General features: G+C 51.5%; 3 protein-coding genes across 12 annotated transcripts; 1 reads left to right on the top strand and 2 right to left on the bottom strand.

Moving 5' to 3' along the window:
- The first annotated feature begins 6,604 nt into the window (after window positions 1-6,604).
- Window positions 6,605-42,590, top strand: ITGAL (integrin subunit alpha L). 5 transcript variants are annotated; one of them, XM_019628642.1, is made up of 31 exons: window positions 6,606-6,821; window positions 7,863-7,965; window positions 8,487-8,581; window positions 8,691-8,758; window positions 10,011-10,128; window positions 10,253-10,383; window positions 11,060-11,205; window positions 14,225-14,357; window positions 14,525-14,675; window positions 17,913-17,986; window positions 18,070-18,202; window positions 22,419-22,567; window positions 22,860-22,997; window positions 23,970-24,167; window positions 24,309-24,439; window positions 25,514-25,674; window positions 25,780-25,931; window positions 27,472-27,561; window positions 30,163-30,216; window positions 30,303-30,376; window positions 30,629-30,770; window positions 32,411-32,521; window positions 32,904-32,983; window positions 33,098-33,184; window positions 34,612-34,687; window positions 38,035-38,151; window positions 38,406-38,462; window positions 38,558-38,659; window positions 39,034-39,129; window positions 39,784-39,894; window positions 41,792-42,590. In XM_019628642.1, the coding sequence occupies exons 1-31, from the start codon at window positions 6,767-6,769 to the stop codon at window positions 41,963-41,965; spliced, it is 3,507 nt and encodes a 1,168-aa protein (XP_019484187.1). In that variant the 5' UTR covers window positions 6,606-6,766; the 3' UTR covers window positions 41,966-42,590. The 5 variants fall into 5 exon arrangements, with proteins under 5 accessions (XP_019484188.1, XP_019484187.1, XP_019484186.1 ...); XM_019628641.1 differs by having other exon boundaries at window positions 38,555-38,659; XM_019628639.1 differs by having other exon boundaries at window positions 30,160-30,216.
- Window positions 42,591-47,198: 4,608 nt separating this feature from the next.
- ZNF768 (zinc finger protein 768) lies at window positions 47,199-50,667 on the bottom strand. Of its 5 annotated transcripts, none has more exons than XM_019628503.1 (4): window positions 50,652-50,667; window positions 49,842-50,232; window positions 49,465-49,657; window positions 47,199-49,240 (listed from the first exon to the last, which is right to left on the bottom strand). In XM_019628503.1, the coding sequence occupies exons 3-4, from the start codon at window positions 49,607-49,609 to the stop codon at window positions 47,727-47,729; spliced, it is 1,659 nt and encodes a 552-aa protein (XP_019484048.1). In that variant the 5' UTR covers window positions 49,610-49,657; window positions 49,842-50,232; window positions 50,652-50,667; the 3' UTR covers window positions 47,199-47,726. The 5 variants fall into 5 exon arrangements, with proteins under 5 accessions (XP_019484048.1, XP_019484047.1, XP_019484046.1 ...); XM_019628502.1 differs by lacking the exon at window positions 50,652-50,667 and adding an exon at window positions 50,586-50,623; XM_019628501.1 differs by lacking the exon at window positions 50,652-50,667 and having other exon boundaries at window positions 49,842-50,470.
- Window positions 50,668-59,156: 8,489 nt separating this feature from the next.
- LOC109374202 (zinc finger protein 764-like) lies at window positions 59,157-64,648 on the bottom strand. 2 transcript variants are annotated; one of them, XM_019628599.1, is made up of 3 exons: window positions 63,643-64,648; window positions 63,377-63,490; window positions 59,157-62,691 (listed from the first exon to the last, which is right to left on the bottom strand). In XM_019628599.1, exons 1-3 carry the CDS (start codon window positions 63,836-63,838, stop codon window positions 61,646-61,648), a joined length of 1,356 nt encoding a protein of 451 aa, XP_019484144.1. In that variant the 5' UTR covers window positions 63,839-64,648; the 3' UTR covers window positions 59,157-61,645. The 2 variants fall into 2 exon arrangements, with proteins under 2 accessions (XP_019484144.1, XP_019484146.1); XM_019628601.1 differs by having other exon boundaries at window positions 59,157-62,559; window positions 63,643-64,647.
- Window positions 64,649-65,257: the final 609 nt, after the last annotated feature.

Raw genomic sequence — 65,257 nt, 5'->3', positions numbered from 1 at the left:
CGCAATGATGGTGCCAACTTGGGCCAGTGAAGCAACGTCCTCCACAGCTAGACTGAAGAACAAAAGGACAGCAACTTGTCTGTTCCCCTTCCCCAATCCCCCAGCCCTGTTCCCATCCCCCCAATTCCCCAATAAAAAATCTTGAAAAAAAAAAAAGAAAAGTATAGTGAATAGATGGAATCTACTGTATGATAAAAATGCTACAAACACCATTTAGCTGCCATCAATAAGAAATGTACTTGTTTTTTTTATAAAAAATCCAAATGCTGGCATTGTCCAGAAAATTTTAACAGGTTTATTTAAATTGTTATAAAGTTGAATGGCTAAACTTGTTCACTGAAACATGTTGACTTGCATTAACGCATTATATCCCTGCATTTACTTTAAAAATTCACACACCAATGAAAATGGAAAAATGGCTAAGACCTGATTTTTGTGCCCTAGTTTACCACTTGCAATCATACACTTAGGTACTCCATGGAAAAAAAAAATCTAACGTTCAAAACTACCAATAATAGAAAGAAGAGAAATGTATATTTTTTAAGAATGAAATGTTTCCCATCCTAGTGGATTCTTAAGCACGTTCTCTATGGATGCAGTATACTAGCTTGGATGTCTTTCAGCCTAATTGTTACACATTTGGCATGGATAGCACACAGGTTGGTGTCTTCAAAAAGGCGTCACTTGCCTCCTGCAAAGCACCAATAGCTGCACAGATCCGTTTTGATCTCTTGAGCAATTTCTTGTACCAGATGCTGGAAGGGAAGTTTGCGAATCAGAAATTCAGTGGACCTCTGCCAACGTCTAATTTCCTGGAGTGCTCTAGTCCCAGGCCTGTAATGAGAGGTTTCTTCACCCACTCCAGTAGAGGGCGCACTCTTGAGAGTGGCTTTTGTAGCCTGGGCTTCCTCCATGCTTTACCACTGGTGGATTTGTGGACAAGAAACCACCTCTTTTCTTACCCTTTTCCTTCTCCTGGAACTCTGTGAGCTAGAGGTGGCGCTGGCGTTAGACAGCAATGGCAGCGGCGGCGGCTGCCCATGTCTAAGTTTTTGTATAAAGGTCTGTTTTCAATTCCTTTGGGTCTGTCCCTAGGAATTGCTAGGTCATATGGTAACTTTGTGTTTAACTTCTTTGAGAAACTGTCAAACTGTTTTCCACAGAAGCTGCACCATTTTACATCCCCACTGGCAAAGTACAAGGGTTCCGATGTCTCCATGTTCTTACCCACCCTTGTTATTTTTCTTTCTTTCTTTCTTTTCTTTCTTTCTTTCTTTCTTTCTTTCTTTCTTTCTTTCTTTCTTTCTTTCTTTCTTTCTTTCTTTCTTTCTTTCTTTCTTTCTTCCTTCCTTCCTTCCTTCCTCATGAATGTGAAGTGGTATCTTATTTTGGTTTTGATTTCCATTTCTCTAATGACTAATGAAGTTGAGCATCTTCCCATGTGTTTAGGGGCCATTTATATATCATCTTTGGAGAAATGTCTGTTCAAATTCTTTGCCCACTTAAAAAAATTGGGTTGTCTTTTTTTTAAAATAAATTTTTTTAAGCTGAGCCATCCTGCCACCTGTTGGCAGCTCAGTGGCTGCTCAGCTCAGCCGGGAATTGAACCGCTGTTGCTCAGAGCTCAAACTCTTGAGCGAGCTCTTAACCAAGTGAGCCAGCCTAATAAAGTTTTATTTTTCAAAATGTACATTGGGTGGGACCTGTGTTAATGCATCTTCATCAGCAGCTGGGGCATCCCCACCCTTGTGTTTCTGGTGTAAATTACTTGAGCTCTGTGCTTTGAAACTAATTTAATAAGCTCTTTACTAAGGAGCACCTGAAGGGCTGCCCTGGCCAAGGAACCATGGAGCTTGTCTCTCAGAGACAACAGCTGGGGTTATAAGCTTATAGGTGGGAACCTCCTTACAGGGTTTGTCGTATGTTGCTTTGTCAGACAAGACTGGGTGTTGGGAAAGGGCCAGGAGAGCAGTTTCCAGGCTCTCAGCCTCACGTGGAAAGGTGCTGGCTCAGTTACGTAACCCACACATGCGAGCACTCATGTAACTAGTCGGCCATCAGCTGTGACCAGTTGGCCCTTAGCCATTATATATATGCAATTGCCGGGGCTACGTTAATAAGCACGCGTGTTGTGGATGGTGTGGATTTTCCTTTCTGTGTCTCATCCGGCTGTTAGCGAGACTGTGGTGCAGGAAGGCCACTGGATGGGGTATTGGCGGATGTTTGCTTCTTGTGTCCCCACTGGCCATCATGGAGAATGTAGTGAGTGGTATGAGCCCCTATCCATGGCTCCATTGTTCTTCTTCGGCCTCATCGTATCCAGCATTCATCTGCCGGGAGCTGAGCCCCAGCATTACATTTGGCATTGTTGGCGGCAGGATTCAATGCCAGCCAAAGAAATGGATCCCTCTGCCCCCTGGAGGGTGGGATCCTGGGGTGGCCTCCTACTATTGGGTTGTCGAAAACTCATGATGTATTTTTTCTGTTTTTCATTGCAAAAATTCGTCATGACTTTTCCAACCCAATAGTATGTTGTTTGCTGTAGCCATGCTGTTGGAAGCCTGGGCCCCCCCACCACCACCACACACCCAGGTGTGGGAGGTGATGGATGGGTCCCCTACGGCTCTGGAGGAGGCCTTAGTGAAGTTGGGGGAGTCTTGAAAAGCCGAGTGCCCGTGCGGCTGCGGGTACCATGGGCTGGTTGTTTCTCACAGCTCTCTGAAAGGTGGTGGAGCAGTTTTGTTGTCAGAGAGTGGGCCCTTCTCGGCGCAAAGTCCAGGTCCTTGTCAGCTTGAGCAAAGAATTGAACGAAACTGAAGAAAAAGTTTATTCAAAGAGATAGTACATTTCAAAGAAGTAGAAGTAGGTGCAAACAGTAGAGAATGGCTCAAGGGCCCATTATTAGAAGAGAAATTACATTCCAAAGAGTTTGGAGTGGACCACGTGCAAAGGCGAGGCTCAAAAAGCTCAAAAAAGGGAGGAAGGGTTCAAAAAGGGAAGAAGCAGTAAAAAAGGTGGACTTCCCAACACTTGGAGTTTTTATCCCCTTTTCTCTAGAAGGGGCTGTTCTCCTAAGGGTGTGGGACCACTTGATTGGCACCCGTAATTGACAACAGGACCCATTTGTTTTACAAGTAGATAGTTACAATGAAAAGAAGTTTTGGGTGGAGAGGGGAGGTCACCCAGGCGATCACACCCTGTGGGATGTGCAAGAATGAGGCCCAATGCCTGCCTCTTAACTGCCTGCCTAGTTTTCCCCTTGAGAGACGTGATCCCCACTAAATCTCTATGGGAAGCTAAGTGACAGGAGGTCTCTTCTTCTGTATCGGCTTCCTGCTGGGCAGGGGCGTAGAGCTGTCCCTGCCTACTGGGGGATTCATGGAACTCTCACCCTAGCTGATGTCAGATGAGCTCCACCTGGAAGACTGCGCTGGCTTTTTGGGTTGTGACTGGCAATCTCGTTGAGGTGTCATCTGTATCCCTAAGGCCTTTGAATGAGGAAAAATAGATTTTAATTAATAAATGTGTTAGCTCTACAATCTACTGTTTAGGATTCAGAAACTGATTTACAAAGCAATTAAGAAGCAGCGGGCGGGGGAGGTGGTCTTTAGTCTAGGATTCACAAACTGGTTAGAAAAGTAATCAAAGCCAAGAGCTAAGGAACTAAGAAACTAGGAAGGAGAGTTAACATTTCTATTTTTAACATTCTTATAGGAAAGAAAACTTAAAAGTTGCTCAGTAGTTGCGGGGGGAGCTACTCAATTGGCTGGTAACAGTTTCTGCACATGGAAGCCCATGAGGAGCTGCGCTGGAAGCAGGAAAAGCCAGCTGCCTGGGAGAAATATGACCCCTTGGTGAGTTGATGGTCCTCTCTAGCCTCCAGATGGTGCACCACCCTGTTGGCCATAGCAGGCGTCGCCTACTTTTTGGTGGTCTGCTGCTGCCATGGGGAGGTCTCTCCCACAGTTGTAGACACCTCTGAGGAAGACAGTAAGGACAAGGAGGGGTTGGTACTCACTCGTGCCCTGTTTTCAGGCCAGGCCCGTAGTGACGCGGAAGGTGAAAACACAGCAACGCAGTGGGGCCCCGGGCCAGTCACCTCCCCGACCCCAGGTGGTCGAGCACCAGTTGTTCTGACCCAGGTGGAGCTGCTAGACTTGGAGCAGAAGCCCTCCACATTGCTGGCCACTTGGTTATTGCGGTTATAGGACGTAGGGGTGGAGGGTATCCTCCTGTCAGGACTAGAGATGGGAGCATTGGCTTCCATCACCACCCAGCCTGTCTCATGGCAATGGTTACAAAGTGTTCCCCAAATCCGGGGTAACCCTCCTGGAAGGGTAATGGCTGTGGCCTGAACCATTTGGCTGAACGCCCGTTGCCTCCCAGCCACAGTGGGCCATTGGCAAATGTTCACAGAGCTCCAGCAAGTATTTCGAGAGCTGGGGTGAAGAACACTATTTACAATGTGGGGACACACGGGCTGGATAAGGAGGTTTTCACCTCTGGTATGTGAGACACAATCTTGCAAGTAAATGGCCCCCTTTGCCTTCTTCAGCCCCTTAGTGGCCATTTTGACCCCCTCCATAGGACAGCCAATGAATATTGTCACCTGCACTGTGGCCAACCCAGGAGAGGGGGAGGCCATGCGCACAGAAGTGGGTACATAGTACCACCCAAAGGGGACAAGGGGGACCCACTTGGGTCACCCACACTCAAGTGTAGGCTGACCTGCTAAAAGCGGGGGCCGACAGGGAGAAATTGGGTAGAAAGCCTCATGGGAGTCTGTTGGATTTGTGGCAGCAATTGAAGCCAGAGCACCAGTTCAGACCCCTGAGAAGGAAAAACCTGCCACCAAGGCCTCTACCTGTGCCCAGGCGGTTTGCCTACAGACAACATTGGCCCAAAACCCTACACCTTAGGGGGCAACAGAGGCCGATGGTTGAACCCTTCATTTTGACTAGAGAGGAGGCCGAGGGACCTGCTTGGCAGGGAAAAGCAGGGCCTGGAAGCCTCATGTTGAATTGACTATTTGTTTCCCCACCATGCGTAGCCAGTTCTTGCCTTTGTGGACACAGGTGTGGAGTACTCCCTCCTGCACGGGAGCCCAGAGCGCTTTCCAGGGCTGCCAGCTGCTGCTGATGGCTACGGTGGGTGGTCCATCCAGGTAAAGGCAGTCTGTCTGGTCCTGGTAGATTGGGCCCACACGTTTACCGGTGTGGCAAATCAGTCATCTTGTTGGACCTGCGCAGAACTGCCCACCAGTTCAGCCTCAAGGTTGCCGTGGAAAATTCGCCACTCCGGGTGGCAATGGCTGTATAAGTGGACATCGAGGGACACCCCCTGGGACATTGCTTGGACTGGACTGGAACTTTTTCTCGCAGACCGGGGGAATCAAACCTGCCCCTGCTTGGGGCCCTCAGTGTGGGATGGTGGTGGTCTGCTGTGGCAACCTTTACTATTGGTATCACTAGTGGATGCAAAACTCCAGGTTCCTTGCACAGGGCCCCACGTGGAAGACGCCTGGCACGTAGGGGGTGAGGTGAGAGCCTGAAGGGGTGGAGTGCTGGGAAAGGGCCAGGAGAGCAGTTACCAGGCTTTTGGCCTCACGTGGAAAGATGCTAGCTTGGTTATGTAACCCATACATGCGAGCAGTCATGTAACTAGTTGGCCATCAGTGTAACCGGTTGGCCATTAGCCACTATATATGTCCACACATGCCGTGGCTGTGTTAACAAGCACAGGTGTCATGGATGGTGCTGATCCTTCCTGTGTCTCCCCGGCCACCAGTGAGACTAGTGTAGGAAGGCCGCTTGTTGGGGTATTGGCAGATGTTTGCTTTTTGGATCTCGACCAGCCACCATTGAGAATATAGTGGTATGAACTCCCATCCATGGCTCCATTGTGGTTCCTTTTTGGCCTCACTGTATCCTGCATTCACCTGCCTGGAGCTGAGCCCCAGCATTACACCAGGTTACTGAGCTTGTCCCGAATTTTGCCTTCAGACCGCTTTTCCTCTTTGGCCTGGCCTCCAGGTTTGTTCACTGGGTCTTTGTCCTTCTTGGCCGACTTTCCGACATCTTTATTTTTCTTGTCATCCTTGGGCCGCACAACAAAGCTCAGAGAGCAGCTGCTACCACTGCAGACTCGCTAAGGTGTCAGATCAAAAAAATTAAAAAGCTGGGTTGTCTTTCTATTGTTGAATTACAAGAGTTCATTATATATTCTGGATACCAGTTCCATATCAGACTCATTCTGTGGGTATCGTTTTGTATTTTTAAGAATCAAAATGAGTTTCTAAATACTGTATACTGTTCTGAAATGTGCTTTTTGTCTTTAACAGTGTATCATGGGCATCTTCCAATGTCAAGAGAAAGCCATCTCATTGTGGTTGTACCACAGTTTGACTAGTCTTGTACTTGAGCTTTAAAGAGTCATATGTCAGTGAAAGCCTGAGACGTAGGAGCTCTTGTGCAGGAGGGGAAGTCATCTGGTGTCTCTTCTGTCTGCTTCTGGATGATGTGAAAATGCAAGCAAGCACAGGAAGCCTCTAACCTGCTTACACTTCCTTCTCTGAACCCTGTGGTTTCACAACCCCTACGGGGTACAACCCTCCTTCACTCCCAGTGTCATCAGATTGCTGTCTGAGAAAGTCCCACTGCAAGAGGCTCTGGGGCCTTATTTCCTTCTTTCACCCTGTGTAGGTTGCCAGCAAGCCCCAAGGGCCCTCTGAGACAGCCTGGGTGAGGTCCCACCAGGTGCTTCAGAGATGAACTCCTGTATCATCGTCCTGAGGCTGCTGCTGTCTGGGCCTTTTCTCTTTGGTAAGCAAGGGAGGAGGGGGAGGGGAAGGGCATGTGCCTGTGACCAGGAAATGGCCAGGCTTTATGCGATGAGAGTAGAGGAGGAGCTGCTTGAAGGGTGGGATTGGCTATAGGTAATGTGGAATCCTAGAGGGAGAAGGGAGCAAAGAAAGAAAGTCATAATCCAAAGTATAGGTAAGGTATGGAGGCAAGACGGATGGGATGGGTGACAAAGAAGGCACCAGTGAGCTAGGGGGGAGCAGGCCCCTAAAAAAGGCAGATGGGAAATGGGTACATAGAACTTGGCTGGGGTCTTGTTCTACCCACAGCACTCCCTCTGTGTGCCGTCTTAGCCAAGTTCTTTCCCCTTTCTGGGCCTCAGTCTCTTCATCTGAACAAATGGTGGGGCCTCGTCTCCCACACCCTAGGATGCTGTGAAATGAGCCTGACGCCTGGCAGGGCCAGAAAGGACCATTAGGGGCTGGCAGGGGATGCCTTGGCTGCCTGAGATCTGATGGTTAAAGAAGCAACTAGTCTGTGGTGGAGTGGGGAAGTGTGGGAGTATTAGATGAGGGAGGAGGCAGCTTCGCAGGGACCAGGGGATCTTGAAACTCTGAGCCTGTGGGAGGATGCCTGAGGCTAATTACTTGGGTTCTCAGGGCACCTGGGCCCCAAGCCTGGGGGAGAAGTGGGTGTGTAGAGGAGATGCACCCCATCTTGGGGCATCCCCATCTCCTTATGAGGTACCTTCCATCTACTCTTCTCTCACAGGCTTCCGCCTTCTCATCTTTCCTCTTTGCTGAGGGGCCAAAAGGGAAATTAAATCCTTCCCAGGCCCTGGGGTTGCTTCCATAGTTCCAGTCAAGACCCTCCGGGAGAAGTCCAGGGAGGCAGTTTCCAGCTCGGCCTCAGGCGTGGGTGGCTGGGTCAGGAGGGAGCTGGGGTCCTTTGGGGTCAGCCCGCCCCCTTGGGGCACATGGGCAGCAGCCAATCAGCGCCCCACAGCTCTGGGGGTGGCAGGGTCCCTGGCTGGATGTGGCTGACCCCCCTCGTCTCTCTCAGCTCTGGCCTCGAGCTACAACCTGGATGTGCGGCATGTGCAAAACTTGAACTTCCCAGACGCCGGGAGGCACTTTGGGTACCAGGTCCTGCAACTTGGATACGGGTGAGCTGCTGCCCAGGTCCTTCCTGCCCTGCAGAGCCAGGGATGAGGCGTCCCTGCGTCAGGCCTGGGGCTGGCCAGTAGGTGCCACCGACAGGTCACCAGGAGTCTGTGGTGAAATTTCTCAGAAACAGGAGGAAGGCCATCAGATAGCAGTAGGATGAGGATCAACCCCCCGTTAAAATGCCACATATGTGCCTGATAGATGGAGAAATGCATCCCAGCCCCTGAAACACTTGGCAACACTAAGTGTCGCCCGGACAAGACACTAAGCTCCTTGAAGGAAGGAATTGTGTCTCCCCTCCACCGCCCCCAGCATGAACGTATAACATTCTGGTGTATTCTCTAGGCTTCAGCTTCTAGAATTCTGGTTTATTTGAGCTTCAGTGGAAAAGAAAAAGGTGGGGGCCTAAAGGACAATGTGGCATTGCTTTCAGATAACTGGTGGGAGTTGGCACCCCCTTTCATAGGGAAGAGTGGTGGGTAGAGACCATCTCCACCTCACAAGTGAGATTTCTCATTAGGGTTGTCGTGGGAGCTCCAGGCGAGGGCAACAGCACAGGAAACCTCTATCAGTGCCAGCCGGACACTGGTCACTGCCAGGCAGTGAATCTAAAGGGTGAGTACCTGGTGAGGGAGCTGGGAGGAAGGGTGACTCAGGGACCTCGAGGATGGCCCCACCACACCTGGATTGCCTGAAGTCCTCCAGACCAATCTTGTGCCTGCAGGTTCAAACTATACCTCTAAGTACCTGGGAATGACTTTGGCAGCAGACCCCGCCGACGGAAGCCTTTTGGTAAGAATTCTGTGTAGTGTGTTATCAGAGCCTGCGGAGCTCAATGCTAGGAAACAGAGATTGAAGAAAGAAGGAAAAAAATGGATGAAAGGTCATCTAGACTCAAGATGATTAAAGGCATCGGAGAGCTTCAGATTCAGTCAGAGCTTACTGAGAAGAAGCTGTGAGCCAGCTATTTTCAAAACCGTACTTACTTCAGCTTTGTTCCAAATGTGAACTATAACAATTGATATTCAAGGTGATTTTTGGTGGTACACAAACTTAGTATTTTAATAGTTATTGATCTATTTAATGGGTTATTAGAAAAAACAATAGCCCATCAACTTCATAATTTCTTGAATCGTATGGCTTAGGATGAGGCTAAAATTTTTTAAAATGTAAATTTCAAGTAAATAAAATATTGAATAAATAATAGTATGGATGATACACCTGTATGGCAGAAATTGTGAGGTTGTACACAAATGCCTAACGTTTGGGAAACATTGCTTTATCTCTCCGAACCCTCAAGACACTCAGGTGAGTTAAGGATCAGGATACACGTTTTACACATGAGAACAAGACCAGAGGGATGAAGAGACTTGGCCAAGGTCACATGGTTTTAAAGAGCCAGGATTTGAATAAAACTCCCATTTGATTCCAAGTTCATTGCTCTTTGCAGTTCATCCCAACAGCATCCTGCTGACACAGCTACGTGAGCAATAGAAGACTGAGTAAAATACTGATCCAGTATTTAATTGGAGCTCCTTTAGTTACTATTACATGCCAGGCATTATGCTTAGTTCTTATGAGGGAAGAGAGGGCATTACAAAGATGACCATGACATAAACCCCAACTTTCAAGAAACTGCAGCCTGGCAGGAAAGATAGTCATCAATGGAAAAAACACCATTGTATAGTCTGGGGATAGTGAGTAATTTGATTTGGCTTAAACACAGAATGTTTGATTGGGAATGGAATGTGGTGGACCTGGAAAAGTAGGATAAAATTCACTGTAAACCATATGACTACCAAAATAAAAGAGTTTCAATGTTATCCTCTAGGCAGTGAGCACCCCTTGGCATAGTGTGTTGGTAGTAGGGATGGAGAGATTGGCATAAGAAACCTGGAAACAGGATGACCTTGGCTTGGTAATTAGTGGGATGCAGAGAGTGAGGTCGGGAGATGATGAATCTGAAGGTTTTTGTTCTTGGCTGATGATGCCCAAAAGATGGAGCAAGAAGACATTGCACTGTTTTTACCTTTACTTCCTTCAGGCCTGTGACCCTGGGCTGTCTCGGACATGTGACCAGAATATCTATCTAAGTGGTCTGTGTTACCTCTTCCAGCACAATCTGAGTGGTCCTATGCTGCAGGGACGCCCTGGTTATCAGGGTAAGGAACTGGGGATGCATGGCATAAAAATACCTCCCAGTGGCTTCCCATACCTGGGACCCAGCATGGGCAGGCCAACCATCAGAGACATTTTACCGAGTCCCTTGGTGTCTGGCCTCTGCAGAATGTCTAAAGGGCAATGTAGACCTGGTGTTCCTGTTTGATGGCTCATTGAGCTTGCAGCCAGATGAATTTCAGAAAATCGTGGCGTTCATGAAGGATGTAATGAAGAAACTTAGCAACTCTTCCTACCAGGTAAATATATTTGTTAGGATTCCTGGTTGTGGCCCATAGAACTAGCTTGAGGCATAAAAGGACAATTTAGTATGAGGTGTTTCTGGAACCTAAGGGCATGGCTATCGCTGGAACTCTGGAAGGGACAAGAACCAGGGAGTAGAAAGCTTTTAGGATTTTCTCTGGTTCCCATCTTTGTTTCTTTCTGGCTTTTGCTTCCGTCTTATCTTTCTCTCTATAGAATGGTCCCTCAGCTCCTTTGGATCACATGGGCCTGTGGAAAGCTCCTAAGTTGCAGGAGGGTTTTTGTTTGTTCTCTTCCTCTCAGACAACCCCTCCCACTGCAAATCCCAAATTTCCAGTGAAGACATTCTGACTGGCATAGCCTCAGTCAAGTAGCTATTTCTGGCCCAGCCAACAGTATCCTATTGAGCAGGGTCACTCAGCAGAAATATGGCTATTGGGCACCATCTCTATTGGTGAGGTAGGTGGACCCAGAGAACAGGAGCTCAGCAGATAGCACTACATAAGGGATCAGAGGTTTATTTCACTTGATTTCTGTGTTAGATTATTTTCAAAAGAATGACTTGAGGCAGGGATATGGAGTTGGGTTGCCCAGGTCCTGGATAAGAAGTAGAGACTGGAGCAGACACGTGAGAATGGAGATATATAGCATTTCATCGCTTCCTTTTTCTAGTTTGCGGCTGTTCAGTTTTCAACAGAATGCAAAACAGAATTTAATTTCTTGGATTATGTGAAGTTGAAGAACCCAGATGCTCTGCTGGCCAACGTGGAACACATGGGAGGCTTGACCAACACCTTTCGTGCCATCAACTATGTCGTGTGAGTCCCCTTGTGCAGGATAAAGCCTGTCTAGGGGCTGTTCTGTGTGCATTAGCTTTTTCAGCTTGGTGTGCAGAACTCAACAGGTGGGCCTGGCACGGGGCAGGTTATTGTAAGAACTTAAAGGGAGCACTTTTAGTCCAGGTTCTGGGTTATAAGGAACAGAAGTTGACTTGATCCTAACTGAATCTCAAAAGGGGGTTCTTGGGAGGCTGCAGGTACAGCTCTCGGCCTCCGGGTCAGGGAGTATTGCCTGGCCTCATAAGGAACTAGAACCAGGACTTGGAAAGTGATCGTGAACCAGAGGAGAGCCACTTCTTAGATGGGGATCAGCTTGGAAGTCAGGGTATGAACAGAAATCTCAAATTGTCAGAATTCTCCTTGATCAGTTTCTTGAATTGTTCATAATATTCAATATATTCAAGGCCCATACCAGAAACTAGCATATCTCGATTTCCTGAATTTACTACAGAAATTTTTCCCCCTAGAGTTGGATCAGATTGCTGTCTTTCAATTGAGACCTTGATGAACATAGCTGGATGTGTCAAAGGACCCTATTGTATATTTTTTACAAATACATAGCTTTAAACATTAGACTAGCCATGGAAACAGAGACCAACTTGAGGATATAAGAGAATAATCTCCTATCTCATGCTTGCCCCAGGTACACACTCAAGTTGAGTAAAGTAGCAGGAAGCATCTCTAGTACACTTGTTTTTCTCATTTTCATTTCTTTGGCAAACACGCGTTGTTGGACTTGCATGAATGAAACACGCATGTGTTGCATCTCCTCAAGCCTCTGCATGAGTGTTTGCAGCTCTTTTGGGGCTCCCTTGACATGCCATGTTCCTGTTGTACTTCTCTCTGTAGACAGCTTTGGTGGGTCAAGCCAAGACCACTGAAAAAAATGCAGCCTCAGTTCCTCAACCCTAATTCCAGCCTCCAGGAGAGAAAATGATGGGCCAAGTTTGGGTTAGGTGCCCACGGGTCCACCCAGCTATGGCCTGGGGCCATTTTATGGTGTAGAGTCACATGGCACAAGCTTGGATTCTGGGGTCCCACCTCCATGGGATGGGGGCAGTTCTTAGAGAAAGGGGTCACCCCAGGATGGGAACACACCCCCAAAAGTGTCAACAGTGGAGCAAAAAGGACAGTGTGGGAATGTATTTCATAAACACTTCTTGACTATCTGGCCATATGCCAGGCAGTGTCGCAGGTCAGGAGTTGGCAATCTTTGCTGTAAAGAGCCAGACAATAAATATTTTAGGCTTTGCTGGCCTCATGTGGTACATGTTGCATATTCTTGTTTGTTCTTATATCCCTTTAAAAACAAATATAAAAACCGTTTTTAGCTCACGGACCATACAGACAAGGCTTTTGCCTGTGGGGGTCATTCGCCACGTTCTAGGTGCTGCGGCTCCAGTGGTGAATGGACCGAAGAAAAAGATCCACCCTCTTGGAGTTTAACATTCTAGTAGAGAAGGGACCTAAACAGGATAAATAAGTACATTAGGCAATGCAGTAGAAGATGTAAGTTTGATAGAGAAAAATAAAGCGATATTCTATAGGTTACACATGAGCACACACTTGTGGGAGGTGGAAACCTGGGAAGACGATTCCCAACCAAGGGAGTAGCAAGGCCCTGAAAATACTCTTGGGATATTCAAGAAGAGCCAGGACAGTGATGGGGCTGGCAAGAAGTGGGTGACGGGAAAGGAGTGGAAGATGAGGTCAGAGACACCACAGGAGCCTGGGTAAGTTGGCGCCCATGGTGAGGAGATTTTGGCTTTTCTTCTGAGTAAGCTGAGAAGTCATTGGAGGTCTTGAGCAGAGAAGTGATCACCTGATTTATGTTTTGAAAAGGATCTCTCTGGCTACAGGGTTGATATTAGACTGTTGAAGGGCAGGGGCGGAAGCAGGGAGGCCAGTGAGGCAGCTATTGAAAAATCTAGATGAGAAATGACTGGTTTAAACCTGGGTGGAAATCCATGGACAGAACCTGTGATAGGCCATGTCCATGTGGACGGAGGTTGGGGAGACGTTTTGTATCCAAGATAGAACTTGGGGTCTTAACAGCAGTTGTTTTGGTCCTGCCCATCAGAGCTCCTCCCGTCTTTGGCAGCTTCCAAGCAGTTTTCCCACCCTCCTGCACCTCCCACTGTGGCCTCTTCATGTGCCTCTCAGCTTCTGCTCTCAAGGCAGGCCATGTCATAGTCAGGCGTTATGGATGGCGGCTCTAAGATTAACTGTCCATCTCTGACTAGCTGTGGGGGTGGGGAGGTGGGAGGGAAGGATCAGATGGTTCAAATAGAGCTGTTGTCCCAGAAAAAGCTGGGGACAGTTTATGTAGCTTCAGAAGGAGACTATGGACAGGGCAGGGATTTGGAGCCCAGGAGTCACCCCTTCCCTCCTCCTCCTCCTATTTCACATGCACTGAGCACTGACTCAGGAGCCAGAGAAACAGCCGCAAATCAAACACAGTCCTTTCTTTGAGGAACTCATGGTTTGTGGGGAAATGGGCATAAATAGTGACTTCAGTTCCCTAGGAGACGCTGTAGCAGAGGTGTGCAGGCAGCCTGGGGATGGGAGGGGAAGCAGGTGCTCTAAGAGCTTGCTCTGGACGAAGGACTCACCAGTTTTCTTCAGCTGTGGAACCCACATTTTCCATGGAAATCTCACCTAGATCACCAGCATATCTGATTAAAGGGCAGTTGCCGCGTGATTGTAATGGAAGGTAGGAAGCTCAGAGCATCCCCACACGAAACCTCCCCGTCACCGCCCATGGAGTGTGGGATAATTGCCTATTGACTGCTCAGAGTTCAGCCGAAGGCCACTGGTCTAGAAGGAGAGGTGTGGTGACCAGGGCAAGGTAGGTTCAGAAGGGAACTTGGAATGTCGGCAGCAGCTGCTTGAATGTGAGAAGGGCTTTTGCATACTCAAGCAGGGCAGTGTTAACGAGAGGCAGTGGGGAGACCTCACATTGTGGGGAGTCACTCATATTTTCCCTTCGTGTATCCAGGAAGGAGGTGTTCCAGCAAGACCTGGGGGCCCGGCCAGATGCCACCAAAGTGCTTATCATCATCACTGATGGGGAAGCCAGTGACGGTGGGAACATCTATGCGACCGAAGATATTGTTCGCTACATCATTGGGGTACCGGCCCCGGGGCCCAAGCTTCTGGCTTCTCCCTCCATCTCATCTTCCCTCCTATTCCTGAACCCCACTCCTCTTTCTTCTTGGGGCCATAGTCTTGTGCAAATAGTAGCAAGTGAGTCGGCGGTTCTGGGGATGTCACCCCTTCACTCTTTTCTCCCTCACAGATTGGAAAGTATTTTAAAACCCAGAAAAGTCAAGAGACGCTCCACAAATTTGCCTCAAAACCCACAAAAGAATTTGTAAAGATTCTGGACACATTCGAGAAGCTTAAAGATCTATTCACGGAGCTGCAAAAGAAGATCTATGTCATTGAGGGTGAGTGGCATGACGCTGGAGAGTTTGGGAGGCCGTACGCGGAAATCAGCGGAGACATTAGATTAGAGACACACCGAGTCATAGTCGCGAGCACTTATTCAGTATCAGACACTGTGCTAAGAGCTGTCCTGGAAAAGAACTCAGGCAGGAACTTCAGAGAGGGCGATTCGGGAGGACCTCTCTTTCCTCTGAAATTCCCTCTTCCTCTTGAGCTTAGCTTGTTGCAGGGTGGGGCCCAGAACTGACCTCTCTCTTGCCGGTGTCAGCTGAGCCCTGTAGAACGACTAGAATGCCTTCCCCCTTCACTCCACTTCCTCATTTTCACTTATCCTAGGCTTCACATTACTTAAGATGGGCAGAGGCCAATTGCAAGGAGCCCACAAGCCCTCTTCCTTGGTCCAGAATAAGAAGGTTTTGATTGGCGTCCCCAGAGGGAGGTCTGGCTGTGGGAGGGTATTTGCCGGGTGGCCTAGTCTGCTGGAAGGTACACAGTTCCCTCAGGGAAGGCCCCTTAGCTTGGACACAGTCTTGGGGTTCAGCTCAGCACTTTGGTGACCTCTGGCAGGGCCCCCGGTCTTGCTGGAATGCCTTGGTCCTGTGTCCAGGCAGGGGAATGTGAGAGTTCAAGAGCAGGTGGTGTATGTATATTGTGGAACCAGGCAGACCTGCTCAAGTTGCGCCTCTGCCTGTGCTGGGTGCCCTCAGCCCGGTTGTTTTAATCTCTGAGGCTCCTTGTTCTCTGTCAAATGGGGATGATAATTCCAATCTCACAGGGTTGGGAGGTTTCACTGTGTTCGTTTCCTAGGGCTGATATAACAAAGTACTGAAAACCGGGTGGCTTAAAGCAACAGAAATGTATTGTCTCACAGTTCCGGAGGCCAGAACTGAGACATCAAGGGGTCAGCAGGGCCATACTCTTTCTGACGGTTCTAAAAGAGATTCCCCCCTGGCCTTTTCCAGGGAGGAATTGTTTCCTTGCAATCGCTCACTAGCGATTGGACAGCTGCTCATGGCGGCTCTTTGCAGCTCACAAAAGCTCATGCCTGCTGCCAGCCAGCCCCACTGCAGCCTATGCCGTCTCCGGCGACTCTCGGCAGCCCAGCTCCAGGTTGAGCTGTTGTTCACTATCTTAGCTGTAGAGGGCGCAGCATCACTGGCCCCCATGTGGGATCTGAACCAGGGCCCTGCTGCTCAGAGCTGGCGTCCCAAGCCAACTCCTAACCAGTGTGCCACTCAGCCCAACTTAATTACCTCTTAAAGACCCTATTTTCAAATAAGGTCATGTTCTAAGGGGCTAGGCGTTAAGACTCCAACCTACCATTTTTAGGAAATACAATTCAGTCCCTAACAATGGCTTCCCAAAATCTTGTAGGCTCTCTCTAAATTGTAGGTCTTATTATCCTCAGACCCCATCTTCTCCCTGAACTGCCCTTACTCATCCTTCAGATCTTAGTTTAGGTATCACTCTCTCCACTAAGTTCTCACTGATCTACAAGTCTGGGCTAGGTCAGGGGTCGGCAAACTTTTGAGACAGAAGAGTTGCCAGAGGTCAGCAAACTGCGGCTTGCGAGCCACATGGGGCTCTTTGGGTACGTACATGTGGCTTTGAAGTAAAATTGAAAATGAAAATAAAACTATCATAGTTTCATTTATAAAATTTTTAAAGGATATTATTCACATAATGGTGATTATGTAAAAATATATTTATGGCTCTTGGATAATTTTTAAATGTTGTGAGGGACAGGATTGGCTCTTCCAGGGGTCAGCAAACTTTTGAGATGGAACGTACCCAAAGAGCCGCACGTGGCTTGCAAGCTGCAGTTTGCCGACCCCTGGGCTAGGTGTTTCTTCCCACGTACTGCTGTCACTGCTGTGTGTTCTCTGTCATAGCCCCTCTGACGTACATTGTATGCTAATTGTCTCTTCAGTGTCTGTTTCCCACACTAAACTGTAAGGTCTATCACAGCAGGCATTGTCTGCTTTGTCACCATTTTATCCCTGGCACAATGGTGAAAAAGCAGTGAATGAAAAAATATTCATGATAATTACTGTTTCTCGAAAGCTTACATTTAACAGCACCTTATGTTCTTTCATTCACTCCTCTCAGCATCCTCGCAAGGCTGGTGGTATTGTTTTCGTTTTCATTCACTCGTGCAGCAACCATGTCCCAGGCTCTGAGAATTAGACACTCAGGGATGTTGCCAAAGTAGAGCTCATATCCAAGTAGGATCAAGACGGTAAACAAGTGAACAAACCACATAAGTAAAGATGGTGATAGCTGTTGTAAAGAAAATGAATAAATTGATGAAACAGAGTGAATTGGAGGAAGCTACTCTAGATAGGCTTTTCATGGAAGATGCCATTTTTTAGTTGAGATAAAATTCACTCTGAGATAACTTTGGAGCTGAAACATGAAAGATGAGAATGAAATAGCCATGTGAGGAATGTGGGTACAGAGCGTTCCAGTCAGAGAGAGGAGTGTGCAAAGGCCCAGACATGGGGAAGAGTTTGGCGTGGTAGGGGAACAGGGAGGTCAGAGGTAGGAGCATGGGAGTAAGGGAGAGGGGAAGTTGGAGAGGTAGGCAGGCACATTCAAGGCCCCCATAGAACTTTGAAATTTGGCCTAAAGAGCAATGGGGAGTAATGAAATGTCTTTAGGAAAAGGAAATATGTCATCTGATATGCATTTTTTTTAAAAAAAGATTATTCTGGCTTGCTCCATGGAAAAATGGCACAGAAAGAGGAGGAATGGAGGCAGAGGCTTACAGAAATTATATAAGTTGTCACATGAATCAGGGAAGAGAGAAGGATGACTTGGACCAGTGTGGTGACAAAACAGATTTTCAGATGTCCTTCGAAGGTAGAACCATCTTGATTGGGTGATGTGTTGGAGATGAAATGGGGGAAAAGGAAGAATACAGGTTTATTCCTGGGTTTTTACCATGACTCACTAGGTGGGTGTGGGTGCCATCCATTGAAGTGGGGAAGTCTGAGTAGGAACAGAAATCAAGAGCTGCTTCTTAGACTTGCTGATTGTAGCTGGATACCCACATCCGGGCTCACGGAGTGTCACTGAGACCCAGAGCATCGGCCGTATCCCAGTCTGCCTGAGATAGTCTCAAGTTCGTGCTCTTTCTACCTTGCAAATGCTGTGCTTCTCTCTAGTCCTTTTATGAATATCAATGTTTTCACTCCGCCTCAGTTCTGGGCCCGTTGATTCTCTCCCTTCTCCTTCAGGCACAAGCAAACAGGACCTGACATCCTTTGACATGGAGCTGTCATCTAGCGGGATCAGCGCTGACCTCAGCAGGGTGAGTGGGGAGCCTGAAGCAGAGGCCCAGGGGTGTTATGGGAATGTCGCTGACCCTGCTCGCTTGTGTTCCTCCCCGGGCAGGGCCGTGGCATCGTGGGGGCCGTTGGAGCCAAGGACTGGGCTGGGGGCTTTCTCGACCTGAACTCTGACCTGCAGGACGATGTGTTTGTTGGGAATGAACCACTGACACCAGAAGTGAGAGCAGGATACCTGGGTGAGTAGGCCTGTCTTACACTGAGTTCTTTGAGCCTTAGGGGCCAGAGAGTCGCTCAGACTGACTTTCAATAAATAAATAAATAAAGTAATTAAGCTGCATGAACAAACTCAGAGTTTAAATATGGTTAGAATATTCTCAACTTTCCCCTTAGTTATCCCTCACCTGTGTATGAGTCATGGATTTGTTTTCCATATTTTGAGGCCTTGATATCTTGCGACCTCGCTAACCCTGGAGAGATTGCTGCCTGCCACCCAGGGCCAGCTCCTTTCTACAGAGAGGAAACAACTCGCTTAGGAGGAGGCCTTTCATGTGCCAACCAGCCAACCCAGAGCCTGTATCCCCCACTGCCTCCTTTAACTTTCACACACCAAGCCAGTAGCCCCCTGACCAATCACCCAGGGCTAGGTCCTAGACAACCGAAGTCCATCTTGTAGCACAGAGCCTGCTGGCATCATTCAAATTGTCCAATCCTAACCCTGCCTCATCAATTCCCTCCCTCAGAAACCACAGTAGAGGCCCTGGGTCACACTCTTCCCTTGCTCCTTCTGCCTGCTTGCTAACCCTGGTGACCCCTGCTGACCCCCTGTGGGCCTGCATGGCCTGTCTACCCCTGCTTTGGGGAGCTTTGAGTAATAAGCTTCTTTCAGTGGCTGTGACCTCTCTGTGTTGTCACTTTGTCATCCTCTACCTGAAATCCTGAGTACATTTTAAAGCAACCTGCCTCGTTAGTAGGAGGAGCAGCAGCCCCTCTTCGGGGCTTCCTCCTCTTGAATTGTCCAGGAACTCCAGGCTTGGATCAGTCTTCACAGAGCCCCTGGCACAGAGGAAATGACAGCTTCTGCTGTGTCTCTCTGCCTCATGGTGGCACTGCTGCAGTCCTGTCCTGCATGGTTCTGTAACGCTTGTCCACCCAAGGTGACGGCTGTCGCAGGCTGCAGAGGGAACTGACCCTTATGCTCAGAGGCTATAGCTCTTTTAGTTCACGTTCATGTAGGTAGCCTGTCCCAAGGCACAGACTGGCTTCAAGAGCCCTGGGGTAGAACTGCTTCCAGGTTCTACCATCTCACTGACTGAGAACCACTACCCTCCACCCTGCCTCACCCATGACCTCTGCTGAGGGGTGGCCACTCCTTTTTTAAACTCTCAGAACACTCAGATCTTATGAAATTCTTTCCTTGGGAAAATTGGTGCTGTTCATCTTGCATCTTCTCTCCTAAGGGAGGCTGTCCTCAGTGATCTGTTTCTTTGTTCTTTTTTTGACTTTCCTGACTGAGCAAGTATTAAGTTCTAAGTGCATAGCACTTAACACGAGATAACATCTTGTCTCATTTTATCCTCACAACAACCCTGTGGGTAGGTATTTTTATTATTTCTGTTTTACAGATGAAGAACCTGAGCCCAGGAGAGTTTAAATAACTTACCTAAGTAGGTGGATGCCAGGTGGTCTAGCCCCCAAGTCTGTGCTAGTAACCCCTATATGTACACTGCAGTGCCCACACCACTGCCTACAAGGTGGTTTTGTCCTTCACCCTGCAAAAGAGCCAGCAATGTTTCTCACTAAAGGAGAGCTCCAATGTTTAATCTCTGGTTAAGCACTCACTTCACTACACACACGCTCACCCTCACACATGCTCACACACCACACACATATAATCTTGAGTGCCTGCTGTGCTACTGTCCTTCAGATACCAGTGGAGATATCACCAGCACAGTGGTAAACTTATATCTATGGTCTTATTTTCTCCTCAAAATCACCCGATAACGTTGGGACTACCCGCGTTTTTTCAGATGACTCAGAAGCGTACAGCAGTTGACTCAAGGTCACACAGCTGGGAAGTAGTAATTCTAGGATTCAAATCTTGTCTCCGATTTCAGAGGGCAGCTTCTTAAAACCCTACCAGACCTGAGGTCCTGAACCTAACTGTCCCCTATACCTGGGCTCCTGAGCATTAAAGAGAAAAAACCAACATGATATAGAAAAGTGTTAGTTACATGCAAACAAGTGGTTAGAATAAGATGGAACTTGGAGACATTGTAGAAAATAGGTCTACCTTTCTTTTTTTTTTTAAGATTTTTATTGGGGAATTGGGGGGATGGGAACAGCGCTGCGGAATTGGGAGAAGGGGAACAGACAAGTTGCTGTCGTTTTGTTCTTCAGTCTAGTTGTGGAGGATGTTGCTTCACTGGCCCAAGTTGGCACCATCGTTGCGCTCTTCCCGGGCGAGGCAGATCATTCGCCGGCTTCTGGACGGCCGCTCACTGCGGCTGCTGGCCGCTCACGCTGGCGGCTGGCTTGGTAGCCCATGGCAACCCACTGCCACAGGGGCTGCAGCCTACGCCATCACCGGCGACTCACTGCAGCCCAGCTCCAGGTTGAGCTGTTGTTCAGCATCTTAGCTGCAGAGGGCAATGTCACTGTCCCTCATATGTGGGATCCGAACCGGGGCCCTCTGGCATCCCAAGCCAGTTCTTAACCATCGTGCCACTCGGCTGGCCCCAGGTCTACCTTTCATCTAGCGCCAATATTCCACCTTTGTGTGCCAATCCACCCAGCAGGATGAGCCTTGTTTCACACAGAGGTACTTCTTGCAAAGTGAGCACCAGATGTTGCTCTTCACCTTCTTGCATGGATTGTCTTTGTAAGACACTCCAGGATTTTGCTTGTTGTACCTGGAGTGCTTTTCCATGCACACAACACAGATATGATTAGACGATGTCCCAGGGGGAATCTCTGGAAAATGATTGCCTGGGGTCATCCGTTGAGGGCAGGGTTCCTTTTGTGGGTGGCGGTGGGCTGATGTCCTGTATCCACCAATAAGTTGCAGGCACAGTTTCTGAATATATCTGGTGAAATAAACTGGCTTTTTTGAAGCAGCTTGCTGCTTTGAAGCATACAAGATATAAGAATTATAACTGGCCCACATAAAAAATTTTATGAAAAGCCGCCGGGGCCAGCGGTAATGACGACGAGACCGGTGAAGGCGGGTCATCTGGTCATTTTTGTCACAGCCACCCATTTATTTATTATAGTCCTTCACCAGCTGTGGCATCTGTATTTCTTGCACACATCTAGCTCTAGATCTATAAGGTTCAAGATTCTCCTCATCACTCGAGCTCTCACTGTCTGTGTCACTTGAACTGGAAATGTATTCTTGATGAAATTCTGACTCCTCAGAGTCTGAATCAGCCAAAGTATCGATCAACTGTTGGACTGTGATAAGCCTAGACCTACTTCGCTTTCCTGTTGAAGTGCTTGGTTCATCAGCCACTCGTTTCATTGTGAATTTTCAGAATTTTTTCACGTCAAACCACACAAAGTCAATTCAAACACATGGGGGCATACATTTGCAATGGCTAACCATGAGGTTTGACCACGATTGGTTGGTTATTTTTAGTTTGTGATGCATTTTTTTCACGTACTAGGCAAAGTACCGAAAATTAGGTACAGTGGTATAGCGGCAGATTCGGAAATTACCGAAAAATCGGTACAGCGGTCTGGTAGGGTTAACCCTGGTGCTTCGGCAATGTCTGTAAATGAATGGAGGGGGTTCTGCCGCTTCACACTTCCTCTCATGTGCTCTAGGGCCTCAGACCTCTGCTTTCTCACTCATCTTCAACTGCCCTAAGCAGAGACTGGGGTTAGTTGGTCGCCTTCTGAGTCAGAGCAGTTCTGCCAGGTGGCTGCTGGCTCTCGCCCAGCCCCTGGTCGCTTTCTGCAGCCTTTCCTCAGACATGTCACCAGTGCTGTTCCAGAGGGGACAGAACCTCATCTCAGGAGGTGTGAAGTGTGAAGAGACCTTCAAGGGAACATCTTTAGGCAGGAAAATCAAGTCTCCTGCTTTATCTTTAATAGTTGTACAAATTTTGCATTCTTCTTAATGTATCCCATGTTATTTGATTCTTTTTAATAAAGTGTGGTCTCCCTTACCGACTCCCAGGAGAATCGGGCCTCAGGAAGAGGTGGCATGTCTGCCCTCGGGCATGTGGCTGCTTTCCCCAGCGTGTGTGTCCACAGTTTGGGAAACGCAGCCTCAGACCAAGACAGCAGGACCTGTGCTGCTCCGAGCACATGGCTGCTCTTAGAAGGTCTTCTGGCTGTTGCAGTGTATCTTTGTGACTAACCAGTTTCCCACAGTCTCTGTCCCTTTTCCCCTGGGTGTTACCCTCTTCCAGCATCATTGTTTCTAACTCCAGCCCCCACCCCTCTCCTCAGGGTACTCGCTGGCCTGGCTGCCCTCCCGAGAGCTCATGTTGCTGCTGGCAGCTGGAGCCCCCCGGTACCAGCATGTGGGGCGGGTGCTGTTGTTTCAGGAGACAGACAAAAGGCAATGGAGCCAGATCCAGAAAATAGATGGGACCCAGGTGAGTAAGGCGCATGGCGTCCGCAGGTAACGGGCTGGGTGACACTGGGCAGGCCTCCCTCTGCCTTCTGCATCCACTTCCTGTGTGGCAGGCTCTTTTGTTCCCCACATAGCCCTCTGAGGTAAGCTTGGTCATCTCTTCTGCCGGTTCAAGAAACTGAACTTCAAAGAACCTAATGTGTCTTAATTCCTTTAGGCTCTAAGTGGGATCCCGTGTTTGAACTTCTGTTTGAGGCACTGGGAGCGGTTGAGGGGCTCACGGGCTCCCCTCAAACGTCTCCCTCACCCTGCAGATCGGCTCTTACTTTGGCGGTGCGTTGTGTGGCATTGACATGGACCAAGATGGGGAGACAGAGCTGCTGCTGATTGGAGCCCCCCTGTTCTATGGGGGACAGAGAGGAGGCCGGGTGTCTATCTACCAGAAAAAACAGGTAGGTAGCAGGGCACTGAGCTGGGGAGGTGTGGGGCAGAGATGTCCAGGCCTGCTCAGGTCCTGCTTGTTCCGGAAGACTTTCCCAGTCTGATCACGTGTTCATCAGACCTTTAGAACAACAGACAAATGATAGCTCATACTCACTGGTGGGAACTGTAAGGCCCAGTGCCAAACCTTCTATATCAATGAACCCTCATTACATTTCAGTCACCCAACAAGGTGCTCTGAGCTTTACCTGACAAACAGTACTGCAGCTCAGCAGGGCTGGGGAACTTTCCAAAGCCACCAGGTCATACAGATGACAAGAGGTAGGGCTGGGGCTTGCAGTCAGGTTGGTCTGATGGCATTCTTCTAATTCTGTACGGGACCATAGCTGATGTTTCTTTTTTTTTTTTTTTAAAGATTTTTATTGGGGAATTGGGGGATGGGAACAGCGCTGGGGAATTCGGGGAAGGGGAACAGACAAGCTGCTGTCCTTTTGTTCTTCAGTCTAGTTGTGGAGGACGTCGCTTCACTGGCCCATGTTGGTATTATCATTGCTCTCTTCCCGGGCGAGGCAGATCAGTTGCGGGCTTCTGGACAGCCGCTCACGGCGACTGCTGGCTGCTCACACTGGCTGCTGGCTACACACAGTAGCCCTTGGCAACCCACTGCAGCAGGGGCTGCAGCCTACGCCATCACCAGCGACTCACGGCAGCCCAGCTCTAGGTTGAGCTGTTGTTCAGCAACTTAGCTGTAGAGGGCAGTGTCACTGGCCCTCATATGTGGGATCCAAACCAGTGCCCTCTGGCGTCCCAAGCCAGCTCTTAACCAACGTGCCACTCGGCCGGCCGCGCTGACATTTCTTTAGTGTTCTATACACACACACACACACACACACACACACACACACACACACACACACGAGGCCTCGCCCTGTGAAAGCTTGCCGAATGACTGAGGTGGCACCTGTCATCTTGCTCCTTCCCAGCTGGGGTTCGAAATGGTCACAGACCTGCAGGGGAATGCTGGCTACCCCCTTGGGCAGTTTGGAGCAGCCATCGCAGCCCTGGCAGACCTCAATGGGGATAGGCTGATGGACGTGGCTGTGGGAGCCCCTCTAGAAGAGAGGGGGGCTATGTACATCTTCAATGGGCAGCCTGGCGGGTTGAACCCCCGGCCCAGTCAGGTGAGGTACCCTGCCTGCCAATTAAAGCCCCTTCCCAGGGGCCTGGGAGCCTCAGCCCAGGCCCCATTCCCTAGCCTGACCCTTCCCACCCTCCAGCCGGTCGTCTTCCTCGCTTAGCATGAATTTCTCTCTTGGTCTCAGCGGATAGAAGGGAGCCAGGTGTCCCCAGGAATTCGATGGTTTGGACGCTCCATCCATGGAGTGAAGGACCTTGGAGGGGATGGCTTGGCAGATGTGGCTGTTGGGGCCGAGGGTCAGGTGATTGTGCTGAGGTAAGAGGGGATGCCCAAGTCCCAGCTAGTGGTCATTTCAGCTCTCGTTTTTGCTGTGTGCAGGCCTTGTGCTCACGGCTCACTGACCTTCTCTCGTTTGGTCTTCTGTCCAACCCTGTGAGAGAGGGTCTTTTTTTATACAGGCTTCATCTTACCCCAGGTTACACAGCAGCCATTTCAGTGATAGACTGGGACTGGAACCCAGGCCTGTCTGACCCCCTAGAGATGCAACATCATGTGATGGCTTTGGAACCTAGTGACCTGGATTCAAGCTCAGTCCCTTAGTTTCTCAGGACCCTCAGTTTCCTCACCTTTGAAATGGTGATGACATCTCCCACCTTTACCCACTTCTTAGAGTTATTGGAGGCATCATGTAACGTCATATAGTGACTAGATATTGACGGAACCCCTACTATGTCTTAAATCCTGATGTGTGGGGAAACATACAACAAAAACTGAAAATAAAGCTATAATCCCAATTATGATACATGCTATGAGGGAAATGAAGGGGGTGCTGTGAGAGAGAATAGTGGGGAGACCTACTATAGATTAGGTGGCCATCAAAGACCTCTGTGGGGTGGTGATATTTGGGCTGGGACTTGAAAGATGAGAAAGCCAGGTTTACGTAAGGCTGGGGTGGGAGTTTTCTGTGTCGATAAGACCAGGATGCACCAAGGCCGTAAGGCAGGGAAAGTGTGACATGGCTGGAACATGATCAGCCAAGGAAGAGTGTGGTAGGACGTAGGACTGGGGAGGCAGGCCAGGTGGCATGGTTGGTGAAAAGTATGCATTTCATGGGAATATTATGTGGCATCAGCAAAGGGTATAAGCAAGGAAGTAGCTCGGTAGGATCCCTCTTTAAAAGCTCATTCTTCTGCATAGTAAATGGGCCAGCAGGCTGCTAGAATGGACCCCAGGGGCCCTACGGAATTGTCATTATGACTCTCTCTGTGAGGAGACTGTGCTACTGAGATCTGCCTTAGGGACGGAGAATCCCTCTGGACTCTGATGGCTGGAGCTCCAGGTCTGACCGGGCACCGCAAGGGAGAGCGTGGATTGTTTTCTGCCCTGCAGCTCCCGGCCCGTGGTGGACATTGTCACTCAGATATCCTTCTCCCCGGCTGAGATCCCCGTGCATGAAGTAGAATGCTCCCACTCAGCCAGCATCCAGAAGAAGGAAGGCGTCAACATCACGGTCTGTTTCCAGGTCAAGCCTCTCCTCCCCCAGTTCCAAGGTCAGTGCTGTCTTGCCGCTGCCCAGAGCAGCTGTCCGCTCCGAATCCAAACAAAGGGCCCGTGACCCTGCCACCATTCAACTCCTGCCTCTCCCCCCTTCCCAGGGCCCCTGGTTGCCAACCTCACCTACACACTGCAGCTGGATGGCCATCGGTCCAGAAGCCGGGGGTTGTTTCCAGGAGGGAGACCTGAACTCGGCGGCCACACAGCTGTCACCCCAGTCAGGTCCTGCACTGAGTTCTGGTTCCACTTCCCGGTAAGGGACCCAGCAAGGCCACTCCAGGAATCAAAGGGATGGCTGAGCTGACAACGATGAGAGACAGCTGGGTGTGAGGTTTAGTGAGCTGTGGCTCACAGCCGAGTTGCAAGTCCCGTTGTCTTTCTACTGCCATTATAGCCAGCAGTTATAACCACTACTGTACAATAGTGGTTATAACACTGTTAGCATATTTCCTTCTGGTCCTTAATACACAGAGGGTGCCAAAAAAAGGTATATACATTTTAAGAAAGAAAAATACTGTATTAAAATTAGGCTGATGGGTACCACTTTGAGTACTTCTTGTAATGGCAGAAGTCAAACATGACTCGTATTCATCTTTTGTTATCAGTATATATTGAGTATTACAATTTTAATAGATTTTTCCTTTCTTACATTTTTTTTGGCACCCTCTGTACATATATATAGGCATTTTTCATGTGATTATGCCTGTAAAGTACTTGCTGTTTTTTCCGACTCTTTCATACATCATATATCAATGTTGCTACCCAGCTTTCATAATTGTGAGGCTGCCGAATATTCAGTCATGGTTTGTATCATTTGCAGGTGCACATGGTCATGTATTATTCACATCCATCCAAAGAAAGTTTTTTTTTTAATATTGGTTTAAACCACTGCTAAAACACCCAAATTTGGTTTGCTCCTCGCGGGCCTGTGTAAAATAGGATTGACCTTCAATTATCCTGGTCTCTTGAATGTTTCATAAGAGACTCGGCATGCGATGGGTATATAAAATCTTGAAGTTACTTTCACCATTTTTATTATGGGAAATTTCAGACCTACAAAAGAAGAAATAGTTGAATGAACCCCCAAATACCCATCTCCCAGTTTCCACAATTATCCACTCAATTTTAGTTCATTCATACCTCAGTTCAGGGCCCTTCTCCTCCCTTCACCCTGTCCCACTTTGACACTTGGGAATTTTAAACATAAATTTGCCAGAGAAGAGACACTGACATGATGGGAAGACTTCAGACTTGGGAGTTAGACATGTTTGGGTTCACTCCCTAGTTCTAGTCCTTAAAAAAAAAAAGTGTCACCTTTTTAGACCTTATTTTCTTCCTCTTTAATGTGGAAATAACAACATTCAAGTTGGTAGAAACTTGACGTGAATACAACCCAAGGTTCCCACAAAGCACTGGTGATAACACAAAAGATGAAGACCCACCCTGTTCTCAAGGAACCAGGACATTCTAGAAGGGGCTTTCCTTGTGCAGATTTGGCTCATAGTTGCCTAGAGCCATTTGACAAAGATTTGGGGACTTCTGTCAGGACTCGGTGGGAAAACGGGCCATGGGAGGTGGGGGGTTAGTGGTGTCTGCTGTGGGCTTGAGGCTGAGGATCGACACCTGTGCTAAGAAGCAGCCCTGATATGTAGCAAATGCGTTTCTGCTGCTGGTGAGAAAGACAACTCACTACTAGAATTCCATCATTGTAAAACATGGACCAGGTATGCATGTAACTGGACATGTGGTCAAGGTTAAACTCATGACATAGGGTGTCTTCTTACCACCCTCAGGTGTGCATTCAAGACCTCATCTCTCCCATCAATGTCTCCCTAAATTACTCTTTCTTGGAGGAAGAAGGAACACCAGGGGACCAAAGGATGGTAAGGAGAGATGAGCTGGGGCAAATGAGCGGAAAGAGAGGAGGAGAAATTCCATTGAGCCAGACTGTGTTCAAAGGGGTCTTTGGGCTAAAGCCATAGAAAGCAAATATGGCTTCCTTAAGCAGGAAAGGAATTTATGGGAGTTTGTGTTTAAGAAAAATTTGAGGAAGCAAGGCTGGGAACCAGGAGGGAGGCCCTTGGGCCCCTCTGGGGAAGGAGTGAGGGATGGACTCTTCAGGGCACGTGGCCCCGTGGGTGAACCTGCTGTGTATTCCTGCTGAATATTAGCTTCACCTCCTTACCAGACCCCTCACCTGCTCAGGATGCAAATACCAGGGAGACAACCCCAGAAGTCCTGGGACCGCCCCTCATTTGTGGAGACAGGGCACCCTGATGAGCGTTCTTGCCCTGGTGTATCCAGCTGAGATAAGGGAGCTCCCTCAAAGCCAAATTGGGATGCTATTATTACACAAAGAGAGGGGAACCAGGATCTACCCTGCTCTGTCAGACCACACATTCCCCACTCTCTGCCCAAAGCCTGAGTTCCTTTTCTGAAACCCTTGACGCTCAGCTGGTGGTTTGACTTCTGTCTGAAGGCAGCAGGTCTGGTGGGGGGATGAGTCCCGATGCTGGGGTACTCTTTCTTGTGGTCTCTGGCAGCACGCAGTGAGCGCTCTCCACCCAGCGCATGCTCAGTCCCTGAGGTTTGCAGATGGATGGTGCGAAAAGCAAAGCCCCTGCTCACCAGGTGCTCATCAGGCAGCTCAGGAGAGCTGACTGAGCAGCTGCCTGAGCTGAGCCCTATTCCAGGCACCAGCTCCACTGGAGTAAATAAACATGGTTCCTACTCACAGACACGTAAATAGACAATTTCAATGTGCTGTGACACAGCTATGAGAGAGTCAGATCCAGATACGTTGTCTGGGGGACAAGGAAAGCTTTCCCACAAGAGGTGACCCTGAAAGTCCCCAGGTGAAGACGGAGAGGGCACTGCATTCAGGAACAAAGTGCAGTGTGTGCACCAGGCATGATTATACCAGAGGTGGGAGGATGGAAGCGCAAAGCAGGAGAGTGGATAGGGGGAGGATAGGAGTCCCTTTCCTTTAAGAATGGTCCTGAAAACCCACATGGTACTTTCACCTGTGTCTCACTGGGCGGAACCTAGTCACGTGGTCACTCCTAATTACAAGAGAACCCGAGAAACTTAGTCTCCTGTCCACGTGGCCATGTCACCAGATGAAAAAATGGAGGCTGTATATTAAAGGCAGACGGTGAAGAAGGATACATGGGGACAACCAGCAGTCTGCCATCGGGACTCATTTTACAAAAGCCAAACTGCGTGCTGTGGGAACTCGGTACAAAAAGACACCTGAAATCACGGTTGTCACAAAAGGCTCCTGGGGGAAGTGTCATTGGCGCTGGGTCTTGCAGAATGAGTAGACTTTGGGGAGGTGGAGACAGCGGAGGCATAAGGGAGCAGCATGAGGAAAGGTTTGGTCAAGGGGAATGGGAGCTTTGGGCAGGAGGACACATGAGCAGGACAGAGGCCCTGGATGCCAGGTCCGGGACTGATTGGGGCTTAGTGGGTGGTGAGAATCTGTATGAAGGTTGAGGTTGGGTGCAAGCAGTCAGCAGAGGCGGCCAGGATCCCCAACCCTCAAGGAAGACTCTAGAAGCTGCTTGGCAGGTGATCTGGAAGCAGAGGAGGCTAGAATCTCTCTAGAACATAACAACTGATAACCCATAAAATACTCCTATGACCCCATATGCTCAGGATAAAGGCCCAGGTCCCTAATCTGAACACTGCTTCTCTCTCCTGCCCTCCTGACACACGGCACTCCAGCCCATCTGACCACCTTCCTGCTCTTTGCGCCAACACAATCTCTCTTGCCTCCAGCCTTTGTGTGGACTGTTCCTTCTTCCTACCTGTCTGCTCTCTTTATTTGGCTCCCTCCTGCTCATCTTTCAGGTTTCAGCTGAGATGCCCTTCCTTTAGGAATCCTCCCTGATCCCCAAGTATGGGATAGGATATCTTCTTCAGGCTAAAGATACCCTGTGCTGGTCCCATCACAACCCTTGAAGATACTGGGTTGTTTCTGCCACTGGATTGGGGGTGGGGCACTGGGTATGTTTTGTTGTTGTTGCAAATCCAGTGCCCAGCATGGGGCCTAGCCCAGAGCAGAAGCTCTGGAAATGGTGAAAGAGCTGCCCTTGATCTGATGAAAGACTGAGAGTTGTTCTGGTGTGTGTGGGGGGATGGACTTCACAGAGAACCCAGGCAGGTGAGCCCAGAGGTTTCCCAGCAGGCTCTCCTGCCAGGCGTAGGGTGGGGGGATGGGCTAGGAGGAACTGGGAGCTGCTCTGTTAAGGCCCAGCTCTCCTATCCAGGAGAGGGCACAGACCCCTGGTTTATCAGCCTCTCTCTGAGAGCTGCGACCAAAGGTGGACTGAACAGTGGCTGAGTCAGGAGTGGAGGGCCTGGAAGGGACACACCGCAGCTGGCCCAGCTGAGTCCCAAGCCCTGAGCTCCTCCAGCCCTCCTCTTTGAGTTCTGCTGACTCAGCTAACCTGGCCTGTCTCCCGCCCCTCCGTGCTCAGCAGGTCAAGAACGTAAAGCCCATCCTGAGACCCTCGCCACACTCTGAGACCAAGGAGGTAAGAGAGGCAGACAGTCCAGGGTTGGGCCCTCCTGGGTCCGGGGGCCTGAGCCTCCCAGTTCCTTTTTTTTTTTTTGCCTTCAGATCCCTTTTGAGAAGAACTGTGGAGAAGACAAGAAATGTGAGGCAAACCTGGCACTGTCCTTCACCCCTGCAAGGTCTGTAAGGCTCCCCCACTCCCACCCCGCTCTGCTCAGAAGACCCCTGTCGGAGCTAAATGTGTTCCCAGAGCCTTCGTTTCCTTCTCTGAGAAATGCAAGACCCTTGTGGCACTCCTGTCAGGATGAGAGAAGTTCAGGACACTGAGAGCCTGTGCATAGCTTATTTTCGTGTATTTAGCTTTTCTGGCCTCTGTTCTGGAAGCCTTCACCTCTGGCCCCCCGTAACTTTTCCCTGATCTTGCCCTCCAGATCCAGGGTCCTGCGTCTGACCCCCTCTGCCAGCCTCTCCGTGGAGCTAACACTGAATAACTTGGAAGAAGACGCTTACTGGGTCCGGCTCCGCCTGAGCTTCCCCCGGGGACTGTCCTTCCGCAAAGTGGAGATGCTCAAGGTGAACAAGAAGGTGGATGCCCACATCCGGGCGCTCGCCCCCTGCAGCTTCTGTCCCCCTGGGAGCCTCAGGTAGCCAGGACAGCCTGCAGATGTGGGCAGCAGCTGGTACGCAGAGGTCTTAGGGCCACCTCGGGACTTGCAGCCTGGTGGCCACCCTTGAGTTTTATGACCTGAGATACAAGTTGCACCCTCTGGGGAGGCCTCAGATCCCCTGACCCAAAAGTAAGGCTGGGGATACCGCAGGGTTAGTGAGAGGCTCTCATGAAATGGAGAGTGTGGACAGAGGCTCTGGGGCCTGGTGGCTGGCAAGATGGCACAGGTTTAATGAGATGGAGCTGCCTCACTCCTAACAATGACCAATGTGGTTTTCAACCCAGGGCTGGCCTGGGTTGTTTTAAGTACAACTTTTATTTTTTTAAATTATTACAAACGCACAATATATGATCCCCACAGAAACCTGGAGATTACAGAGAAGTTTCCAGAAGGGAATCACCCAGATTTCTCCAACTCAGCAGTGACCACTTTTAATATTTTGGTGTTGATCCTTCTGTTGATACTGACGAATTCCATCATTTACTCATTTGTTCTATAGTTGTTTTAAGTAACTGGTGTTTTGCTCTCCATGTCATTTTTTTTCCCCTCCATGTTTTTAAAAATGTTTTTACTGGGGTAAAACGTATGTCCTATAAAATTTGCCATTTTTAACTGTACAATTCTGAGGCATTAAGTCCATTCCTGATGTTGGGCAACCACTGCCACTATCTATTTGCAGAGCTTTATCATCATCTCAAACAGAAGTGCTATACTAGCAATCACTTCTCATCCCCCAACCCGCCTGTGACAACCACTAATCTGCTTTCCATTTCTATGAATTGGCCTGTTCTGGAGATTTCATGAGCAGAATCATGTTATTCGTCCTTTTGTGTCTGTCTGACATTGCATGTTTTTGAGGTTCATCCATGTGATAGCATGTATGAATTTCATTCCCTGTTAAGGCTAAGGATTATCTCATTGTATGGATGGACCACATTTGAATTATCTATCTATCTGCCTGTGGACACTGGAATTATTCTTATACAGCAATATTAAATGCTTCCTTCAGGGGCATCTCATAAAGTGATTAAGAACCTGCAACCTGAAATCAAACAGACCTGTGTTCAAGCTCCTACCAGATCCCAGCCAGATTACCCAGCTGTGAGATCTTGGGGAAGTCACTTTACTTCCCAGAGGCCCCTCTTTCTTTACCTGATTCCTTTCCCAATCTGAGGGTGAAATCTCCCACAGATTGTGATGAGGATGAAAGGTTTTATACCACTTGGCCCAGGTTCAAGCTCTTTGGAAAAATGGTTGCTGAGTGTGCAGCTATAGCAGCATTTTGAGGATCTCACACTATCCTCCCTGTGATTGTATCAGTTACTGAACTGTTGCTAGCTCTCTAAACTGCTTGATCACGTCCAGTTTTTCACTATTATAAATAGTGTGGCAGTGAGTGTCTTGATCTCACACCTCTGGCTGGGCCCCTGACCTAGAATGTGCTCTGAAAGGGACAGAGCTGGAGGACGTGGGCCCTGAGGGTTGGTGGCCTCTGGGGAACCCTTAGCCTCCCGCTAACAGGCTGTTCTCTCTTCTCACCCCCAGCCTCACAGCCAGATACCTGTGAGTTGTGAGGAGATTGCTGATGAGGCTGAGCTTCTGATGAAGAGCCTGTCTTGCAACGTGAGCTCTCCCATCTTTAAAGCAGGCAGCTTGGTGAGTGCCTCAAGGCCCTAGGAGCCAAGCAGCCAGGGGCTTTGAGCTGGGGGAGGGGGCAGGGATCTCCTGGCCCCCTCCCTCAAAGGGAGCATGTGCAGAGGTGATTTGCATCAAGTTGGAGAGCCTGGACTTTGGAATCAGACAAACCGGGGCTTGGGTTATTCGTTTGGTCACTTCACACATGACTTAAACATTTGGAAGCCAAGTGTTCCCTTCTGTATGATGGGGGTGAAACACCTAGCCCAGCGCTTGAGGTTCAGGGAGCCTCGCTAAGTGGTCACTGAAGTTATGGCGCCTGGGTGTGGAGGCTGTGAGGGGCCAAGGCCGCCTACCCCGAGGCCCAGGCCCCTCACTCCTTCATCCCCCCTCCTCCTGCCAGGTTGTTATCCAGGTCATGTTTCACACGCTGCTGGACAGCTCCTGGGAGGACTTTGTGAAGCTGCAGGCCAATGTGAGCTGGTGAGCCGGCCCCCCACCCCACCCCCACCAGCACCCCTGCCCTGCTCACAGATTATCCCCCATTCCTGGCCAAGCCCTTCCTTAACGCTGCCCTCCCCCATGTCCCCAATGCAGTGACAATGAGGACTCAGGCCTCCTGGAAGACAACTCAGACACCACCAGCATTCCAGTACTGTACCCCATCAAAATCCTCACCGAGGAGTGAGTCCCTCTCCTGCCACCCTGGAGGCCCCACCTGCATCCCAGGGCTCTCCCTCAGAACCCCTCCCTTCTGTACCCCAGGGGTGATTAGAACAGACTCCTACTCCAACCCCAGCACTTCTCAACACTCAAAAGAGCAAAGGCCTCTAAGAGGGCTGAGTCAAATCAGCCAATGGAAGAAAAAGCACATTGAATGCTGACCTCATGTCAGACTCTGTGCCAGCTGCACTGCCCAGCTCATGCCTTTCCTGGAGCCTTCAGGCTGGGGAGGCAGCTGTGCCTCTCACCATTTTACTAGTAGACAAACGGAGGCACCAAGAAGGAAGGAACTTGCCCAGAGTCACGGAGCTAGGAAGTGTTGACCCCTGGATCTGAACTTACGTCTGTCTCCCCAGCCCCACCAAGTTCTTTACTATTTTCAGCTGTGCTAGTTTCCCTCCCTTCCTGGGGCCAGCGCTGCTAGTAGAGGTGGGAGAAAGGTTTTCACAATGGCCCTTGCCCACAGACAGCTGATGTCAGTCAGGTGCGAAAGGCCAAACTCACACACACACAGAATCAGTGAGTGTCAGAATGTTGGGGCAGGAAGGACCCACACAGAGAGATCAGTAGTTGGATTTTCTCATTTACAGAAAAGTAGTTTAAGCCAGAAAAAGTGGAGTGGCTTCTTCAGTTGGCTCAGTGAGATAAGAACAGGGCCAGTGTCTGAACCAGGGTCTCTGGTGCTTTGGAACATGATTGCCAAACACTGATTCTGCCTGAAGTGGGATATGAAATGAGAGCCAGGAAAGATGATGGGGGTTGGAGGAGCGATGGAAGGGGTCATTGAGAAGTTGAACCGGGTTCCGGAGAATGAGGGTAAGGGAGAGAAGAGGGAGGACATTCTCACCAGAGAGAAGAGCACCAGCTACATCGTCGTTGTGGAGGCAGCAATCGGTAGGGCAGAACTGGGAGCAGGGTGTGGGCAGCTCAGGAGGTGGCAGGCCTGTGCCAGGACAGCAGGCAGGCAGATCCCACCCTGTGGGCATCTGGGAGCTTTGATGGATTCTGCACAGGGGAGTGGCAGGATCAAAGAGTGACATGAGGAAAGCCAAAGGGAAAAGGGGGTGAGAGAAGGAGTTATAGGCTGGTGCAGTTACCTAGGAGACAAGCCGTGGGGCCCGGGTGCAGTGGAGACGCTGGTAAGATTGTGTGTAGTGGGCAGAACCTGGCTCCAAAGTCCCATGCCCCCGGTTTCCAGTCCTGGCCTTCCACGCAAAAAGCTGACCCTCTCTACGGGCCTTAGTTTCCCCAAGGGAAACAGGGAGTCGTGAGAGCTCACATGAGGTCATGTGGGGCGGGGCAGGGGGGGACGGCTGGCTCTCCAGGCCCCGCCTTCCTGCAGACTGGGTCACGGTCTTCTCCACCTTCTACCTCTGCTCTCTCCACAGCCAAGAAAACTCCACTCTCTACATCAGTCTGACCTCCAAGGGACCCAAGGTCCACTATGTCAACCACATCTACCAGGTATGACCCTCAGCGCGAAAAGGTCTCTAGAGGTCACGCGTTCATTCAGCCCGATCCTGGGGACCAATCAAACGCCGTACCGTCCTCTGAGTCCCGCCCTCCATCTGGTTTCACACCCCTTTCCGTATTCTTTCACGGCCTCCACTGAAGTGTGTCTGGAGGCAGCACATTTTCACTCACTGCTTTCAGCCGCTGGATAAACTGTGTTACAGACCTTGAGAACCAGAGGCCTCTGAGAGAGAACCTAGTTTTTATTCCAACATTTAATGAGCCGCTGTTCTACTTAAGGTACTTTGCCAGGTGCTGGGGCGGCCCTAGGTAAAACAAGGCCCCTGACCACTCACCAATCCCAGGTTCCGTGCCTGGTGCTGTACGTGTACAGCCCCCTGTAATTCTCACCCCAGCCTGCGAGAGCCCTGTAAGATAGGCATCGTTTCCCATTTTACAGGGGGAGAGTCTGGGCGTAGACGGGTCGGGTAACCCGCCCAGGTTACACAGCTAATGAGGGACAGGTCCGATTCGAGCGCTTATGTGAACCGAGATGCGTTAGGGACCTGTCATTCCTCCCGCAATAAGCTCAGTGCTGTAACGGCAGCCTTCACTATGGGAACTCAGGAGAGGGAAGTCGCCTCTGAGTCTAAAGCATGATAGGTCGAAGGCTTTGTTAGAGCAGGTTCATTTTACCGTAAAAGAAACTGAGGCCTCAAAGAGAAAGTGCCTCAGCCAGTCACACTAGAGTCAGGGCACTCTGGGAAAGACGCCCAGCAGTAGGGGATCCCGAGCCAGGTAGCCCCTTCAGAACAGAGACTAGCGCTATCTCCCTGGAAACTGACAGGATGGGGCGTGGTCTTGGGAAAGATGACACGCCCACCTAAACTGAAGTAGGATGTTTGGAAGAACCAGTGGTGTTGGCTTCCCATGCTGTTCGCTGGGACAGCTCTGGGTTCCTGGGGGGAGGTTTGGAACAAGAATTTCACAGGTGGCCTTGAGGTTCAGTGGGTTTCTTCCTCCCTGCAGAGTGCCTGGGGAAGGGAGGTTGGTAGAAGGGGGAGGTGGGTGTTGTGCTGCGGCCCTGCGATCCCCCAGCTATTAGGGAGCCTTCTGACATTCCTGCTTCAGCCCAGAACCAGTTCAAACCCCTTGATCTTCCTCCATCCCTGAGAAGTGTCATCTGGTCTGGATGCCGCCATCCATCTCACCCCCGCTCCAGCATCTGAAGCCAAGCATTTGGCTCCCCACTGCCTGACACTCTGCCAGCTGCTGGCATCCACTACTTTTATCTCTCTATAGATTTACCTGTTCTGAACATTACGTATAAATGAAATCATACACTATGTGGCCTTTTGTGCCTGGTTTCTTTCACTTAGCATAGTCTTTTCTCTTCTTTTAAAATTTATTGGGGTGACCATGGTGAAGCATAGTCTTTTCAAGATTCATCCATATTGTGGCACGTGTCAGTATTCCATTCTTTTTTTTAAAAAAGATTTTTATTGGGGAATTGGGAAAAAAGATTTTTATTGGGGAATTGGGGGAAGGGGAACAGACAAGTTGCTATCCTTTTGTTCTTCAGTCTAGTTGTGGAGGACGTTGTTTCACTGGTCCAAGCTGGCACCATCATTGCGCTCTTCCTGGGTGAGGCAGATCAGTCGCCGGCTTCTGGACGGCTGCTCACAGCGGCTGCTGGCCGCTCACGCTGGCTGCTGGCCGCTCACGCTGGCTGCTGGCTACACACGGTAGCCCATGGCAACCCACCTACCTGTCGCTGGCGACTCATGGCAGCCCAGCTCCAGGTTGAGCTGTTGTTCAGCATCTTAGCTGTGGAGGGCAGTGTCACTGGCCCTCATATGTGGGATCCGAACTGGGGTCCTCTGGCATCCCAAGCCAGCTCTTAACCAACGTGCCACTTGGCCGGCCCTCCATTCATTTTTATTGCCAAATAATATTCCATTGTGGGCGAGTTCACATTTGGTGTCTGCATTCATCAGGTCGTGGACATTTGGGCTGTTTCCACTTTCTGGCTGTGATGGATCATGCCACTTACACATCCCTGTACACGTTTTCAGGTGGACAGGTGTTTCATTTCTCTTAGATACATAACTAGGATTCCTATTGCTCCTCTTGCATCTTGGGTCTCAACATATTCTAACCAAACTTAGTATCTTTTCCTAAGCCAGCATCCACTCTGGCTCACTTAGAATCCTTTAAAAGGACTTTTTCCTCAAGCAAAATTTCCAAGTCTGGGTGAATTTTTCTTTCCACTGTGCCAGGACCCACTGCCTCCTCACGTTCTGTTGTCTGTATCCTCTTCTCACTACTGCCCAGACTCAGTTCCTTGTCTTCTTGCATCTGGGCTACTGGCACTGGCTCCCAACTTGGCTTTGATCTGCCTCTCCCAGCTTCTTTCCATTCCATGCCTGCAGTGGATGGGTCCCCTGGAGCCACCTCGTCCTCTGCTGCCTTCCGTGACTCCCATCACCTGGCCGATGGCCCCCTGACTTCTTGCCCTCAGGCCTCTGCACCCCATGTCTCCTTTCTAGACTTTCCTCCTATCTGTCCTTCCAGGCGCCCTACCATCACTCACCTGGTTCTGTCCTAAGTCCCTGCACTTCCTTTTTCTGGATGCCTCCTCCATCTGTTAATTTTCTGCCTATCTTCCAGTGAAATTCAAATGCTGCCTCTGACATGAGAACTAAAAGTTTAATTTAACTGACATTTTTTTAAATGTCTATAAATGTTTACTGAATGAATAAATGATGGAACCCCTGGAATTTGATATGTATTTCCTGGCTTGACCTCCCTGAGACTTTCATGGGTGTCACTTGTTTACACATTTCTGGGTCTTCCAACCCTAGCACAGAGAGCTCTTTTGTCTAAATGATATTCAGGAAATATTAATTGAATGCACTTGCCACAACGAGTCTCCCAGCCTGCATGTTGCAAATACATTTTGCATCTATCCTTGTTAAATACTATTTGTTCGTTTACTCATTCAAAAACCTGCCCTTCTTGAGGGCTGTCACATGTGAGCAGCTGTGTAGAGCAAGTGAAATAAATCACAGCTCCTGCTCGCACGAAGCCTACAGTCGAGGGGAGACCCACACAGCAGGTACTTTCTGTCCTTCCGGGGTGCAGAATGCTGTGGGAACACAGGAGGGGAGCAGCCCTGTCCTTGGGGCTTCAGCCAGACTCTCAGCGTGGTACCTGAGTGGTACTTGGTAGGATGTGTGAGGGTTTGCCTCGCGGAGAAAGAGAAGTTCCTATAACCCACCCTGACCTGAGGACCACCGCCCACTGCCTGAAGTGTGGGCCCTTGGGCCTCGGCCAGTGACGATTGTTCTCTGTACCAGGTGAGGATTCAGCCGTTTGCCCATGACCGCCATGTGCCCGCCCTGGAGGCCTTGATTAGGGTGCCACCACCATATCACAATGAGAGGCCCATCACCCACACGTGGAATGTGCAGATGGTGAGTACTGCCCAGAGCAGGGAAGGATGCCAGGTCTGTGAGTGGGAATGAGTTCATATAGGGGAAAGGAGTGGGGACGGATGAACCCCGTCACGCTCAGCGATGTCTGAATCCGCTGGGGGGGCCAGTCAGGGAGGATGTGGATGCCAAGGTCATTTCTGGGGGGTGAGGAGCAAGGCCAGATTCTGGCCTTAAGGGGCTAGTATCCTCTCTCAGCTCTGGACTTACTGAAGATCCCTCCCCATCATTCCTAGGATCCTCCTGTCCCCTGCCACTTTGAGAATCTGGAGAGGCCACCCAGTGTGGCTGAGGTATGGACGCTGAGCTAAGAGACTGGGGTGGGGGCTGTGCAGGCTGCAGGTCGGTAGGAGGCCTCCCTGACTCCCGCTGCTCCTGTCCCCAGCAGCCTTGTGTGCCGGGAGGCCAGTTCCGCTGCCCCATCATTTTCAAGCAACAGGACATCTTCGTCCAAGTGATGGGAACTGTGAAGCTGATGGAGAAGATCGAGGTAGCGCCCTCCGCTGGCAGCATGCGGAGTGGTTGTGAGCCTTGGCTGGAGAGAGGGTGGGGGGTGGGTAGTGGCTTCCCGCCTGTGGTCTCCCTGCATTTCCTGTTCTACCTTGGGGAAAGAGCCCTGATGTTTACACAGATGAAAGAGTCGTCACCTGTGTGAAATTTGCAGGGCTGTTTCCATGGCTCTGTGGACAGTTCTCATACGTTCTTTACGGTACAGCTTTCCTTGCAGCTACGTGGAGTAGCACACTAGAATGCTGGGGTACAGAACTGAGTAAACGGGTGCTTCTCCTCCTTGAGCGGAGGCGGGCAGGAGGCAGTGGGTCTTGGGCCTTCTTGTGCCCCCTGAGCCTTCCCCACGTCCCACAGGCGGCCTCCATGCTCAGCCTCTGCAGCTCCCTGGCCGTCTCCTTCAACAGCAGCAGGCACTTCCACCTGTACGGCAGCAACGCCTCTGTGGCCCAGGTATCTTTTCACCTCCTCAAATGACCGGGAGCAGAGGTCAGCAGAGCGATCTGAGGAAGCACGGGGCAGAGCTGGAAGAGCCAGCGCTAGAAGTAGGAGAAGGTGTGGGCTTAGCTTGGTCAGAACCCCCCACAGCCAGAGCTGGCAGCCTTGGAGCTTTCACCACCTCTGGTGGGCAAGCCCACCACAGGTCTGAGATGTGTCAGGTCACGATCGATTTGATGGCAACTCAGCCAAGGGGTGCCAACCCCATTGGCAGAGTGTGAAGGGAAGGTGCTCTACGAGAGTGGCCAGGGCAGGCCTGGAGCTGAGGGAACTGGTGAGGTGGGTTTGAGAGCAGGGGGCTTAGGGCCGGAGAAGGGAAGCCGTAGCTAGGAAGGTCAGCAGGTGCCAGGTTCTGGAAGGCTTTGAATGCTGAGCTGAGATCTGGCATTTTCTCTTGGGACTAAAGGAAGCCACTTAAGGGCTTCAGGTGGGCCATGGTGCATGCTTGCCCGCTCACTCAGCTGGCTGCAGGGCGCACTATATTGGAGAGAGGGCCCGGGCCACAGTCCAGGCTGGAAAGGCAGAGACCTAGAGGGTGGGACCCAAGTCACAGGAAAGGTTCGTGGGAGAGGCCTCTTCCCTGCACACCCCTCCTCTTGTCCCCCGCAGGTCATCATGAAGGTTGACATCATATACGAGAAGGAAATGCTCTACCTCTACGTGCTGAGTGGCATTGGGGGGCTGCTGCTGTTGCTCCTGATTTTCCTGGTGCTCTACAAGGTGGGAGCTTCTGGGGGGAGTGGGCGTGGCTGAGGTAGGCAGGGGGACCGGGGACTGACAGGAGTGGGGGAGGACAACACCAAAGCAGGGAGCATCAAAGCTAGAAGGGGCCTAGGCCTGCGCCCTCCTGCAGATAAGCCTCCTGAGGCCCAAAGAGCATGCGAGACGAGACGTTATCCCCATCGCTTTACCGAACCCTGGCAGGGCCAGGACTGGACACCCAGGGAGAGGAAGTAGAAGGGCTGTCCTGCATATCGAGGGTCAGGCACTGGGATAGAGGCGCATGCCACAAACATGGGTCCTTCCTTTGTGGAGCTCACAGCCTGATGGGGTAGACAGATGGGAACACACTTGATGAGGGCTCCACTAGGAGGCCTGTGGTGAGGTAGGCTGGGGGAGTCTGGGAAGGCCTCCCAAGAGAGTGGCATTGGAGTTGGAATTTGAAGGATGAGTAGAAGTTTGCCAGATGAAGAGCACTGGAGGGTGGGGATGCCGGTTAGTTCAGGTGGTTAGAGCACAGGCTCACAACACCAAGGTAGCTGGTTCCATTCCCAAGAAGCTGTGCCCTCCACAACTAGATTGAAGACAGCTACTTGACATGGAGCTGATGGGTCCTGGAAAAACACACTGTTCCCCAATAATTTTTTTTTTAAAGAAAAAGTGCTGGAGGGCAGATATTCCATGGAAAAAACAAATATTCTGGGAGGGTGGGGGTGGTGGAATCAGTTTCTTCTTTCTGTACCCCTGGAGGTTGTCATTAACAGTTTTTTTGTTCCTATTCCTCTAGGTTGTACTTTTGTTAACGTGTGTGTATGTGTGAACACAAGAGAGAGAAAGAAAAGTCAGTGTATGTGTGTGTATATGACGAAAATGGAAATGGGATTAGACTGTACTGCCTGGGAACTTGTCTTTTCCTCTGGATATTATATCTGATGTCGTTCCATCTGAGCCCAAGCTCATCTACCTCTTGCTTTGTAACTGGGGTGGTTTTCTGCTGTCTTGGTGTCCCACCTTTTATGTAACAAGTTCTCTACTGACAAACACCTAGATCATTTGTAATTTACATCTATTTCAAACAGTATGACACAAAAAAGTTCTTGTTACCCATATCTTTGCACACTTGTCCAAATATTCTTTAGAACTAATTCCTAGACCTGGAATCACTGAGCCAAAGAATATATTTGTTTTGATCTTTCAACAGAGCATGCATGACACATACTGAGTACTATATAAGCATGGGCTCTTACTATTAGTATCGCTAGATACTGTCACATCACCCCCCTAAAATATTGGTACACGATGATTTTTGGTTTTGAGGGTTTTAAATCTTTTATTTTTATTGGGGAACAGCCATGGCCATTGCTTGCACATTGCTTTCATGTTACAATGGTATAGTTGACTCTTTTAAGGAGGGTGCAGGGCCGGCTGAGTGACTCAGTTGGTTAAGAGCTCGCTCAAAGGTTGAGCTCTGAGCAACAGCGGTTTGAGTCTGGCCCGAGCTGAGCTGACGCTGAGCTGCCAACAGGTGGCAGGATGGCTCAGCTAAAAAACAAATTTTTTAAAAAAAGAGAAAGGAGGGTGCAGCTCACACAGTGTCCCATGTGGGGATCGAACCAGCAACCTTGGTATTATCAGCACCACACTCTAACCAACTGAGCTAACCAGTCACCCTGGTACATGACTTTTTGATGAGCCTAAAGAGTGAACTAGTAAATGTACAGCTTTTTAACATATTGCCAACAACCAGGTGTGGCAGACACCCTTGACCCACCCCTGGAGTGGGCACCATATGTTTCTGGCACGGACAATTTCTTGACCTAAAGAGAGCACTCCTGTTTGGCCAGGACCAACCCTGCTCCATGGACTTTATGCTCACTCAGTTTTTGTCTTTCTGCAGGTTGGCTTCTTCAAACGGAACCTGAAGGAGAAGATGGAGGCGACTGCGGATGCCTCCAGTGGAATCCCTGGAGAAGAGTCTGGGCAGCCAGAGTCGAAGGAAGAGGCTGTGGATCCAGGCTGCCTGGATCCGCTCCATGGAAAGGAGACCCAGGATGGAGGTGGCATGGACTGAGGCCCAGGCCTGAGGTGAGGGCCCAGGGCTGGACTCAGGGTGCCTGGTGCCGGTCGCCTCTCCCTGCATGTCACTCAGTGTCCTCTGGCAAGTCACTGCCCCTTCCTACGCCTCAGTTTTTCTGTCTTGAACCTGGAACTCACTCCTGCCTGCCTCCTTTGCAGGGTCATAGTGAGGGTTTACTGAGTGAGGGGCCAGGAAGGCTATTAAGGGGAAGCCTTGGAGTTCTTAGATGGCCGCGGCTTCCACCAGCCCCTCGTGGTTTCCTCCCCTGAAAAAGAATGTCGGATCTAAATGTGGAAACTCGAGTCACAGGACCTAGTGACACCCCCAATCCTCTCATCCTCCTGCCCTTGGAAGCCCAGAGCCTTGCCCCAAATGTTTACCTGCCCAGAGCCCAGCCAGCTGTCCATTCACCTGTCACAGAGCAGTCCTGATCTGTGTCACTACATCCTACTGCAGACCCCTTGCTCTTTGGCTAAAGACCCAATTCCTTAATATGACTTCCAGAATCTGCAAAATACCTTTAATATGCCAATATGAGGGCCAGCCGACTGGCTCAGTTTGTTAAGAGCTCGCTCAAGAGTGCAGCTCTGAGCAACAGGGTCACCAGTTTGATTCCCGGCCTGAGCTGAGCTGCCACTGAGCTGCCAATAGGTGGCAGGATGGCTCAGCTAAAAAAAAAAAAATTGGGCCCTGTGACCTTCCTGGCCTCCTGTAGACACACCCCACCTCCTTTCTGAAGCTCCAGTCACTCCAGTCTTTCTCACTTGCCAAGCTACTTCCTGTCCCACTGCCTTCACCCAGAATGCTCTCTCTGCCTAGAATGTGCCTCCTCTCTCCTTTCCCTGGCTAACGCACTTCAGTCTTCAGATCTCTGCTTGCACATCACTTCCTCAGGGCCGCCCCCTAGCCCCGACTCATTTGGGTTCCCATGTTATGCAACTTAACTAGCCTACAATTGTCCATCATAGTATGAATTGTATTTGTTCATTGTTAAGTGATTTACTTAATATCCGTCTCTCCAATAGTGAACTCCATGTGTAGGGACCACACCTTGATATCACAGAGCCAGACACATAGTAGGTGCTTGACATAATTTCACTCAATTAGTGAGGGTGCCTGTGGGAAGATAGAGAACAAAGTTTGGATGGGTCTGTGGCATCCCTATTCTTTTTTTTTTAAAAGATTTTTTTGGGGGAATTGGGGGAGCGAACAGCGTTGGGGAATTGGGGAAGGGGAACAGACAAGTTGCTGTCCTTTTGTTCTTCAGTCTAGTTGTGGAGGACGTCGATTCACTGGCCCATGTTGGTATTATAATTGTGCTTTTCCCGGGTGAGCTCACCGGCCATTGGATGGCCACTCACGGTGGCTCACGGCAGCTCACGCTGGATGCCGGCCACTCAAAGTAGCTTATGGCAGCCCACTGGCCCCACTGCAGCCTATGCCATTGCCAGCAACTCAAGGCAGCCCAACTCCAGGTCGAGCTGTTGTTCACCATCTTAGCTGTAGAGGGAGCAGTGTCACTGGCCCTCATGTGGGATCCGAACCGGGGTCCTGCTGCTCAGAGCTGGCGTCCCAAGCCAAATCTTAACCAATGTGCCACTCAGCCAGCCTGGCATCCCCATTCTTACAGGCTCAGTTTCCCCATGCGACTGGCCCCTTACTCCACAGACCCCAACAGGACTCCATCATACCCGTCTGTGACCCCCCCCACCGTGAGACTCTGAGCTCAAGGGTGGGCACCACGCCCATTCACCTGGCTCCCAGTGCCAAGCACACTCCCTGCATATATTTACCCAATAAATGTGAAATTCTGTCCCATTTTGTGATGTTTCTGTGCTAGTACAACGTGCCAGCCTGGGTCAATTCAACAAACATTTTCTTCTCAACTCTTTTATTAAGTGGGACCCAAATAGTAGCTCTTATTTTTCTTTCCATTTTTTTTGTTTGTTTTTTTTGGCGATCATTCCCCTCAGGGAGTGACCTGCACTTGATATTGAAACAAGAGAAGCAGGGAGGTTGACACAGAAAATGAGAAAAGTTTAGGAGCGCACTGACAATTCTTGAAGATGTGAGAATAGACCTTTCTTTGCCCCCCCTTTTTTAAAAATTATACTTTATTGGGGAACAGTGTGTTTTTTCCCAGGACCTCTCAGCTCCAAGTCGAGTCATTTGTCCTTCAACCTTAGTTGTGCAGGGTGCAGCTCAGCTTCAAGTCCAGTCGCTGTTTTCAATCTAGTTGTGGTTTCAATCTAGTTGGCGGGGGGAGGGGGGGGGCGCAGCCCATGCAGGAGTCAAGCCGGCAACTTGTTGTTCAGAGCATGTGCTCTAACCAACTGAGCCATCTGGCCACTCATCGGCAGCTCAGTAGCAGCTCAGCTCAAGTTGTCTTCAATCTAGTTGCGGATGGTGCAGATCACTGGCCCATGTGGGAATTGAACCGGAAACCCTGTTGCTCAGAGCACACACTCTAACCAACTGAGCCACCCAGATGCACCCCCCCCCTTTTATTTTTTTAAAGATTTTATTGGGGAATTGGGGGAGGGGAACAGCATTGGGGAATTGGGGAAGGGGAACAGACAAGTTGCTGTCCTTTTGTTCTTCAGTCTAGTTGTGGAGGACTTCGCTTCACTGGCCCATGTTGGTATTATCATTGTGCTCTTCCAGGGTGAGGCAGATTGGTCACCGGCCACTGGACGGCTGCTCACAGCGGCTCTTGACAGCTCACGCTGGCTGCTGGCCACTCACGGTAGCTTACAGCAGCCCAATGCAGCCTACGCCGTCGCCTTTGCCGGTGACTCATGGCAGCCCAGCTCCAGGTCGAGCTGTTGTTCACCATCTTAGCTGTAGAGGGCAGTGTCACTGGCCCTCATGTGGGATCTGAATCGGGGCCCTGCTGCTCAGAGCTGGCATCCCAAGCCAACTCAACCAATGTGCCACTTGGCTGGCCCCCACACACCCTTTTTTAAACCCTGATACTCCCTGCTTTAGAAAGGACAGAGGGGGCAGGTCACTGTTGCCCTCTTGGGGTCTGTAGGACCACAGCTCCAGGTCCAGCACTGGGAGGTGAGAAGCAACTTTTGGTCCCCAAGCAGTGACCTTTGATGGTTCCCTTCTGCCTAGAGGGGTGTAAATGTACTTCCGAGCCTGGCACACAAGGCCCAGAAGTCTCTCAAAGCCGGCTGGTCTCTCCAACCTCACCCACCCCCTTCTGGTCCAGCCCCACAAGAACCATGGGGCTGGCTCAGAAGCAAGACATCAGGAAGGAGTGAGCCCCATTTTCCCAGAGAGGGGGAAAATGGGTTAATTGTCAGGAATATCCCAGAACTACTAAAATCACGTTAAATGATCTGTATGTCCTGTGAAGTGTAAGACAGGCTGTATTCACGTACGTAGTATTTCTTGAGCACTTTGTGTGACGCTCTGGTCCTCTGCTCTGAGGACATGGGATGAACATGGCAGGCAAGTTGCTGCTCTTAGGAAGCTTCACTTCAGTGGAAAAACAGTAAGAAAGTAGAAATGTGGTTCCAGGTAGTGGGAGGGCTGTGAAGACAATAAAGCAAGAAAATGGGGTAGAGGGCCCTTCTAGATATGTGATCAGGAAAGTCTCTCTGAGGAAGTGATATTCTGTGACACCGGGGGGCGGGGGGAGTGGATATTTTCTTCCAGGTTGGAAGCAAAACAGCACAGAAGATGTGGGAGGCTTATTTCAGGAGCAGACCTGCCATCTTCACTCCCAGGAATCTACATACCAGCTCACCTGACAGCTCCTGTCCTTGGACACCCACCTGTCCTGCCCACCTCTGTGCCTTTGAATATGTTGTTCCTCTGCCAGCAGGTGCAGTTCCACCTCTTTTCTATCCACGAAAACCTTCACACTTTGAAGCTTCTTTCAATCCTACAATTCCTGGACAAAACGCCCCATTCCATCACCACTTTGTTTATATCTCTTGGGGCACATCACGCTGACTGTGTGGGCTGCTGTCTCAAGACTAGAAGGTTCTGGAAGGTAGGACTCAGGCTCACTCACATATGGTACCCATACTGACCCCTCACCAGGGCTGGCACAAGGAATGTGTTCAAATGTGGCCCCCCAGTGCTTTGGTCTCAGGACCCTTTTATACTCTTTAAAAATTATTGAGGATACTGTATTGAATGATACAAACTTTGCAGCCCCGTCTCGAGCTGACAGATCACGCGAGGCTGGATTGAAATGTGCTAAGAAGAGCGATTTGCTCTCAATGAGTTATACGGCCCTGAGGATGGGCATAAAGCTGGGGTGATGGGAGCATCCTGAGGCCCAAGAGCCCTTGTAGAACAACCACTCCCCACCTGCCTTGCGGCTAGGCTGCTGGGGGCAGGTGGAGCCAGGCAGATGTGGTTTGAGTGTTCTTACCTGCCTCTTAGCCACGGAGTGACTTTGAGCAGGTCACTGAGCTCTCTGAGCTCCGTCTTCCTTGTCTTTGAAATAGAGTAAACTTTTCACAGGGCACTGCCAGGCCCTTAGCACGTCATCTCAGACATGCCCAGCAGCTGAGTGATTCTCCAAGGTGTGGCCTGTCCTCCTCAGCTAAGGTCACAACCCTCACTGATGGCACAAACTCCCCATCCTTCCCTGAGGAGCCAAGTGTTGAGGGCTGAGGGTCAGATGGGAAAGGGAAGTAGGGTAAAGGTGGGGTGGTAACAGGGTGCTCCTGCCAATAGGTACCAGGGTCCTTAAAAGGGGCAGAACTGTGGCAAATTAGGCCCAGCCAGTGGGAGGGTCTTAAAGGCTGAAGTCCAATCGTCATACTGGGTCCAGTACATGACCCCCTCTGGGTGGGCTTGGAAATTGTGGTTCTGGTCAGAGTTAGGATCTGCACAGAATGGTGGACAGAGGTTCCAGCCTGCGGCGTGGAGTGGGGGCGAGAACCACATAGCTGGGTGCTGGAAGCCAAGCAGATGGCACATGCTCCATGCTTGGATACAAGAATCAGGATCTGTTTTCTGGCCCAAGGGCAGACCCTGTTTTTGGGAAGAGAATTATCCACAAAGCTGAGGGCTTTCTTAAACCCATAATGGGGCCCCGTGTTTGTGCAGCATTCAAAGCATGGGAAGTGAACTTGGGCAGACAGGAGCCCATCTCCTGAAACTGTTTATGCACCTCCCAGACAGCCCTGTGGCTTCAGTGATGATAGTCTCTCCCACTGCCCAGGGCACTGTCCATCCACACATTTTAAGGACAAATCTCTTTTACCACATAAAGGTTTTTATTGAACTCAAATTCAGGGGGTCCAAAGCCTGAGGGAGACAAGGGAGGCTGGGGTTTGCACTCAGAAACCCAGACCCCACCCGGGCATTACTCCCCACCCCACCTACCCTTACCCCTTCCTGACTCAACAAGGGTCTCAGCAGCTACCAATCTAAGCTACCACACTCTAATTAGGTAACCCAAGCCCTCCCTCCCCCTACCCCCACCTAGTGCTCTGCCAAGCCACACATCTACAAGGGGCACGCTGCCACTGAGGGCAGCTGTCCGTTGACCTCTCTGGATTCTCCCAGAGCCTCCTGCCGCCTGCTTGGCCTCCCTCCAACCCCTCTTCATTACCCATTTCCCATAAGTCTCCAGGGCACGTAACTTCCTCCCCCCTGACCCCCGTCTCCCAGAATTGTCAACTCTTCCTTTCTCCTCCAGTTTTCCCACTGTTCTCCATGATTCTCTAGCTCCCTGTCCCCTTCTCTGCCCACCACCGCCCTTCTCCCGACAGGGCCCCCCCCGTCAGCGCCGGCCAGCAGCATGGGTCCGCTGGTGGCGGATGAGGTCAGAGCTCTGCGAGAAGGCCTTTCCACAGTCATCGCATTTGTAGGGCCGTTCCCCGCTGTGGACCCGGTGGTGCTGCAGCAGTGTTGACGAGCGGCAGAAGCCCTTGCCACACACAGCACACCTGTAGGGCCGCTCGCCTGTGTGCGAGCGCTGGTGCTGAATCAGCGTGGAGGAGCGATTGAAGGCCTTGCCACAGTCGGGGCAGCTGTAGGTGCGGCCTGGCAGGTGGGTGCGGGCATGGATGGCCAGCACAGAGCTCTGGCCAAAGCGCTTGCCACACTCAGGGCACTTGAAAGGCTTCTCACGGGCATGGCTGCGGGCATGGGGGATAAGTGCCGAGCGCTGGGAGAAGCTCTTGCCACAGATGCCACAGCTAAAGGGCCTTTGCCCAGTGTGCACCCTCTGGTGACTACGCAGGGATGAGTTCTGGCTATAGCATTTGCCGCACTCAGGGCAGCTGTAGGGCCGCTCATGGCTGTGGGTGCGCTGGTGCCGCAGGAGGTAGGAGCTGTCGCCAAAGGCCTTTCCACAGTGTGGGCACTTGTAGGGCTTCTGACCAGAGTGGGTGCGCTGGTGGCGAAGCAGGTAAGAGCTGTCAGCGAAGGCCTTGCCACAACGGGGACACTTGTAGGGCCGCTCGCCTGTGTGGGTGCGCTGGTGTTTGATGAGGTCAGAGCTCTGGGAGAAGGCCTTGCTACAGACCTCACATTTGTAGGGCTTTTCACCGGTATGAATGCGCTGGTGCTGGATCAGGGTGGAGCCTCGCCCAAAGCTCTTCCCGCAGATGCCGCAGATGTTAGGCCGAGGGCCCTGCCCGCCCCTAGCCCGGCCACCCCTTCTGCCTGGACCCCTCAGGGTCCCTGTCAGGCCCAGGGGATTTTGGAGCACCTCAAACTGGGGTGTGGCCAACAGGGTCCCTGTGGGCATCTCAAAAGGTGGCCCTAGTGACAGGCCTTCTGTGGGCTGCTCCGCAAACCCCTGGGTGAAGGAGTCCAAGGGATGGACTCCCAAGGGGATGCTCAACGGATTCTTTTCCTCGGGACTGAGAAGCATCTCTGCACCTTCCTGGAACTTGGAACTCTGAGCTTCAAATTCAGGGCTTTGGGTTTTGAACTCAGGGTTCTGAGGTTCATACCTGGAGCTCTGAGATTCATATCCGGGGCTCTGGGGTTCATACCCAGGGCTCCTGGGTTCATACTCAGGGCTCCGGGGCTCATACCCAGGGCTTTGAGAATCTGATTCAGGGCTTCTGGGTGCAAATTCAGGGCTTGGGGGCACAAACCCAGGACTTCCAGACTCAAAGCCTGGGCTTTCAGGCTCAAACCTGGGGCTCTGAGGTTCAAACTCTGGGCTTTGTGGCTCAAACCCAGGGCTCTGGGGTTCAAGCCCAAAAGGTATCTCTTCGACTTCATAGTCCCCAGTGCCTTCTTGCTGAGAAATTTCCTCTTCCTCATTCTCACTCATGTTGCCTGCAGGACCAAAGACAGAAAACGCAGATTGTGTGGGGCCTGGAAGGTCGCTGGGTCCCACCATAAGTTGCCACAAATCTCTCCGCCCTCCTCAAACACTGTCGCTGGCCCTCGGGCAGGTGCTGAAATTCCCACTTCCCCCTCAACAAACCCAGGACACCTGGTCCCCGCCCCCTCCAAGTCCCAGGTGTCCAAGTCCCCCACTATCTTCCCCTCCCACGTACCACAGCCCCCTCTAACGCTTTCAGGCACGATCCTCGGAGGGGCGCTCCCTCCTTCACCTCTGAGGGACTCTTCAGGGCTCCCTATTTCGTCAGGACTTTGCACATCCCGGGGCTCGACGCCCCACGGCGACGCCTCCCGTTCCATCCCCGCTGGCTTCCAGTGCGGCGGCGGCAGCGACGATGGCGGACGATCCTGCGACCCGTCGTGAGTGCCCTGAGACCCGGGCCCTCGTCTCCCGCCCGCTCAGCGCCGCCCAGGAAACCCGGCTGCCCAGCCCCGGCCCCTAGGGCCGGACGTCTTGACCCTGGGCCTCTCGGGCCGGCTGGACCCCTCCCCTCCCCGCGATCCCGCCTCCACCCACAAGGTCCGAGCTCACCCTGGGGCCCTCACGCGTCGTGGTCTCGGAGACTAGGGGCTTCACGACTCGCCCTGACGCCCCCAGACACCGCTCCCCGCCCGAGACCCCGCCGTCTGCCCCCCGGACCGGGCTGGGCTGCGGTTGTCCGACCCCCTTTCCCCCGCACAGGAAGTGTCCGTCCGCGGCCAATTTCCCCCGTTGGCTAGCGCCGCGGCCTCTCTAGGAGCGGCTGGAGGTGGAAACTCGTTGGCATTAACCCTGGGCTGGATAGCCCAGCGTTGAGGTGGGGGAGGTCGGAGCTCCCCAGAGCCGGCGGGAGAGGCTGGGGCAATTTGTGTGCTTAGGTCCTAGGTTCCCGTCCGTCCAGGGGCCTGTCTGTCCTTCTCTCGGGCTCTGAGTCCGTCAGTGACTGTGGCCAAGGGCGAGGCGACAAGAGAAACCAAGGTCAGCAAGAAGGAGCGACGCTTCCCGGCGCCAACGGGGGCGGTGTCTAGTTCCCCTCCGCTCCCGGGCCTCGGGGTCAGCTCCGGCCGCGCCTCGGGAACCTGGACGAACGCACCCCTCCTTGGGCTCGTCGAGACTCCCGAATCTGGGACCCTCCCCCCGCCTCCTCGAATCCACTCCCCCAGACCGGCGCGCCCACCCCCACTCCTCCTGGCTCCCTCCTCCCTCTGCTCCTCCTAATTTTTACCCTCCCCCCCTACACACACACACACACACACACACACACACACACACACACACACACACACACACACACACCGGCAGGGCTAGGATCGTTGCCAGGGAAACAGCTCCGCCTGCGGTTTGCAGAGGCACCGCCCCTACCTCTCAGAGAGCACAGCGATTGGCCGGTGGAGCTAGTGCTCTCACCCGCCACCTCCCACTATGCCAACGGCTAGGCGTTAAAGGTCGCCGGGGAACGCGAGGCATCTTTCTGATTGGCTGGGGGGTGCGCGGGCCGGTTCCACCTCCTCTGTCCCCCAAAAGTGCCTGCGGGAGCGGCGGGAGGGACCTGCCTGGCGTCTTCCTTGGAGCGGGGCTTGTGCTTTCAGAACTTTTCCCGCCCCCATTTATTCTTCATTATGTTTTATCTTTCTGAAGGATGAAAGCCAAGGGTTAGACACCCTCCCTCCTTCGGTTTTCCCTACACGCCCTTTTCTTTCTTCCCAAGTCCCAGGTGCTGCAGGGGCCAGTCGGGGATCCTCCCTCAGAGAGGCTGCTTTTGTATTCAATTACTCTGCCACTTCCTTCCACCTTCCCCAAAGCCTGAATTTAATTCAATCCCTGGGATCCTGAGTATCCGATTCCTGGATTTTTCTCACAGGGAGGCAAGGATCCTGTGGGAATTTCTTCCAGGTGAGGGTATTAGAGTTCAGGAGCGGAAGTGGACAGGGAACCAGATGTCCTTCAAGGCGTCTGAGAACTCTCCATTCCTGTCTGACTTGGATAGAGGCTTGTAAAGGAAGGAAACCTGAGAAACACTGCCCTGGTGCAGCTCTGAATCAAGGAAAAAGTGACCCTGGACAGACAACTTAATAGGATCCAATCCTTGTCCCTTTTTTACCCTTGCTGCTGAAACTAGCCTGGTAACATTCTTGACAGCTAAAGGGCCAAATTCTCCTGTGTGAGTGATACAGGAGCCATGGTTTATGTTTTCTGGTTGCCTTCCCAGACAAACGAAGAGTAGAAACTGGTTAGGAGGAAACATGGCATCTTCCATTCTCCTGAAAAGAGATGAGAACAAGAATTTGGAGAATTCCAAGTGGTAAAAGGCTGGAGAGAATGATCTCAATAGAGGCTTACAAACAGAATCACAGACATGAGAGTACTTTTCTGTACTTGCCCTCCGGAACAAGTTTCCAGCTCCACGCCTCTCCATCCCAAGGTCTGCCTGTCCTAAAACCTTTGCTAAGAATGGCTCATGTGGTCCACACTGCGGGTCCACCCTATAAGTGCACTGGTTATGGGAGGAGCTGCACCTGAGGTACCCCCGTCATCCCCAAAGCACTCACAAAAGCGAGAGACAAAAGTCTCCTTCATGAGACGCTTTTCTCTGACTTTCTGACCTGCTTAACCACCAGAAAATTCACACAGGAGAGCAGCTGTCTATGCAAAGTGAGTGGCAAAACCTCCAACCACAGGTCTTGCCATGGCCCACTGCCTGCACTCTTCACAGCCCCATGTGGAGCATAGGTGGGGCCAGGGCTTCAAGCTGCTCTGGCACCATCATTTCTACGTGGAAATTCAGTCTCACTAGTGCCTAGAGTAAAAGAGCAGCTGACTTCCAGGCAGCATCCTCTAGAACCAGACTTGACTATGCAATGGGGTTTCAAGAGGCAGCCAGCCTTCACCTGCCACCTTCCCATAGCAGTGAGAGGCTCTAAGCATGGGGAAGCCTCTGATGAGGGTTCCAACTTAACCAAGCACCAGCTAATCCAAGGTATGAATCCTCTGACCTTGTTCTACCACTGTGCTGATGAGGAGCCTTTCCCCTGGTGTGCAAACAAGACTTATGGTCCAGCCAATTCGGCCCACTCTTGAGCCAGCCCTCACAAAGATTCTCCATGTGAGAGGAGCTCCTGCGTGAACTGCTCCCACCCTGTGTGCAAAGGACAAGCCCTCCAAGAGGCCTTCTGTCATGCTACAAGAGACGCCCCAGTCTATCAAGAGTTGAAGTACCAGGGAAGATACCAGCTACGGCACAGGCCCCTTTGGGAAGAACAAAGGAAATGGGAGTCTTTGTGTATGGCTAGGTGATCCCCCTGGCCTGACATTTGGGACAGGCCCTGAGACCAACCCCTACTCCTGCAAAGCGAAGAGCAGCCAGGAAATAACATTTTGTTCAGAGCAGTGGTTCTTTCATCAAAGTTTGGCAGTCATGAGATTCCATCCCTGGAGATTCTGATTCAGCAGCTAGGGACAGGGCCCAGGGAGCTTGTGACATTTTAAAGGGACAGCAGGTGATTCTTTGGCAAGAAGGCCTTCCTTTGAAAATTACTGGCCTAGGGCAGGTTTTAGCTTCTTTGGGTCACAAACATCTTTGCACGTCCTGTTCATAGGAAGATGCACGTAATAGTCCCTCAAATTTTAGGGGTCTTTGGAATTCAAATCAATGCTTACCCTTATTTTAAATGTCTTGGGCAAGCTAGGAACATGTGGCCATGGCCTGACCGCTCCCTCTGGCCATATGGATGGGCTCATTGCATCTAGGGCATTTTCCCTGATGCACCAGTGAAGCCCTAGGAAAACTCTCTTCCTGGTTTAAATTGCTTTAGGTTCTGAGCCTCAAAGACCTGCAGTAGCAGAGAGCAAAGGGAACCCTACCCTTTGGTGGAGGTAATATCTGTGCCAAGAAATGAGGGGCTAAGAGCGGAGTGAGGCTGAGGCTTAAGCATTTCATGGCACCCTGTCTGAGAGCATGGTGGCCCCGAGGTAAGGTGTCCACGACTCTGAAAGCTAAAGAAGATGCGTGGAGCCGAAGGCAGAGTAGACATGTTTTATTCACTGGCTCTCTAGGTACTGCCTGCTTTATACAGTGGCAGGGCTCTACAGCGTGCTGAGACAATAGTGGCTCATAGCCAAAGTGCTTATGTAAGAATACACAAACAGTGACATCATCAGGATGGACGGCGCCTGCACAACACTCCATCTTCTGTACCTGTCAGGTCTGTATGGCAGTTCCGCCGGATGCTAGGCGAGGGAGCCTGACTGACTCCATTTTCCCTACACTCCATCCCTTCAGGGTTCCTCACCGGCCTGTTTGTCCATTCAGGCCAGGGTCTTTGTTCCAGGCCTCCGTGCGAGCAAGCCAGAGCCCTGTACCCAGAGGCCGCAACAGCAATACAAGGAACAGCAGAAAGCCACCAGGAGACAAGCTGCTCCCCGTATAAGGGCGAGGGCCCACCTCGAGGAGGAAAGATGAGCCCACCATTCCTGTAGGGGGGTCTCCTGTCAGGCATTGAATGCCATAGATCTCTTTAGCTAGGGCAGACAGCGCCTGGCTTACATTTTTTCATTTTTTTCTTTTGTTTTTTTTAAGTTGAGCCATTAGCAGCTCAGCAGCAGCTCAGCTCGAGCCAGGCATCAAACCGCTAGGCTTGCTTTTTTTTTTATTATCTGTAATATACACACAGCATTTAGCATGTCAATGGTGCAGGTTCCTCCTTGGGCAGCAGTTAAAATGTCCAAAGCCATCTGGTTTTGGAAGACTACTTTCCTCGTTTGGTCTACTTCCTCCGTTAGGAGGCCCAGGGCCTCGTGGGTTTGGTTGAGGGCTCGGGCAGTGTGTTCAGCAAGAGCAGTTACTTGTGTTTCCACCACAATGGAACTGACCTGGGGGCTAACAATAACCAGGGGATAAAACCACCAGGGCATCCTTTTGATGCTGTGGTGTTTGGCTTTGAACGACTCCCAATCTTGGGGTCGACTTATTAATGTGGTTTGTTCGCTAGCCGGGAGATATAGCCACCCCCACATACAGTGCCCTGTCCACTTGGCAGGGAGGTAGGGCTAGACATACAAGCCACAAACCCACAGGCTCCCTTCTGCGACGAAAATGGTGCCTAACCCGTGTTGCCTTTGGCCGTTCAACCATACCCGACCTTCGGGAACTCAGGTTATATTTTGACATAAAGCCACAGACACCCAGCCCACGTCTCTGATGCCGGTCTGTCATTCCAAACACAGAGGAATGACCTGGGTAAGCTCCACACTTTCACTCATGAGCCACCCCCACCCATCCCATACCACATGGCTCAGCCACAGCTTGGTGTGGTTTTTCTGCGCCCTCATGCGAGAGAGGATGTGTCGCCAGGTTGTATCCCAGGCCTCTTGTCAAGGGTTCCATTTTCACAACTAATTCCAGTTTTCTGTGGTAGCTGGATGGATACGCTATGGCAGCCCCACCGCAGCACTGACTGGAAACTCCGTACAAACACAGCAGCTGGAGACATTGGCTATTCTGGCATAGGTGTGGGCCAGGGGCATCCTCCCTCATGTGAGTTGCTGTCTCCCAGGGGAGCTTCTGCCATTGGGGACTGGCCTAAGAACAGATGGCACAGTCATGGCAGGCATCTGCTATCTTCCGCCACTTCAAGGGCAGCCCCCAGCGTCTGCTCACCTGTCACATGGTTCTGCTACTAGTGATGTAACTTTCTCTGTAGCCAGTGGGCCACATCAGTGATCCATCAGTGGTAGGGGCCCATTCTGACCGCCAAGGCATCTTCATAGTTGCCTGGGGACGTTAAGGGGGAGTGACCCGTGACATGCATCAGGATCACCTCCTTTCCTTGCCCTAGGTCCCAGAGGTCTTGCCACATGGGCTGGCCCCACAGCGGATGGTGTCCTACTAGCCAGTTTTGATGTTTCCATGTGGGGAGCCACAACGTTAGGCCCCAGAACCCCACCCAGCTATCTGTACAGATGACCAGGGACCCAGGCTCAGGGCTGATTATCATCTATACAGCCCATAGCTTGGCCCATTGGCTATTCTGGCCCGCCCCAGTATCAAACCGAATGGTGTCTGTTTTGGACTGGACTCCAATAGCCATCCATACGGCGGTGGTCCCCTGGCAAGAGCCATCAGTATATCAGGCATCTTCAGGTACTGGGGGCTGTCCTTCCCTGTAGGGTGAGGGCTCAAAGACCTCCCCAGTGGGTAGAGCGCTTGGCATGGCCTGGGCTATGAGCTCAATAGGCCCCAGGACTTGTTATAACTCTGCGCTCAAAGGGCTTAAACTGGGCCAGCCGAGTGGCGCATTGGTTAAGAGCTGGCTTGGGACGCCAGCTCTGAGCAGCAGGGCCCTGGTTCGGATCCCACATGGGGGCCAGTGACACTGCCCTCTACAGCTAAGATGGTGAACAACAGCTCGACCTGGAGCTGGGCTGCCATGAGTTGCCAACGATGGTGTAGGCTGCAGCCCCTGCTGCAGTGGGCTGCCATAAGCTACTGTGTGTGGGCGGCAGCCAGCGTGAGCGTCTGGCAGCCAGTGTGAGCTGTGAAGAGCCACCGTGAGTGGCCGACCAGAGGCCGGCGACCGATCTGCCTCACCCGGGAAGAGCGCAATGATACATGGGCCAGTAAAGCAACGTCCTCCACAACTAGACTGAAGAACAAAAGGACAGCAACTTGTCTGTTCCCCTTCCCCGATTCGCCAACGCTATTCCCCTCCCCCAATTTCCCAGTAAAATCTTTTTAAAAAAAGGGGGGGGGCTTAAACTGAGGGTGTTACGTTGTTCCAAGTAGGCCCTCCATTTGGCGAGGGTGGTGGTTTGCGCCACCCTTGTTTTTGGTCCTTGGGTCCAACATTGGACAAACTCAACATTGGACGGGATAGGTTGTGTGAACCAACACCCTGGCCGTCCCTATGATGGCTTCTGTAGCCAACAAAGCCGCATACACAGCTGCCAATTGCTTCTCTATCAGAGAATAGTGGACTTCCACTCCTTTCCACAATTGGGACCAAAACCCTACTGGAGACCAGAGACGCTCCTGTCATTGCCAGGGGCCCCAACCATACCCCTCTTGGGTTACGTGAACATCAAGTTCAAATGGGCGACCAGGATCTACCACTTGTACATCCTGTGCCTCCTGTATTGCCCATTTTACAGCAACAAATGTTTGGTCTATAGCCTCTGTCCAATCCCATGGGGCACTCTTTTTTTCATGGGATACAAGGGTTTTGCTATCTGTGCTAAATGGCATACAAATACCTGCCAATACCCCAGCAGGCCCAAATACATTTGTAGTTGGGAGACTTAGGCCGGCCGGGGAAATGCCTGCATTTTATCAATAATAGTTTTTGGTATAACCTTTGTCTTACCTGATCAAACAACACCCAAAAACTTGACAGATAAGCCAAGGCCCTGTACCTTATCCTCATTCACCATCCAGCCATATGGCTTCATGTGGCAGAGGAGAGAGGGAGCTGCTTGCTCTAAATCTGAAAGAGCATCAGAAGTTAGTAAGACATCATCAACATAGTGAAACAGGGCTACAGAGGATGGGTGGTCCCATTGTGCCAGATCCTAGACTACAAACCCATGGCAAACAGTGGGGCTGTGTAAATATCCTTGTGGGAGGAATTGGAAGGTCCATTGATGCCCGTCCCAAGTAAAAGCAAACTGCTCCTGGCTCTTAGGCGCAATGTCAATAGAGAAAAAGGCGTTCGCCAGGTCCACCACATAGTGGTAAGTTCCCAGGCGAAGAGTCAAGTGGTCCATCAAATCATGGATTGAAGGTGCTGCAGCATGCAAAGGTGGCATCACCTCATTCAGTTCCCTATAGTCCACAGTCATTCGCCAGGTCCCATCAGGCTTCTTTACTGGCCATACTGGTGAATTAAAGGGCTGTGCGTTGGCCTCACGATGTGTGCCTTTTTCAGTTCTAATATGTGGCCAATCTCCTCATGTCCCCCTGGCAGGCAGTACTGTAGCACTGGAACCACGTGCTGGGGCCGCAGCAACACTTGAAGGGGGTGGTGAGCATGTCCGCGTACCACCACCTTCACCACCCAGACTTGAAGGTGAAACTCTCTTAAGTCTGTAAGCTAAGGCCATGTAACACGTCCACTCCTAGAATATATTCCGGTATGGGGGAGGCATACACCGTGTAGGTATGGGGGTGGGGAGAAGTCTACCTATACCCAGTGGCAAGGAGACAGTTTTTACCTTAACCCCCGTAGCCGTCAATGTAGATTGCTGGTCCAGGGAACCGTTCTGGGTTCCTGTAAATAAGGCTGCAGTCTGCGCCAGTGTCAACCAGGGTCAGAACCCTTTGCACGTTAGAAGGGGACCAATGTATGGACAGTTTCACATGGGGCCTCCGGTCCCTGTTTGTCCCCTCTGACCGGGTACCTTGGCCCCTCCCCTAGTCAAACTGGAAGGAGCTGACCTCAGGTAGTCGCATGAATTTTTGGAGGATCACAGGTCGTGCCTTCCTGGACTTCCCCTTGGGGTTTTGCCGGAATTGTTGCTCCGGACGCAACTGTTTCCAAAGTTCCAACAAGACCGTGTTGGGTTGTCAGTCTATTTTTTTTTTAATTGACCCCCGCCGTTATGAGGTCATTCCACATTTGTGTTCGCATTAACTTTTGGGGCCTTCGGGTTCACCTCCGTGCTTCTGCTTTGGGCTTCCTGGTTGTGATTTCACAGACCTCGCGTCCTAACTTCTCCTGTCTCCGGCTTTCAACATCTCCCAGGGTGGCCATGGCAGTGGTAACTTCGTGGATCCACTGCCCAACATAGGGCATAAGGATGGCGGCCAATGATCTAAAGGCACTTGTGGGGACCATATCTAAAACCAAATCTCTCATGCTGGCCATAAACCGCTCATCATCTGGCCCTCACGTGTTAAGGTCAAACATAGCATGTTTCATACCCATTTCACGGATAATTTGAACAAGTTCAGTGTATGAGTGCCATTTGTTAACAGTCTGGCAGCTCACCTGCATCCTCCCACAGTGTGCACTGCAGCAGTGAGCCACTCCATTAAGGAATGGTTACCCTGGCCTTGGGCCAGCTGGCGGCTGTTCTTCAACCACTGCTGCAGGGATGGCTGTACCGTTACGAAGGCTAGTTTTTCCATTTTGCCTGCTGAGCAGATGATGCTGTCTGTCCCCTCATCTGACAAACGCAGTAACCAAGCCGGGACCAGCCCCCCAGGGTGTTGTCGGCACTGCTTCCCCTATTCCAGTAACTCAGTGGGAGTGTAGGGGATATAGGTTGTGAACTCAGTCACCACTGGGTTGCCGGCAGCAACGCCCCAATGCAAAGGTGGTTCATGTTTTACCTTCTGATGTATGATGGGCAGAACCTGGGGGTGAGGGATGATTTCGGCCTTACCCGTGTCTTCTGCACGGGACTCAGGAGGGGCCTCTGCCTCAGACCCACCACTGCAGAACTCCCCTTCTAGCTGGCGAACCCAAGCCTCCAGCGCTTCCTCCTGGGACTACAAGTCCTGCATTTGGGCTGTTTCAGCAAGTGCTGCCTTCATGTTGTGGTGCAGGGCAGTGAGAAACACTCAGCCCACACGGCCAGCATAAACCTTCCCTTTCTCCAGCCAGCAGCTGTTCACTTAAAGCTTGCAAGGCTTTTTCTATGCTGGCCAGAAAGCCATCCACGTCTTCCCACCCCTCCACAGGGGCCCACCTCATGAGAACAGTGGCCACTAGGTACCACACACTGTGTGGTGGCCACATCCTCCTGTCCAGGGGCGGATGGCTTCCTTACCTGTCCGGGACCCTGCTTGATGTGCCAGGTGTCTGAGAGCATGGTGGCCCTAGTGTAAGGTGCCCACAACTCTGGGAGCTGGAAGATGCATGGAGTCGAAAGCAGAGTAGACATGTTTTATTCACTGGCTCTCTAGGTACCACCTGCCTTGTACAGTGGCCGGGGCTCTACACTATGCTGGGACAATGGTGGCTCATAGCCAAAGTGCTTATGTAAGAATACACAAACAGTGTCATCATCAGGATGGAAAGTGTCTGTGCAACATTCCATTTTCTACACCTAGCAGGTAACTATGGCAGCTCCACTGGATGGCCAGGTGAGGGAGCCTGACCAACTTTCTTTTCCCTACACACCCAAAATTGATTTAATGGAGGAAAGTTGGGTCACAAAGGCAGGAAGAAGAGTTGGGTCTGGTGTTTGGCCCTGAGCAAGTCTTGCAAACTTCACAGCACTCAAAGAAGGCAGTAACGGTGGCACCTTTAATTGGAAAGCTCAGGCCTGGGTGGGCCCTGATCTAGCTTTGAGTCTTGAGCTGAGAACCGGTATGCAAGCTGGGCTTTTCCCAGGCAGAGCTCAGGGTTAAGGGAGGGGGTGGTTTGTACACTGGCTTCTCTAGGGAATTACAAGTTGGTACAAAGGTCGCTGCCACAGCCAAGGTGCCTCTTCTTACACCATGTCCCACTTATTGGCCCACAAGCCAATCCTCCCAGAAAAGCTTAGCATAAGGGAGATCGTGGTGGGCTCAGATTTGAAGATTAAAATCAAGTCAGTTCAAGACACGGGGCTAGGTTGGGTAAAGGAGGCAAGTGTACAGGGCCAGCAGAGGGCATGACCCCTGCTGCCACTCCTTGAGGTGAAGGTCATCCTGACTGGAGGCAGGACAGAGTCTGTCCATGGCTGGCTGCTTCTATCACATGGCCAAGGCTGGGCTGACCACAAAGGAATTAGTGATAGATGGATAATGGAGTCTCGAGGTGAAAGGGAGATTCTGTGCAGAGGATATAGATGAGTACAATTCCCTCTGGCTACTAACCCCAAATATTCCTGGCCTAGTTCCCATTGGTTTGTGATGGTAGGGACCCACCACAAACCCATGTTTGCCCTGAACTCTCCTCTCAGGCTGGTTCCACCCTTGCCTTGGTCTGCTATGTGACTGTCTTGTCTCTCATCTTTTACCTGGGCTTCAGTGACACTGAGCTGGTTTGTTCTCAGTCCAGGTCAGTGCCTGGGTGCCCTCAGAGGGAGTGGGCAGATGCCTCCAGAACTCTGGCTGAGACACTGGCAAGAAATTCGGGAATGGTGTGGTGAAGAGTGCTGTACACCAAGAATCCAGCCATCTGTGTGTGACTTTGGACAGGTTACTTAGCCTTCCCCAGTCTCAGTGTCCCCAACTGCAAAAGGATGGCAAAGCTCGGATCTCTTCCAGGCTGGATCTTGGGTGGCTGAGGCCTGAGCCATAGAGCTCCCAGGGAGGCCCAAGAAGGACTGGAGGGTGACCTTTTGGAGGGCCTTCCCCTTCAAAACCAAGAAGTGCCATCAGCTGAGAGCAGTGCTGTGGTATGGCAGACATGCCACTGGTTTGGGGCAAAAGGTTCCATCCTGACTGCCTCTTCTTGACGGGGCTCTCCTCTCCAAGCAAGGTGCTCCCTTCCTCAGGCAGTTCTGAGGATGAAGTGGGTGGATGGACAAGACAGTGCTTTGTCAACCATAAAATGCAATGCAAGCAAGATCTAAAATAAAGCTTGCTTTTACTTCACTCCTGCCACCTTTTCACAAATATATATAATGTTCTCTATCTGAATATGATTCAGGAAAACTTGAATGCTGTAGACCATAGTTTGCAAAACTCCGATGACCACAGGAGCCCAACAGGTCATGTAAATGAGTGGAAAATACCAGATGGAGAGAGCCTGCTTTGCCAGAGACCTAGCCAAGCCATGATGAGTTCCAGCTGACTTTTGTCAGGAGCTGATAAGGAGTGGCGGGCATGCCGAACTGGAGAGCACAGGCTCCAGCTCCATCCAAAGGGGGCAGCTGCCCCCACCTCCTGCCAACTGGTTTTGTGGGAGCTTCGATCGAGTTGCCAAATCTTTGGATTTTTCAAGAGCAGCCAAAAACCTGGATTTTTGTGTGAAATCTTAACTAATCATTTGTTAACATTTTAAAATGCTAGCTGGGCCAAAAAATAAAAATAAAAAAAGATAGCTATAAGCCTGATTCAGTACATAGCCATCAGTTATGAACTTCTGCAGTAAGAAGGCAATGGGTGAATCAAGGTTCCCCTCTACCTTAATCCTCTCAGCATCTCTAAGCGGAGAAACAGCCTTTTCTTCCACACAGCAGAGGTCTACCAGGGGTGCTTACCTCAGCCCTAATTCAGCAAAGGAGGCTTCTAGAGTCTGGGACAGGAGGGAGGAAAATGCCAGCAGGTCAAGCTGGTGAGGGCCTAAAACAAGATGGTTCTCATCCAGCAGCTCGCGCAGGGAATTCTGTGACCTTCCTGGAACCACCACAGAGGTTTAGCACCCAACCCAGCTTGGGTCTCATGCAATGTCTAGATCTTCCCCCTTTGTCTTTTCACCTTGAGGCCATCACCCACACTCCTGGAATATCTCTGGGTAGTGCTGGAAGCCCACCGGTGGGTCCAGGTCCCCTTGGCCAGGAGCCAGGGTCCTGGGCAATCCATTGGGACCCCGGCTCCTGCGCCCTCCAGCCCCAGGACGATGGACCCACTGGTGCTTGGCCATGGCTGACTTCTGGCTGAAGCATCTGCCGCACTGAGGGCAGGGATAGGGGCGTTCCCCACTGTGTGTACGCCGGTGCGCCGCCATTTCAGAGCTCTGCCGGAAGTAGCGCCCACAGTCCGGGCACGGGTAGGGCTTCTCCCCTGTGTGGGTGCGCACATGGCGCCGCAGGTCGGAGGCGTGAGCAAAGGCACGGCCACAGTCTGGGCAGGGGAAGGGGGTCTCGCCGCTGTGGACCCGCTGGTGCTGGTAGAGGGCCGAGCTCTGGCTGAAGCAGCGGCCACAGTCAGCACAGCGGTAGGGCTTCTCCCCCGTGTGGACCCGGAGGTGGGTGGTGAGGGCAGAGCGCTGGGTGAAGGCCCGGCCACAGTCCAGGCAGCGGTGGGGCCGCTCCCCACGGTGGATGGCCCGGTGCTTGCTCAGAGAGGAGGCCTGGCTGAAGCCTTTGCCACAGTCAGGGCAACAGAAGGGCTTCTCGCCCGTGTGCGTGTACAGGTGCTCCACCAGGGTGGAGCGCCACGCAAAACTCTTTGCGCACATGTAGCAGCCATGACGCTGGTCGGCCCTCGGAACAGGGGGATGGGCGCAGAGTGGGGGGCGGCCCCGGCGAGGGACCTTGGGGGGCTGCTCCAAACTGTAAGGGAGCCGGGCAGAAGGGGGCTTAAGAGCCTTCAGCCCACAAGGCAGTGCATCCATAGAAAGGATCTTCCTCGGGGCCTCAGTCCCTCCTCTTTGTCCTTTCTCTTCTTTGTTTTTGGAATCTGCTGGTAGATAAAGGCAGAACTCAGGTCCTGGCTTATCTTGGTCCTTGAATCCCACACCCCATAGGGTGACAGAGAAGCCTCTTCGATATAGCCATCTTCTGGACCCATAGCTGCCTCTGGGACTCAGCTCTGCATAAGCAGGGAAGGTAAGTGTGACACCTTTTCCTCAGCTGCAGAGAACAGAAAGAAAAGCAGCAGAGAGAGTAGGAAGGAACAGGGCATTCCACCCCACCTCAGGGGTGGGGAAAAGGCTGAGGGAGAGGGGGATGACATTTGAGCTGGATCATGGAGATGGGTGGATGCTTAAGGATGCTTCAGACAGCAGAAACAGCACCAAGAGAGCCATGAACCTGTCTGGCCTCAACAAGTTCAGAGGGGCTGGGCATTCTGTAACAGGTTGACAGGACAAGCTGGAAGAAGAAAACGCTGGAAGCCAAAAGAGAGGAGGCTGCTACAAAAATATAACAAAAAAGAAAGTAAACTAAAACAACACATGAGGTGGCAGAGGAATGAGACGCAGAGAAACAGGAAGGGTAATGTGGAGCTCAGCAGAGCTTTGAAAACAACTTGACAGGAGGGGCTCTGATTTGCAGGAGTTGGGAGTGGAGAGGCAGGTGTGCCAGGGACCCGCACCCCAGCAGAGTCTAGTCACACCACAGCCCCTTTCTAGGCTAAATCCAGAGACTAGGCAGGACCTAGGTAGGCATAATCACCTTAGCTGCGAAAACAATTCAGAGAAAAGACTGATGATGGTAAGGAGCTGGCAGAGGGTAGAGGGGTCAGTCCCCATGAGACGGAGCCCCCAGTACTTCACCTGTGTCTGCTTCTGTCAGACATTCTCCCATCTCCGGATCTCGGGCATCTGGACCCCACAATTCGGCCTCTTCCTCCACCCAGGAGATGAGGGCGGGCTTGGTGCCTCGGAATCCTGGGGGAGAAGAACGCCGACTCCAAGCCGCTCCCACCCCCACCCCCGCGGTCTCAACGTCCTGGACTTAGGGCCCCCCATTCCTCGTGCAGGGCCCCGAGGCTGGACAGGGTGGGCGGGATGTGCGCTCTTGCGAGCTGTAGGGCGCTCACCGAGCGCGCCCAGATGACCGTAGGTCTCGCGCATCACGTCCCGGTACAAAGCCCTCTGCGTGGGCTGCAGGCACCCCCACTCCTCCGAAGAAAAGTACACGGCCACCTCCGCGAAGCTCACGGGCGCGGGTCTCCTCCCCTCGCGCGCGGCCCCATCTGGTTCCTGCGCGGGGAGCAAGGCCGGAGGCGGCGCCATGGTAAGTGTCTGCCCCGGCGACGAGCCAGAGCGGCCTCAGGTTCCGCGGGGCCTCACGTGATCGGGACTACCTGCCCAGCGGGCCCGAGGGTCTGGGCGCAGCAAGCGGCTTCTCCAGGGCCCACACCGGGGGCTAAAAACTGAGTTCGTGGCTGGAGGGACACACAATCAGGAGTGGAGGACGCCTCCCCAAGAGATGGCGGCAACACGACCTCACGATCTTGGTTCTGACGCGGTTTGATTCAGATGAGGCCCACCCCCTCACCCGCTTCGGTCTCCGGGTTGCTGGGACGCCCGCCCTCAGCCAAGATGGCCGCCACGGCTACCAGTGAGGGAGCAGGCGCCCCGCCCCGCCCGGGAGCCAGTGGCCTGGGCGGAGCAGCGGGCCACCACGTCCCCGCGCGGGTCCACGTCTCCGCGCGGGTCCCCGCCCCGCCCGGGTCTGGAGGACTGACTGAAGCGGCGGGAGGTCAGTGCCTGACCATCGCTGTTCCAGCCCTGACCCGGCCTGCTCCGCCCCGCCCTTGGGAATTGGGACGTCATATTTTGTGGCCAGGACGTTTATAATTGGGCTTGGCCCATCACTGGGTGACAGCAGCCTTTATCCAACATTGAGGGTAAAAAAATGTAGTGGATGAAAGAGAACCTTCTCTATTGGAAGTTTGTTCGAGCCTGAAATTCTGAGGGCTTCTATTTCAGCAGGTTGCGGGGGCAGCTGGAGGAGGGTAGGGTAAGATCTGAGAGATCAGAAAGGCCCCCTTTCCCGGCAGAGTCAGCGCAGGTTGGTTAAGAATTGGCTTGGGATGGTAGCTCTTGGCAGCAGGGCTCCAGTTAGAATCCCACATGCGGGCCAGTGACACTGCGCCCTCTACAGCTAAGATGGTGAACAACAGCTGGACCTGGAGCTGGGCTGTGGTGGTGAGGCACCAGCGATGGTGTATAGGCTGCAGTGGGCTGCCATAAGCTACCTTGAGTGGCTGGCAACTGGCGTGAGCGGCCAGCAGCCAGCGTGAGCTGCCAAGAGCCACTATGAGCGGCTGTCCAGTGGCTGGTAACCGATCTGCCTCACCCAGGAAGAGCGCAATGATACCAACATGGGCCAGTGAAGCCACATACTCCAGAACTAGACTGAAGAACACAAAAGGACAGCAATTTGTCTGTTCCCCTTCCCTGATTCCCCAACGCTGTTCCCCTCCCCCAATTCCCCAATAAAAACTTTATAAAAAATAATGGCCCCTTTCTGCAAGCTCACCTTCCCCCCCACATCCCCTGCAGACACGCCTCCCCCATATCTATTTGCCTCTACCTCAAGCCTGGCTCCCGAGCTCCTCTTCATGACAGAGCCACCTGCCACCTTATCCCGGCATGGACGACTCACAAGCTCGTCGGATTGGGCATGGCTCAACTAGAACTCATCCC

Source organism: Hipposideros armiger, unplaced genomic scaffold (assembly GCF_001890085.2).
Source record: "Hipposideros armiger isolate ML-2016 unplaced genomic scaffold, ASM189008v1 scaffold_799, whole genome shotgun sequence".
Classification (NCBI taxonomy): domain Eukaryota; kingdom Metazoa; phylum Chordata; class Mammalia; order Chiroptera; family Hipposideridae; genus Hipposideros; species Hipposideros armiger.
Note: the sequence above shows the minus strand (reverse complement) of the source record. Positions and strands in the feature narration are given on the sequence as shown.

Excerpts from the sequence above, each read along its gene's own strand:
- ITGAL (XM_019628638.1), top strand. The coding sequence starts at position 6,767 with ATGAACTCCTGTATCATCGTCCTGAGGCTGCTGCTGTCTGGGCCTTTT. Across the intron at positions 30,771-32,410 it reads GCAAAGTGGAGATGCTCAAG|CCTCACAGCCAGATACCTGT; the intron begins GTGAACAAGAAG and ends TCTCACCCCCAG. Across the intron at positions 38,660-39,033 it reads AGCTGATGGAGAAGATCGAG|GCGGCCTCCATGCTCAGCCT; the intron begins GTAGCGCCCTCC and ends CACGTCCCACAG.
- ZNF768 (XM_019628503.1), bottom strand. The coding sequence starts at position 49,609 with ATGGAACGGGAGGCGTCGCCGTGGGGCGTCGAGCCCCGGGATGTGCAA. Across the intron at positions 49,241-49,464 it reads AAGCGTTAGAGGGGGCTGTG|GCAACATGAGTGAGAATGAG; the intron begins GTACGTGGGAGG and ends TTGGTCCTGCAG.
- LOC109374202 (XM_019628599.1), bottom strand. The coding sequence starts at position 63,838 with ATGGCGCCGCCTCCGGCCTTGCTCCCCGCGCAGGAACCAGATGGGGCC. Across the intron at positions 63,491-63,642 it reads CGGTCATCTGGGCGCGCTCG|GATTCCGAGGCACCAAGCCC; the intron begins GTGAGCGCCCTA and ends CTTCTCCCCCAG. Across the intron at positions 62,692-63,376 it reads TCTGACAGAAGCAGACACAG|AGCTGAGTCCCAGAGGCAGC; the intron begins GTGAAGTACTGG and ends CTGCTTATGCAG.